Raw genomic sequence first — 72089 nt, 5'->3', positions numbered from 1 at the left:
CCCAAGTTCAAATCGTCCTTCTTGGCAGAGTCACTCAACAACGTGAATCAACCCCTGAGAGTGAACTGCCAAGCTGCCGCATCAGCCAAGTAAGTCTCCAGTTACCGCTCGCTACGAGATAGGTGTTCCTAGCTACCAGTCCATACCAGCTTTTGAATCCTGCAGACTCAGGACCTGAACGAAAGGCCATTTGTTCCCCTGACCTGGTGGGCCAGTCCGAAGTTAAGTATAGGCCTTTTAGTGATAGAAATAGTCTAGAAAGTAGAGTTATATGCATAAGTAGTGACTTACTGTATATAATAAATGAGTTTTGATTTGAATCTTACTAATTGGTGTGTTGAGTTATTGATCAGTACCTGAGCTTGAACCTCGTGGCGGTATCATAAAGATACCTGGCGACTCTAGAGCAAAGGTTATAAAACAGAGCCAATTACGAATTAAGAGCCAACCAAAAGTTAGCAACAGGTGGTATAGAGGTGAGGTTGGGGGTGAGCGTGAGGGTGGGGGTGAGGGGGTTGTGTGGGTGGTGTAGGGGTTAGGGTGGGGTGAGGGGGTGGTGAGGGTGAGGGTGGGGGCGGTGTGGGGGTGAGGGTGGTGAGGGTGTGGTTTTGAGGGGGGGTATTGACACACATGTCAAGGGGAACTGCAACTCAGCAGGGTCTCACTTCCTCGCCCGTGGCTGATCTCCACCCCGGCAACGTCCCTTTCCTCTGAATCGCCGACCACGTCCAGGGCCCTCTGCTGCACCACGGTGAGGGGCCGCAGGTCCGGCGCACCCCCCTTCTCTTGGGGGGGGGAGGAGCAAATGGAAAACAACAGTATTAGACAGTCCTCGCAAGCAGCCCAGGGGTGGGTAGCTGGTGGCAGCGATGGCCAGGGCACACAACTGTGGCGGCTGGTATGGGTGCCGGCATGTGGGCAGGGTGGGAATATCAGCCACCCTCCGGGTTGGGGGGGAGTCGGATTATGGGTATGTGGGGCGTGTTCGTGCCAGGGGCACAGTGCTGCCTACTCACCCTGGCCGCCCTGAGGATGCCGTGCAGTTATTTCTGGCACTGCTGGCCAGTCCGGACAGTGTTGCTGTCGGCGCTGATTGTCTCTGTCACCTCCGCCCAGGCACGGTGAACGGCGGCGGCTGGCAGCCTCCTCCCTGGGCTGGGGTGCAGGATCAAGCGTCTTTCCTCCACTGCATCCAGGAGGGTCTCAAGCTCGGCGTCCATGAAATGGGGTGCTGCCCTCCTCACTGCCATCTTGTTGGCTGGGATGGTGTGTGTGGGGAGTGAAGTGTGTATATGCGGCTGCAGCTTGTCCGCCTCCTGAGTGCCAATCGCAAATCCAGCTAATCCCTCACCGTTTCTCATTGGAATCGATTGTGTTCCAGGTGGTGTCAGCGCTAGCCCCACTAGCTGGATCGGTCCAGGTGTGGCACCAGTTTTGCTGCCATGGAACTCCATGAATCCTGCGCCGGCGTCAACACTTAGTCTCAGAAATGGAGAATCCCGCCCACAATGTTTTGGCCTCAACTACTTCCTGTGGTAACGCATTCCACAGACTCACAACTCTCTGGGTGAATACATTTCTCCTCATCTCTATCCTAAATGGTCTAACCCGTATGCTCAGACTGTGGCCCCTGGTTCTGGACGCGCCCACCATCAGGAACATCCTTCCTCTGGCTACCCTGTCTAGCCCTGTCAGAATTTATAGGTTTGGGACTTCCGGTGGCGGCTATGGTGGAGTAAGTCGCACATTTGGTGACTCCCGCTCTGGTCGGACCTTTGGACCTTTCCCCCGGACTTTTTAAACGGCAAATTTGCAGGCTGAGGCAATTGGGCACTGTTTCCTCGCATCGGTGGATGGAGAAAAGGACCAGAAGTGCACGAAAGGGCAGAAACAAGAAGTCAGTAACGAGCTGTGTTGAAGCTGCAATGGGAGACAGTATGGCTGAGGGCTGGACCCCTGGGGAGGCAGCGCAGCGTGCACCGGATCCAGTGATGCAGGCCATTCAGGATGGCTTCGCCAGGCAGAAGCGGGAATGCTTAGACCCGATCAAAGAATCAATTGATCGGCTAGAGAGCAGAATGGACGCCCAGGACCGGGCGACTCAGAAGTTGGAGAAGGCGCTGCTTGAACAAGAGGAGCATCAAACAGCAATGGAGCTGGGGGTGGGGATGCTTCGGGAACAGCAGAAAAGGCTCCTTGAGAACCGGTCCCGCCGGCAGAACCTAAGAATTGTCGGGCTCCCGGAGGGAGCTGAGGGAGCAGGTGCTGGGGCATACATGGCGGGTATGTTCAAAAAGCTGCTGGGGGAGGGGCGTTCCCCCGGCCGTTGGAGGTGGACAGTAATTTGTTATGTTGTAGGTGTAACATAAGCGGCTTCCTTGTGGTGCACTTGACAAAGGAAGGTTCAGACGTGGAGATAACTTCAACACGTTTATTAAACTATTTACACTTCTATTACTCGGGTTCGTCACAACTGCTAATCCTACTATAGCTACCCAGACTGACTAACCAGCTGCTGCAATCCACGTGGTGGGTCAAATATTGAATCAACCCTGTGTCTCTACTCACTGATTGTCTCCATGGAAAGAGGCAGATCATGTGTGTGGTGTCCTTTATATATGGGTTGGTGTAATGCCCCCCTGTGGTCGTGTCACCTCCTTGTGTATCGTGAATGTCCATTGGTCGTATCCTATCTAACTGATCTATTGGTTGAGTGTGTGTGTGTGATGTTTCTGGTGCTCCCTCTAGTGTCTAGCTAGCCTACACGCATTTACATTGATGTACATCACCACAACCCCCATTTTCTATATGTTCATATTTTCTGTACACTTTAAGAAAATTGAACAAAGAACAGGTAGATATGGTAAGTCATGGGAACAGTGATTAAACAAAAAGTCCAAATCATTCGTGTGAGTCCAAAAACCATCAATCATCATGGTCAAATGTCTCTCTTGGTTATGAACACCATCAACGTCCCTGTGCCACAGTAACCAAGAAGTGGTCAAATCACTTCACTGTCTGATTTGGAGTCCCTTTCTTTTTCGATGTTTGTGATGGTGCTGTCGGATGGCATCTTGTAGCTGATAAGGTGTTGACGTTGAAGGGTGTGGTAGTATGCATTAGGGGTCATGTGGGACTGTGAAGCCGTGATGCTGTTGGCTGACAGATCCCGGGTCCTGGTTGGCTGTTGATCCCTAGCTCCGCCCTGAAGGCGGAGTATAAGAATCTGGGCTTCTCCCCGCAGCTCCAGTCTGTTGCTGAACTGCTGGGAACAAGTCACGCTTAATAAAGCCTCATCGACTTCATCTCTATTCATCTCTCTCGTAAGTCATTGTGCGCTACAATTTATTAAACGTGCTTAAAGGACTATGGAGCTCAGGATCGCCCCAGAATGCCTGCGGATCAGCCCCCACGCAGTGAGCGCGGCAGCAGTTTTTAAGCACTGGCAGACTTGTTTCGAAGGCTACCTCCGAACGGCCCCTGGCCGGATCACAGAAGACCAGAAACTACAGGTCCTGCACTCAAGGGTAAGCCCGGAAATTTACCCTCTCAAAGAAGACGCAGAGGATTTCCCGACGGCGCTCGCAGCACTAAAGAGCGTCTACGTTCGTCCAGTGAACCAGGTCTACGCACGCTACCAACTCGCAACGAGACGGCAAAGTCGCGGAGAATCGCTAGAAGAGTTCTACGCCGCGCTGCTAATTTTGGGATGGGGCTGCGGCTGCCCGCTGGTAAACGCGACGGAACACACGGACATGTTAATTCGTGATGCGTTTGTGGCAGGTATGAACTCTCCCCAAATCCGCCAAAGACTTTTAGAAAAAGAGTCGCTAGGACTCTCAGAGGCACGGGCCATTGCAGCTTCCCTAGATGTGGCCTCGCAAAACGCCCGCGCCTACGGCCCCGACCGCGCGGCAGCCCCTTGGGCTCCGTGGACCCCTGTCGCGACAAACCCCTTCCCCCCCCCCCTCACAGGCTTGCGCGGTTAAGACGCCAGACCATCCCGGGGGAGCCCGCTGCTATTTCTGCGGGCAGGCGAAACACCCCCGGCAGCGCTGCCCGGCCCGCGCAGCAACTTGCAAGAGCTGCGGGAAAAAGGGCCATTTCGCGGCTGTGTGCCGTTCCCGGGGGATCGCCGCTGTCCCCGGAGAAGAAAGAGTCCAGCACATCCCAAACGCTCCCCAACCCCCCCAGCGCCGCATGTGCGACCCGCGGGCGCCGCCATTTTGGGTCCCGGCCACCACGAGGGGAGGATGGGCGCCGCCATCTTGTGACTCCCCAGCCATGTGTGATGCATGGGGGCGGCCATTTTGTCCACCCCCGACCATGTGCGATCCGTGGGGGCAGCCATTTTGTCCACCCCCGGCCGCGTGCGATTCATGGATGCCGCCATCTTGGATGACAACAATGGACCCCAGCATCAACGGCTCCACGGGGTCCGAAGAAGACGCTGAGACACTACGACCACATCTGGCCTCGGTGACGCTGGATCAAGCACGGCCCCGGACTCTCCAGACGACGACAACAACGGTGCTGATCAACGGACACGAGACACCATGCCTGATCAACTCCGGGAGCACCGAAAGCTTCATCCACCCCGACACGGTAAGACGCTGTTTTTTGACCATCCGTCCCAGTACGCAAAAGGTTTCCCTAGCTGCAGGATCCCACTCCGTAGAGATCAAAGGGTTCTGCATAGTGATCCTAACGGTGCAAGGAAGGGAGTTTAAAAAACTACAGGCTCTACGTCATTCCCCAACTCTGCGCGCCCACATTACTGGGATTAGATTTCCAGTGCAACCTGCAGAGCCTAACGTTTCAATTCGGCGGCCCAATACCCCCACTCACTATCTGCGGCCTCGCAACCCTCAAAGTTGAACCGCCATCCGTGTTTGCAAACCTCACCCCGGATTGCAAACCCGTCGCCACTAGGAGCAGACGGTACAGCGCCCAGGACCGGACATTTATCCGGTCCGAAGTCCAGCGGTTGCTGAAGGAAGGCATAATCCAGGCCAGCAATAGTCCCTGGAGAGCACAGGTGGTAGTAGTAAAGATCGGGGAGAAGCAAAGGATGGTCATAGACTATAGCCAGACCATCAACAGGTACACACAGCTAGATGTGTACCCTCTCCCCCGCATATCCGACATGGTAAATCGGATTGCCCAATATAAGGTCTTCTCCACCGTGGACCTCAGGTCCGCCTATCACCAGCTCCCCATCCGCCCAAGTGACCGCAAGTACACAGCCTTCGAGGCAGATGGGCGACTATACCACTTCCGAAGGGTCCCATTTGGCGTCACAAACGGGGCCTCGGTCTTCCAACGGGAGATGGACCGAATGGTTGATCAACACGGGTTACAGGCCACGTTCCCGTATCTCGACAACGTAACCATCTGCGGGACCACGACGCCAACCTCCAAAGATTCCTCCAGACCGCAAACGCCTTGAACCTCACATACAACGAGGACAAGTGCGTATTTAGCACAAACCGGCTGGCCATCCTGGGATACGTAGTGCACAATGGAATAATAGGCCCCGACCCCGAACACATGCGCCCCCTCATGGAATTTCCCCTTCCCCACTGCTCCAAAGCCCTGAAACGATGCCTGGGTTTTTTTTCATATTACGCCCAGTGGGTCCCCCAGTATGCAGACAAGGCCCGCCCACTAATACAGACTACTACCTTCCCCCTGTCGACAGAGGCTCGCCAGGCCTTCAGCCGCATCAAAGCGGATATCGCAAAGGCCACGATGCGCTCCATCGACGAGTCCCTCCCCTTCCAGGTCGAGAGTGACGCCTCCGATGTAGCTCTAGCGGCCACCCTTAACCAAGCGGGCAGACCCGTGGCCTTCTTCTCCCGAACCCTCCACGCCTCAGAAATCCGCCACTCCTCAGTGGAAAAGGAAGCCCAAGCCATAGTGGAAGCTGTGCGACATTGGAGACATTACCTGGCCGGCAGGAGATTCACTCTCCTCACTGACCAACGGCCGGTAGCTTTCATGTTCGATAATGCACAGCGGGGCAAAATTAAAAATGACAAGATCTTAAGGTGGAGGATCGAGCTCTCCACCTTCAACTACGAGATCTTGTACCGTCCCGGAAAGCTGAACGAGCCGTCCGATGCCCTATCCCGCGGCACATGTGCCAACGCACAAATAGACCGTCTCCAAACCCTCCACGAGGACCTCTGCCACCCGGGGGTCACTCGGTTCTACCATTTTATAAAGTCCCGCAACCTGCCCTACTCCATGGAGGAGGTCCGTACTGTCACCAGGAACTGCCACATCTGCGCTGAGTGCAAACCGCATTTTTTCAGGCCAGATAGAGCGCACCTGATCAAGGCTTCCCGCCCCTTTGAACGCCTCAGTCTGGATTTCAAAGGGCCCCTCCCCTCCACCGATCGAAACACATACTTCCTGAACGTGGTGGACGAGTACTCCCGTTTCCCTTTCGCCATCCCCTGCCCCGACATGACAGCGGCCACAGTTATTAAAGCCCTTAGCACTATATTCACACTGTTCGGTTGCCCCGCATATATCCATAGCGACAGGGGGTCCTCCTTCATGAGTGACGAGCTGCGCCAGTTCCTGCTCAGCAAGGGCATAGCCTCGAGCAGGACGACCAGCTACAACCCCCGGGGGAACGGGCAAGTAGAGAGGGAGAACGGCACGGTCTGGAAGACCGTCCTACTGGCCCTACGGTCCAGGGATCTCCCAGTTTCACGGTGGCAGGAGGTCCTCCCGGACGCTCTCCACTCCATCCGGTCGCTGCTGTGTACCACCACTAACCAAACGCCTCATGAGCGCCTCCTTGTCTTCCCCAGGAAGTCCTCCTCCGGAACGTCGCTGCCGACCTGGCTGGCGGCCCCAGGACCCACCTTGCTCCGGAAACATGTGCGGGCGCACAAGTCGGACCCGTTGGTCGAGAGGGTTCATCTCCTCCACGCGAACCCGCAGTACGCCTACCCCGACGGCTGACAGGACACGGTCTCCCTGCGGGACCTGGCACCCGCCGGCAACACGCACACCCCCCCGACACCGATCACCCCCTCCCTGCCACCGGCGCACCCCGCGACCGCCCCCTTCCCGGGAGGATCGGTCCTCCTCCCATGCCCGACCAGGAGTGAAACAGAAGCAGACACCGAAAAGCTCCCGGAGACGACAATGCTGGAACAAGCACCTGCACCAACACCGGGGCTGAGGCGATCGACAAGGAAGACCAGACCGCCCGCTCGACTTGTGGCATCGGTGTAACACAAGAATGTTGTGGACTTTAACGAGAATGTTCTTTTCCTCTTACGAATATTGTAAATAGTTCACAAACCCTGTACATAGCCCAATGTAGGGCAAAGTGTAGAGCATTGAAAGGACTTGCCAAAAATTTTCTCCTCCCAGGACCAGCCTTGTAAACCCCTACCACCATGCGAAGCATCACCCCGCCGGGTTCATTTTTAACAAGGGGTGAATGTGGTAGTATGCATTAGGGGTCATGTGGGACTGTGAAGCCGTGATGCTGTTGGCTGACAGACCCCGGGTCCTGGTTGGCTGTTGATCCCTAGCTCCGCCCTGAAGGCGGAGTATAAGAACCTGGGCTTCTCCCCGCAGCTCCAGTCTGTTGCTGAACTGCTGGGAACAAGTCACGCTTAATAAAGCCTCATCGACTTCATCTCTATTTGTCTCTCTCGTAAGTCATTGTGCGCTACAAAGGGGTACCATCAACAGTATCATTCAAGGTCATGGATGTGCCATATGTTGAAGTTGGATAAGACTGTACATACTGGTTCTGGCCACATGCTGTGCAGGAAGGGTGATCCTGCCGAGAACCGTTGAAGCTTGTCGAATTGGAAACAGAATTGCTGCTCGCATAAATACCTGCTGATGGTGTGAAACTAGAACCTTGCATCTGATAGGAATATGCCGTCTGGCCAGGCTGGGGTGCAGCAAATCCTGGGCTGTAACGAAGGCATCCAGTCTGTAGTGCAGATTGAGTTACGGGAGTCCTCCTTCGGTCTTGATTCCATTAGTGGGCAATCCGTAGTGCTGGCCTGTTTGAGAATATGCTGCATAGACTGCTGGCTGCTGCATGCCTGAATACTGGGTTTGTCCAGCATGAGCTGTCATTGGCTGCACTGCTGGTGTGGAAAAAATGTGTGGATATAGCTGTGGTGAATATTGGTGTATTCCTCTTGGACTGTAGCCACTGCTTGTTATTACTGACCCAGTGTAATTGTTAAGTGATCCATCTCCTGTTGTTGTGGCATCTGCTGTCACCCTGAGCGTGCCATCACCGAGGTTGCGGCACTCCCTGTCTGGATTAAAGTCCGGCTTACGTGAATCAGAGCCGGCGTTTGGTTGCTCCCCATCTAGAGTCTGGTCTGTTTTAACCAAGTCAGTGTTGGTTTGTTGATGCTCCCCGTCCGGAGTCTTAGCAGGTTCACTGGAGTCAGCTGAGATTTCTTGAAGCTGCACGTCTGGATTCGGAACATGCAGGAATGCATTGACTTGTGGAGAGGTTCGAGCGAATGAGGGTGGAAGTATCATGGTGTCACCGGAGTCACCAGTGGTCTCACAGTGATCGTCGAGTGCCTCTGTACACACTAGCTGAGGTCTGTCACTTTGCACATCTTGCATGGGAAGTGGGATGCTGTCGTCACTCGTCTCACATACCGTGGGTAGATCCTCAGTAGCTGCTTGTTGTTCACTTGGGTTGGGTAAATTGTCAGAGTCTTCATCTGGTGGAGCAAACAATGTGGGTGGACTGTCATTGTCTTGCTGTTGTCCTTCATTTGCGCTTGGACTGTCATCGTCGCTTTGTTCTTCACTGTAGCATGATAGACCGGCATGGTCGTCCTGCTGTGCACTGGAGCATGGTAGACTGTCATAGTCTCCTTGCTGTTTATTTGAGCATGGCAGACTTGCATCGTCTGCCGCTAGTTGGTCAGAGGAGGTTGCTAGACCCTCATGGTCTTGTTCCTGCAAGGACTGTGCGTCAGAATCTTGCGTTGCTTCTATCGCGGAGGCTGTCCATGAGCTCGCTGCGGAGGCTTGTGACACTGGAGTCACTTCTTGTTCATGCAAGGACTGCGGTGTGGAGTCTTGCGTGCCTTCTTTTGTAGAGTCGGGAACCCTGAGCGGGGCGTGGACCACGCTCTGTGTGGCAGCAGGCCGCTCTCTGTGGGCGTGTACCGCTCTCTGTCTCTTGGTTTCAGGCTGCAGCATCATGCTGCACTCATGAGTTGGGATAACGTATCTGCTGGGCTGAAGATCCTCAAATCCGAAGAACGAATCCGCGTCTGCGTTGGATTCAGTACGGGGGTCGCCAATGTGCAACACGTCTAGTTGCGGTTCGGATTTGGTACTGGGGTAGCCTCCCAAGGTGAAAGGTTTGTCCGAGTTGTAGTCTTCTAGGACCATATCATCACTGTTTGCGTCGGAACTGGCATTGGGCTCCCGAGGTCCAGAGAAAATGTAAAGGTCGGTATCGAAGTATTCAAGGTCGGAATCATTGGTTTGGGCATAGGTAACTGCTTGTTGCAGGGTTCTTCGGAGGTTAATTTCATTCCCTGGTTCAATTTGAGGCATTGTGCTGTCATTCCAGGTGAAGGAAGGTTGTTTTACTGCTTTAAAAGATTTTTTCTTTGATTTGGGACGTTTCCCCTTTAAATGACCATGGTCCGGGGCCTCTGACGTCAAGCGATTGTGCATGCGCAGATCGCTGTTCCTTTACCGATGGACGTTTTCACGATTGCGCATGCGCGTCATCTCGCACATGCGCAAACAGACCTTCCCGTTCTGCACGCTTCTTGCACAACTGCGCAATGCAGATCCTTTAGAAAGATGGCCGCCGACCAAAATTGTTCTCTGCTCCAGGATTTCGGCCTCGATGTGAGTACTGGCGCTTCTCTTACCTTTTCTTGCCAGTTGGAGTGTCTTTTCCTCACAGTCTCTTCTGCTCTGGCACTGACGATGGTGAGGAGAAGCTCTGTTTTTTCAGGTTCGGCCGCTTCTTCTAGTTCGGTTGCCACCAGGAAGATTTCAAACTTTTGCCGGAATGCCCGCCAGTTTTCGCGGAGATCGCCGTGGCACTGGAGCTGCTGCGGAACCCGGATCTCGAACATCTTGCCTGGGTATCGTTGCTGGTTGTCACTGTACGCTGAGGTATGGCTATCTGGATTAAAACAGTTCAAACCTGGTACCATGATTTGTTATGTTGTAGGAGTAACATAAGCGGCTTCCGTGTGGTGCAGTTGACAAAGGAAGGTTCAGACGTGGAGATAACTTCAACACGTTTCTTAAATTATTTACACTTCTATTACTCGGGTTTGACACTACTGCTAATCCTACTATAGCTACCCAGACTGACTAACCAGCTGCTGCAATCCACGTGGTGGGTCTAATATTGAATCAACCCTGTATCTGTACTCACTGACTGTCTCCACTGGAAAGAGGCAGATCATGTGTGTGGTGTCCTTTATATATGGGTTGTTATAATGCCCCCCTGTGGTCGTGTCACATCCTTGTGTATCGTGAATGTCCATTGGTCGTATCCTATCTAACTGATCTATTGGTTGAGTGTGTGTGTGATGTTTCTGGTGCTCCCTCTAGTGTCTAGCTAGCCTACATGCATTTACATTGATGCACAGCACCACAGACAGGGCGTACCGGACGCTTGCTGGGAAGCCGTGGGCGGGAGACCCTCCGAGGGCAATGGTGGTGAGATTCGACAGGTTTCTGGACAAGGAATACATTCTTCGGTGGGCCAAGCGCACGCGGAGTTGCAAGTGGGATAATAGCATCCTGCGGGTGTACCAGGACCTGAGCGTGGAAGTGGCGAAGAAGACGGCAGGCTTTAACCAAGTCAAGACTATTTTCTTTAAGAAGCAGGTGAAGTTCGGTCTGCTGTATCCGGCACGTCTTTGGGTCACGCATGAGGACCAACATCACTATTTTGAGTCGCCCGATGAGGCTCTGGACTTTGTGAAAAGAAAAGGACTGGTTGAAGTTTGAGAACTTTTGGACTCAGTGACAACATGTTGGCCGATATTGGGCCCTTTTTTTCCTGTTTTTCTGTGGGTTTGTTCGTTTTTCTTTTCTCCCCCTTTTTGTTTTTCTGTTGTTAAACTGACTATGCCTTCTCGCATTGTTTTCTGTCTGGGTTTTTTGAGCTCTGCGTAGGGGGGGAGGGGGGGGGAGGAAGGGGGGGGAAAAGTCGATTTTACAGGGGGTTTTTGGTTCTTTTTCTCGGTTGATGTTGGCAATGTCCCTTTTGTGTTTTATCTTGTGTGTTTTTATTGATATGCACTTTTGTGGGATGGAGATGTGCCTGTCTGAGTTTCGGTGGGTGGTGCTTTTGTTTTTGTGTTTTCTTGCTGCTGGATGTTTGTTTGGGGATTGTTGGATGAGGGAATCTGTTTACATGGGTGGGGGAGGGGAGCGAGGGAACAATATGTGGGAGACTTCTTGGCTAGGGGGTGGGGTCCACCAAGCTAGCTGGGTGAGCTAGCTCACAGAAGCACAGTGGGGGGGGGGGGGGGTGTATATGCTTAGTTCATTAGATGGGTTGGGTTTTAGAGTAGTGTTGCTGGAGGGGGGGGGGAGGAGAGATGGGTTCTGCTGACGTGGGAGGGACTTCGATGGAAGGTCACTGAGGGGGTCGGGGATGGGGGCTGCCGTAGGGCGGGCCGGAGGAGGCGCGGTGCATGGGCTGGAGGCGGGCCCAAGAAAGGGGATGGCTGACCGGTGGGTGCGGGGGGGGGCACCTTACCCCCCAACTAGGCTGGTCACCTGGAATGTACAGGGGCTAAATGGGCCAGTAAAGAAGGCATGTGTGTTTTAGCCCCTGAGGGGACTGATGGCGGATGTGGTGATGCTACAGGAGACATATCTTAAAGCAGTGGACCTGGTCAGGTTGAGGAAAGGCTGGATTAGTCAGGTCTTCCACTCGGGGCTGGATTCAAAGACAAGAGGGGTTGCGATTCTGATTAACAAGCGGGTGGCATTTGAGGTGGGGAGGATAGTCTCGGATGTGGGTGGTCGATATATCATGGTTAGTGGCAAGCTGCAGGGGATGAAGGTAGTGCTGGTCAATGCATGTGTACCAAATTGGGATGATGGGAATTTATAAAGAGGATGCTAGGGAAGATTCCGGACCTGGATTCGCACAGGATGATTATGGGAGGGGATTTTAATACGGTTATTGATCCAGGCCTGGACCGGAAATGCTCGAGAACGGGCAAGGTGCCAGCAATGGCAAAGGAGCTGAAAGGGTTCATGGAGCAGATGGGGTGGGGGGGGGGGGGGGGGGGGGGTGGAGGAGCGGGGGGGGGATCCATGGAGATTTAGGCAGCCGAGGGCCAAGGAATTTTCTTTTCTCCCACGTACACAAGGTGTATTCCCGGATAGATTTCTTTGTTGTGGGTAGGAATCTATTGGCGGGGGTGGTGGACACGGGGTAATCAGCGATTACTGTTGTCTTATTCACCCTGGGATAACAGGGACTGCAACTGGATCCGGTTGTACTGTAAAGTAGACACCAAACTTAGATGTTAGTTCAATACGTTTTATTGAACTTCTGGAGCAGTGCACACAGCTTGCTGTGGGTTGACACTCTCCTAATCTATGTGTGCTAACTATAACTAACTAGAACAGACTAGGTCTGAGCCACGTGTAGAAGTTGCTGACTGATATATACACTCTGACTGTCACTACAGTTGTCACCAGTGGAAAGAGGCAGCGTGTTGATGCCTCGTGTGTTTTATAGTGGGAAACCCCCCTCGAGTGTTCTGCCTGGTGATTGGTTGTGTTCTGTCCTGTGTGTTGATTGGCTGTACTGGGTGTCTGTCACTGCCTGTCTGTATCTCATTATGTGCATGAGTGCATATCATGACATCCTCCATTTAAAAAAAAAAAATTTGTCGGCTGCTTAGAGCATATGCGACTGTATTTACATGTATAACTATTTACATGAAATGGCAAGTGAATGAATATGTACATGAAAGGTGTCTAACGTGTAGATACAGAACAATATTTACAAGATAAATGTCTATAAGTCCAATCTTTGGGGCTTGCGTCTGATCCTTGTCGATCGCCTGAGAGGTGGAGGTGGGGACGACGGCGCCTTGACAGGCGGGATTGCCGCCATATTGGTGGCCTCGTGGTGCGAGGTGTCCGGAGGAGGCACAATAACATCTGGAAAGGTGAGATTTGGTGGTGGGCAGGCAACTTTGCGCAGTGCCCTTCTGTTACGCCTGACAATGGAGCCATCAGCCATACGAACCACAAACGACCTGGGAGCAGCCTGTCGAACAACAACAGCTGGAGCTGACCAGCCTCCATCAGGTAGCTTGATCCGAACAGCAACTTCCGGAGAGAGCACAGGCAAATCGGCAGCATGAGCATCGTACGTCAGCTTTTGCCGATTGCTGAGTTGCTGCACCTTTTGCAGCACTGGGAGGTGATCCAGGTCTGGTAAGTGAATGGCCGGAACAGTCGTTCGCAGGTCTTTATTCATGAGGAGTTGTGCCGGAGACATGCCGGTGGACAGAGGGGTTGCCCTGTACGCCAACAGTGCAAGGTTGAAGACAGGAGCAGAGTCCGCAGACTTGCAGAGCAGTTGCTTCACTATATGGACCCCTTTCTCGACCTGCCCGTTGGACTGCGGGTAGTGTGGGCTTGAGGTAATGTGTTTGAATTGGTACGACTTGGCGAAATTGGACCACTCTTGGCTGTGGAAGCAGGGACCATTGTCACTCATGACAGTGAGTGGAATACCATGCCTGGCAAATGTCTCCTTGCAGGCCTTGATGACTGTCCTTCATGTGAGGTCTGACAGCTTCACAACTTCTGGGTAATTTGAGAAGTAATCTATGATGAACACATAGTCACGCCCATTGGCGTGAAAAAGGTCGATTCCCACCTTGGACCACGGAGAGGTCACAATCTCGTGTTGCTGGAGTGTTTCTTTCGCCTGAGCAGGCTGGAAACGCTGGCAGGTCGCACAATTGAGGATCATGTTGGATATGTCCTGGTTGATTCCAGGCCAATAGACAGCCTGCTGGGCCTTGCGCCTACACTTTTCGACACCGAGGTGACCCTCGTGGATTTGTTTGAGCACTAATCTCTACAGACTGTGAGGAATAACGATACGATCTAGCTTGAGGAGGATCCCCTCGACGACTGTCAGGTCATCCTTGACATTAAAGAACTGAGGGCATTGTCCTTTTTGCCAACCATTTGCGAGGTGGTGCATTACACATTGCAGAAGAGGGTCCTTGGCAGTCTCTTCTCGAATGTTGATCACTCTTTCACCTGAGGCTGGTAAGTTGCTGGCACACAGCTGCACCTGTGCCTCAATCTGGCGGATGAAGTCAACCTGTTCACAAGGCGAGGTGATGGAGTGTGACAGGGTATCCGCAATTATCAGCTCCTTGCCTGGTGTGTGCACTAGCTCAAAATCATACCTGCGGAGTCAAAGGAGAATGCCCTGAAGCCTGGGCGTCATGTCATTCAGGTACTTATGAATGATATGGGCCAAGGGCCTGTGGTCAGTCTCCACTGTGAAGGTTGGTAGATCGTAGATGTAGTCATGGAACCTTACAATGCCGGTTAGGAGGCCCAGGCACTCTTTTTCTATCTGGGCGTACCTCTGTTCAGTAGGAGTCATGGCCCTTGACGCATAACCCACTGGAGCCCAGGACAAGGAGTTATCCCTCTGGAGGAGCACCTGGCTTGTGTCCGTGGATATTTTTGTCTCCCTGTCCGGGTCAAAAAACGCTAGTACCGGAGCAGTGGTGAGCTTTGCTTTGAGCTCGAGCCACTCTGCTTGATATGTGGGTAGCCACTGGAATGCAGCGGACTTCTTCACCAGATGCCTGAGAGCCGTGGTGTGTGATGCCAGGTTAGGAATGAACTTTCCCAAGAAGTTTACCATACCAAGGAAGCGTAGTACCGCCTTTTTGTCTTCCGCGGTCTTCATGGTGTTAATGGCCTTGACTTTGTCCGAATCTGGTTGCACACCCTGCTGGGATATCTGGTCGCCCAAGAACTTGATGGATGACATGCCAAAGGAACACTTGGCCTTGTTTAACTTGAGGCCATTTGCATGGATAAGTCGAAAGACTTGTTTGAGACGAGATATGTGTTACTCGGGGGTCGTGGACCAGATGATTACATCATCTATGTAGACACGCACACCCTCAATGCCCTCCATCATCTGCTCCATGATCCTGTGGAAGATTTCTGAGGCTGAAACAATGCCAAACGGCATACGATTATAACAGTACCTTCCGAAAGGTGTATTGAACGTGCAGAGCTTCCTGCTGGACTCGTCCAGTTGTATCTGCCAGAAACCACGCAATGCATCTAGCTTCGTGAAGAATTTGGCGTGTGCCATCTCACTGGTTAGCTCCTCCCGCTTCGGGATCGGGTAGTGTTCCCACATTATGTTCTGTTTAAGATCAACAAAGAACAAAGAACAAAGAAATGTACAGCACAGGAACAGGCCCTTCGGCCCTCCAAGCCCGTGCCTACCATGCTGCCCGACAAAACTACAATCTTCTACACTTCCTGGGTCCGTATCCCTCTATTCCCATCCTATTCATGTATTTGTCAAGGTGCCCCTTAAATGTCACTATCGTCCCTGCTTCCACCACCTCCTCCGGTAGCGAGTTCCAGGCACCAGATCTTTGGGATCTGTGCATATCCGCAACTTTCCTGAGGGCTTCTTCACACAGACCATCGAGCTGACCCAGTCAGTCGGTTCCGTTACTTTGGAGATGATGCCCTGGTCTTGGAGCTCCTGCAGCTGTGCCTTTAAACGTTCCTTCAGAGGAGCCGGCACCCTGCGTGGTGCATGGATTACAGGCGTGGCATCAGGCCTGAGTAGGATATTGTAGCAGTATGGCAGAGTGCCCATTCCACTAAACACATCCGGATATTATCATAGATTATCATAGAATTTACAGCGCAGAAGGAGGCCATTCGGCCCATCGAGTCTGCACTGGCTCTTGGAAAGAGCACCCTACCCAAGGTCATCACCTCCACCCTATCCCCATAACCCAGTAACCCCACCCAACACTCAGGGCAATTTTGGACACGAAGGGCAATTTATCATGGCCAATCCACCTAACCGTTCAGTCAACTTTCAGCTACGAGACCTTTAACAGTCAGGGGCCCACTACGCCGGTCGACAGTTAACTAGCACAAACTTGCGGTTTGCTTTGTCATAAAAATAAAAGTATGAAAACTAGGTTAAATTTCAGGTTGATTAAAACCACACTTTCTGCACTACTGCTCCCCAGGAAATTCCCGCAGTAATGGGAATTTACAGTTTGATTTGATTTCGTTTCAAAAACAGGTTAAAAGACAAGTTTCTTTTGAACGCATAATTAAAATACTGTAACAAAAGGATTATGGACGATTATTGCCCCTTTCCGACTAACATCACATTGGGTTTTCTGCTATCCATATAACTATTTCCCCGCACCCCCCACCCCTGCTTTGCTGGAAGCTGTACATATGAAACAATCTTTTGGTCTAAAAGGAAGCAGACTTTCTTCAGCTGTTGGTAGAAAGGAATTTTCCTGGTTTAAGAAGAGAGGCCTGTGTGAAGGACACAAAGGTGAAGCTCTCACTTTGCTCCAGCCTGACCTTCTTTGCTAGTTTGGGGATCACGGCTCTGAGTGAGCGAAGGCCCATTCGTTGCTCCTCAAACCACACGCTGTCCAGCTGAGAGAAATCTTTCCTGGCCATGAGATTAAAGGACGACTTGGGGTCCCGCTGGCTGGGAGGCCGGTGGGTGTACATGTATTTATACAGCAGGCAGTATGGGCACCGCTTGAGGCCCTCCGAGTGCTCAAGGTAGATCTGCCCAAAGCACAGCTTGTTGCTGCACATCTTGCTCTCCCGTTTGACCATGTCAGTCCTGGCGAAGAAGGGCCGGTTCTCGGCATCCTTCAGCAGCTCGATGTTCCCGTACATGAGGTCCACGTGCTGCTGCAAGGTTCTCATGTTGAAGTACTGGCTGTTGAACTTCACCACCACGCTCAGCAAAGCCACGGGGTTGGCGTCGCCCAGGTAGCCGGCCTGCCACATCTCCTCCTCGTCCTGGCAGGAGAAGTAGATGATGTTGCGGGACCGTGAGCCGGACATGCCCGCCTTATTCAGCTGCCTCAGCTTGTCCTTCAGCTTCTGGGTGGAGGACTTGAAGGTGGCGTCCCCGATCGAGAAGCCCACGTTGCCGTTCTTCAGCACGCGGTCCAGGCCGCGCCGGATAGCGTGGAGGGAGGTGGCCAGGAAGTCAGAGCCGTCGGTCTTCCTCACGGTCACATAGAAGTCCTCCAGCAGCTTGTTGAGCTTTGCAGGTGGAATCTTTGTGATGTCCATGTATTGCTTTAGCTCTCTGGTCACACACCAGTATCGCCACTCGTTCAGTGAATACAGCGTCGCCTTTGTGGTGTTTGCACTGACAGCACTTGTGCAGAGCTCCTTGAGTTCGCCATCAAACGTTGGAAACCTGTTGAGTTTTCCAGAAAAGGCGGTTGCTGATGATTGTGCACTGGCATCTTTAGCCAGAGATTGGGACACACTCGACTGCTGCTGACTGGAGCTGACTTCATGTTCGGCACTGAAGAATGGGGACAAGGAGACCTCGCTGGAAGCCCCGGTCTTTACCGTCTGTGCCCCCGTGTCTTCAGAAGCGTTCTGTTCCTCTTGGTCAGGAAACTGGAGGACTGACAGGGGGATAATGATCTGCTGGTTTCCTCCCGACGTGCTGACCGGCATCTGAAGGACTAATTTCTGCCCAGCCCCTTGGCCTCCGTTCGATTTCTTCTGTGAAGCTGCGCAACTGCGCCCAGATTTTGTGCCCGCTGTCCGAGAGGAAGCTGATGGAACGACAGAGACACCCGGCGAGTCAGTCTTCTCCGGCCTGTGGCTGGCAGGAAGGAGGGCTGAAGATTTGCTCGGTCCCAAATAGGAAGCAGGGCCAGGCTTTGAGCCGGACCTCAATGCACCAGATGGGCCATCGTTGTCCACAGTGATTTCTGTGTTTGTCACAATGTAATAGTCTTCAGGACCCTCTTGCTTGATCTTCTTAACGATAACCTCATTGCTGTTCTCGTTAGCAAGGTGGCTTGGCGTATCTGGCAAAAGCGATGGACCTGCTTCCCGCCGTTTCAGCGAGTTATTTTGTAGCCGAGAATCATAATCACTATCTTCATCGGTCACCGAAGACTCGCACGCCATATGAAACAAATCGCCTTCATCATCATACTGCTCCACAATCTCATCAACCTCAGAATGTTCACTGTAGGAAAAGTCACAGGAATCCCTATTCCTGGAACACTCGGCCTTTTCTTTTGAGGACCTGTTAAGATATTTCTCTGCTGGGCGTTGCTGCATCTCTGATGACATTGCGATGACGCTGGGGCTATCAGAATTAAAGCTCCTGCTGTCCTGAAAGCACACTCTGTCCTGGGAACCTGCCCTGCAAGTAACAGCCAGCGGCCAGTGGTAAGCGTGGCCGACGCCACAACCCCACATTGCGGTGAGGTTTCCATGGGCCCCTTCAGTCAACAAGTGCTTCAGATTTGGAATGAGGCTGCATATGGTTCCATGACTGTGAGCACAACTGACCAGTTTGGACAGGTTTTCTGAAGACGTGTGAAGACAGTCTTGTTGGACTCTTACTTGTCAGTGGTTAGTATCCTGCACCTCGGCCTCCATAGGAACAGCGCGGCGGCCCCGACCCCGCTCTCTGTCTGCCCGGGCTGTGTGAGCGGCGGAGCCACCGTGCGGACTTCCCCTCGCTCTCAATGCCGAACCGGAGCGCGGCCACCCGGGGAGCAAGGATGTCATCAATGTCAGCCTGAAGATCCACATTGGCAGAGGACATGGCCTGGACTCACTGTACGAGGTTGAGTAGCTTGCATGCATGGGCACCCAGCAGAGACACCTTATCAGGCTTGACGATTTCGAATCGCGGTGTGGCATTGATGGTCTTGTTGGAGACAAACAGATGACAAGATCCTAATGCAGTTATGGCATTGCCATTAAAACCAAGGAGCTGGCAGGCTGGCGGAAGAATTTTGGGTTGCTTCTTAATGCGGTCAAAATCAGCTTGAGAGATGAGATTTGCTGAAGCACCAGTGTCCAGCTTGAACTGGATGCTTCATTGGTTAATGTGTATGACAGCACGCCATTCGTCTGCAGAATCCACATTGAGGATAGATAGGCGTCTTGCTGAATTTGAGGAGGCATATTCACATGTAGTGATGATGCTCACACGATATGGGGACTCCAGGCAGTCATCCTCTGGATCCGTAGTGCTACCAGGATCAGAATCCAGTAGACCTTGCTGTACACATCGAACGCATTTGCATTGGAAATGGGATCGCTGGCCCTTGACCGGTGGTGCAGACCTGCACAAGGCTGCATAATGTCCAGGCTACCCACAATTTAAACATCGCCTGCCTTTTGCAGGGCATTGCCGCTTTAAGTGGGCGGTGCTGCAGTTCGGGCACATCATGACGTTTATGTCGTTACGCTCCGTATGTCGTCGCACATGCGCAGTGGGGTCAGCCGATGTTCGCACTTGAGCAGTTTGGTCTTCGGCCGCTTCATTCTCCCGACCGTGGTGCGCATGCGTGGGACCCTGGGAAAAGCGCGCAAAATGGCCGCCTTCATCGCTACTGAGGCGCCGCATCCAGGCGATGGCCTGTACACTCTCTGCCTCGTGGGAGGGAAGTCGTTCCTGTTCTGATGATTTGAAACGGGAGTACCGATTTCTCGCCTGTTCATGCACTTTAGACGTCTCGATTGCGACTGGCAGGGTCATGTTTTTAATTTTGAGGAGCTGCTCCCACAAAAAGTCGGAGTGGACCCCAAACATAATCTGATCCCTGATGATGGAATCAGCGGTGTCACCATAGTTGCAGGACTGCGCTAATATACAGAAATGAGTTATAAAGGATTGGAAAGGTTCATCCTTACCCTGAAGGCGTTGCTGGAAGACATAGCACTCAAAGCTCTCGTTCGTTTCGACTTCACAGTGACTGCCGAATTTAGCTAAAACGGTCTTGAATTTGATCTTGACCTCGCCATCGGCAAAAGTGAGCGAGTTGAAAATTTGGATGGCTTGGTCCCCCGCAGTTGATAGGAGCAGCACGATTTTTCTGGCATCGGACGCATCCTCGAAGCCCGGTGCCTCAATGTAGAGAGGCCTCTGCTTGAAGACCCGCTAGTTGGCGCTGAGATTGCCGGAGATCCGTAGCTGTGGAGGGGCCTGGATCTTCTCCATGCCGCTGGAAGGCACTCGTTTGTCGTCACTGAATCACTTGAGGTAAACCATTTAGATAAAGTAGACTACTGGTACCATGTCGTGTTATTCACCCTGGGGCAACAGGGACTGCAACTGGATGCAGTTGTACTGTAAAGTAGACACCAAACTTAGACGTTAGTTCAATACGTTTTATTGAATTTCTGGAGTAGTCACAAACTGTGGGTTGACACTCTACTAATCTAAATGTGCTAACTATAACTAACTAGACCAGACTAGCTCTGAGCCACACGTAGAAGGTGCTAACTGATATATACATCCTGACTGTCACTACAGTTGTCACCAGTGGAAAGAGGCAGAGTGCTGATGCCTCATGTGTTTTATGGTGGGAAACCCCCCTCTAGTGTTCTGCCTGGTGATTGGTTTTGTTCTGTCCTGTGTGTTGACTGGCTGTACTGGGTGTCTGTCACTGCCTGTCTGTATCTCATTATGTGCATGAGTGCATATCATGCCAATTACGATCTCGGACCATGCTCCGCACTGTGTGGACCTGCAGGTTAATATGGATAGTAAGCAGCGCCTGCAATGGAGGTTGGATGTAGGGTTATTGGCGGACTAAGCGGTGTGCGAGAGGCTGAGGAAGTGCATGCTGAACTACCTGCAGGTAAATGATACTGGGGCGGTCTCAGCAGCGGTGGTCTGGGAAGCGCTGAAGGCAGTGGTGAGGGGAGAGCTGATCTTGATCCGGGCTCACAGGGACAGGATGGATAGGGCAAAAACGGACCGACTGGTAAAAGAGATTCTACGAGTTGATAGGTGTGCGGAAGCTCCAGAGGCAGGGCTTTTAAGGGAATGCCGGAGGCTACAGGCGGAATTTGGTTTGTTAACCACAGGGAGGGCAGTGGAACAGCTCAGAAAGGTGAAGTGGGCGATTTATGAGCACGTGGAGAAGGCCAGCAGGATGCTTGCACAGCAGCTCAGAAAGAGGGAGGCAGCTAGAGAAATAGGGACAGTTATTGACGGGGAGGGGAAGCTAGTTGGGGACTCGGCGGGGGTGAGCAAGACCTTTCAGGACTTTTATAGCAGGTTGTACAGGTCCCAACCCCCTGCGGGGCTGGAGGGGATGAGGCACTTTTTGGACAGGCTGACTTTCCCGAAGGTGGACGGGGAGCTGGTAGAAGGGCTGGGGGCCCCGATTGGGCTGGAGGAGATAGTGGAGGGACTGAAGGTCATGCAGTCGGGCAAGGCCCAGAGACCGGATGGGTACCCAGCCGAGTTCTATAAAAAGTTCTCTGGAATATTGGGGCCGGTGCTGATGAAGGTCTTTAACGAGGCCAAGGAAAGAGGGGCTCTGCCCCAGACGATGTCCCAGGCCATGATCTTGCTCATTCTGAAAAGGGACAAGGACGCGGAGCTGTGTGGAGCTTACAAGCCGATTTCCTTGCTGAACGTAGATGCCAAACTTCTGGCCAAAGTTATGTCCTCCAGGATTGAGGACTGTGTACCGGGCGTTATTTTGGAGGATCAGACGGGGTTCGTTAAGGGCAGGTAGCTGGTGGCTAATGTAAGAAGGCTGCTAAACGCGATCATGATGCCCCCGGAAGATAGGGAAGTTGAGATGGTGGTCGCGATGGACGCGGAAAAAGCCTTTGACAGAGTTGAGTGGGATTACTTATGGGAGGTGTTGGAGCGGTTCGGGTTTGGAAGGGGCTTTGTTGACTGGGTTAGGTTGCTGTACCGGGCTCCGGTTGCTAGTGTCGGACAAAACAGGACGACTTCGGACTATTTCAGGCTGCACCAGGGGACGAGACAGGGATGCCCCCTCTCCCCACTGCTGTTTGCGCTGGCAATTGCTCTGAGGGCCTCAAGGGGCTGGAAGGGGCTGGTCCAGGGGGGGCGGGGTAGTTGAGCACAGAGTCTCACTGTATGCGGATGACTTACTGATGTATGTCTCAGACCCAATGGAGGGGATGGAAGAAATTATGGGAATTTTAGGGGAATTCAGCCGGTTTTCGGGGTATAAGCTCAATATGTGGAAGAGCGAGATGTTTGTGGTCCAAGCGAGGGGTCAGGAGAGGCGACTGGGGGAACTGCCGTTCAGAGTGGTAGGGGACAGTTTCAGGTACCTGGGTATCCAAGTGGCGAGGGATTGGGACAGGCTACATAAATTGAACTTGGCCCGGTTGGTGGGTCAGATGAAGGAGGATTTCAGGAGATGGGATGCGCTCCCGTTGTCTCTGGCGGGTAGAGTGCAGTCGGTAAAAATGACGGTCCCCCCGAGATTCCTATTCGTCTTCCAATGCCTCCCCATCTTCATCCCGCGGTCCTTTTTTAAGCGGATCAATAAGATTATCGTGGGGTTTGTATGGGGGGACAAATGCCCGCGTGTGAAGAGGGCAATGCTCGAGCGGAGATGGGGGGATGAAGGGCTGGCCCTGCCGAATTTCAGCAACTACTACTGGGCGGCTAACATAGCCATGGTGAGGAGGTGGCTGGTGGGGGGTGAGCCGGCGTGGGTGCGCATGGAGGCAGCTTCTTGTAAGGGGGCGTTGGTAACGGCGCCTCTGCCTTTCAGCTGTCATTGTACTCCACCAGTCCAGTGGTGGTGGCGGCCCTGAGAGTCTGGGGGCAGTGGAGGAGACATGTGGTTGCAGAAGGGGCGTCGGTGTGATCCCCAATCTGCGATAACCATCTGTTTGCCCCGGGGAGGATGGACAGGGGTTTCCGAATTTGGCGGAGAGCGGGGATTGCGAGGATGCGGGACTTGTTCATAGAAGGAAGCTTCCCGAGTATGAGGGCGCTGGAGGAGAAGTTTGTATTGGCGGGGGGAAATGAATTCCGATATTTACAGGTAAGGGACTTTCTGCGGCAGCAGGTACCAACCTTCCCACTCCTGCCGTTAAGGGGGATTCAAGATAGGGTGGTCTCTAGAGGATGGATAGGGGAGGGGAGCGTCTCGGACATATACAAAAGGGCTTATGGGATCAGAGGAAACGCAGACCGAGAAGCTGAAGCAAAAGTGGGAGGAGGAGCTGGGGGGAGAGATAGAGGAGGGTCTCTGGGTGGACGTTTTAGGAAGGGTCAACGCGACCGTGACATGTGCCAGGCTCAGCCTAATCCAATTTAAGGTCGTTCACCAGACTCACATGACAGTGGCCCGGATGAGCAGATTCTTTGGCGTAGAGGATAGGTGTGCGAAGTGTGCGGGGGGGCGGGGGGGGGGACCAGCGAACCATGTCCATATGTTTTGGGCATGTCCAAGACTGAGGGGTTTTGGCAGGGGTTTGCCGACGCCATGTCCACGGTATTGAACACGAAGGTGGCAATGAGTCCAGAGGTGCCGATATTTGGGGTGTCGCAGGATCCGGGAATCCAGGAGGAGAAGGAGGCGGACGTTCTGGCCTTTGCTTCCCTGGTAGCCTGGAGGCGCATATTACTAGCATGGAGAGACTCAAAGCCCCCAAAATCGGAGACCTGGCTTTCGGACATGACTGGCTTCCTCTGCCTGGAGAAAATTAAGTTCGCCATGAGAGGGTCTCTGTTGGGATTCGCCCGGAGGTGGCAACCATTCGTCGACTTCCTTGCAGAGAATTAATCGTCAGCAGAAGAGGGGAGGGGGGGTGGTGAGGGGGGTAGGTTAGCGTAGGTTAGGGGGGTAAGCAATGGTAGTACCTGTGGGAGAGGGAGGTGGAATTTGCACTATGTTTATATTTTCCTTGTTATGTACATTGCTGTTACAATGCCAAAGAAATACCTCAAAAATATGTTTATTAAAAGAAAAAGAATTCATACGTTTCTGTGAGATTCCCCCCTCATTCTTCTGAACTCCAATAAGAGACCTGGGTCTCTTTGCACATTCCCCGGTTCCCTTGGCACACAGGAGCACACGGGTGGCCATGCACACTGAGATGCTTCGTGAATTGGCAAGTCTGCCAGACAGCACAGGGCGTCGCGCAGAGCATGAAATCCATAATTTCCAGCATTGACAGCACTTGGTCACAGGGGTCATAAGATCCATGATTGGTGCCATGTAGGTTTAGTCTGCTGACATCACGACTGAGGATCTCAGTGATTAAAGGGGCTTGCAAACTCTCACAGCAGCCCAGCAATCTGTCCTCCAATACATCTTACTCGGATTGACATGAACCTGCAGCCCTCGCTTGGGGGACAGCATTCATGTTCCGACTGTTATCCTTCAGACAGGCGTACCAGATTGCTGAAGTGGTGTGGTCCAAAGTGGTGTGGTCTGAAGTGATGCCCACAAGGCCCAGAGCTGCTCGAGATCATCCTAAAAGGCCACCTGCTGTCTTCTCCAGAGAATGTCACCAGCCTTCCACCAGCCACGAGGAAAGACAGCAAAGGACATCCAGGACAGGCCTTCAAAACAGACTGAAGGACTATACTTGGATAAATATTTCAGTTTTATATGTGTCATTGGAAGTTGAATAAGCTTGATATGGGATTAAGCCAAGAGGACACTGAGATGAGATAAAGTTAATGGACTGAAATGTAAGGAGTTGTGGAGCAACTGTGATGCTTTATAACATTAGAGGAAGCAGAATTTCGGCCTCCATTCGCGGACAACCTGTCCTGAGTGAAGGGGTCCTGGGAGCCTCTTCCTTCATCATCTTTCTGCCCCTCTTGTTCATTCATTTTTTTTGTACCGCTCCCGTTGCTCATCCTGTTGTTCCTCCTCCTTATCCTGCACTGAGGTGGCCTCCGAATGCTCCGAATAGTTTCACCCGGAGCAAAGCAAGGTATTAACAGATGCAGGAGAACCATAAATGTAGAAAGCTGTCCTTGATCTGAAAGGTGACCCCGAGCAGGCCAAACTGCACTGGTGGTTTGCTCCACAATGTTTTTTGTTGCGGATTAGCTCTTATTATAGTGTGTAGTCCCAGCGTGATTGGGTGGTAGAGTGGAGTCCGTAGCCAGGTGTATAGCAGGTATCCCATGTCACCCAGCCTGATTCACGATGGTGGTGTAAAGATGGTGGCTATGCCTCATTGGCGCTGGATGAAGTTGTCCAGGCTGCTGCCAGGAAAACAGGAATTCTCTGAGACAATCTTCTGGCCATGGTCGCACAATGACTAGATATTGGTAATTTGGTAGCCCTCACAGTGATGGAACATCTGCCCGGCAAGATGTGGGGCCCACAGTCGATTGCACTGGGAAATCTACCAGTCTGTTCAGTACACGGATGGAAGGTGGGCTCCTGTTCAAGCATATTTTAACTGTTTTGTGTTCTGTGTATTTATACATTCTCTGCTTCAATGTACTGTAATCTTCTGTTGACTCTTGTTTTATTGAATGAGGAAGCACAACGTTCAAATTTTTGTTGGCTATTATTTTTCCTGTTAAACTTGTCTGTTGTGCCTTTCCAGGTGATGTTGATTCTTGCTAAGGTGTGGTTAACGACTGAGGCAGTGTTTGCAGTGCCTCACTTTCAAATATTAAACCCATCGTCATGATGCCGGTTGATTTGATTTGATTTATTATTGTCACATGTGTTAGTATACAGTGAAAAGTATTGTTTCTTGCATGCTGTACCAACAATGCATACCGTACATAGGGAAGGAAGGCGAGACTGCAGAATATAATGTTACAGTTGTAGCAAGGTGTAGAGAAAAGATCAACTTAATACGAGGTAGGTCCATTCAAAAGTCTGATGGCAGTAGGGAAGAAGCTGTTCTTGAGTCGGTTGGTACGTGACCTCAAACTTTGGTATCTTTTTCCTGACGGAAGGAGGTGGAAGAGAGTATGTCCGGGGTGGGTGGGGTCCTTAATTATGCTGGCTGCCTTTGGATTGGATTGAATTAGATTGGATTGGATTTGTTTATTGTCACGTGTACAGAGGTATAGTGAAATGTATTTTTCTGCGAGCAGCTCAACAGATCATTAAGTACATGAGAAAAAAAGGGAATAAAAGAAAATACATACTAGGGCAACACAACTTATACAATGTAACTACAAAAGCACTGGCATCAGATGAAGCATACAGGGTGTAGTGTTAATGAGGTCAGGCCATAAGAGGGTCATTTAGGAGTCTGAGGCAGCAGGAATTATAGATAGAGTCAATGGATGGGAGGCTGGTTTACGTGATGGACTGGGCTACATTCACGACCTTTTGTAGTTTCCTGCGGTCTTGGGCAGAGCAGGCTCCATACCAAGCTGTGATACAACCAGAAAGAATGCTTTCTATAGTGCATCTGTAGAAGTTGGTGAGGGTCCTAGCTGACATGCCAAATTTCCTCAGTGTTCTGAGAAAGTAGAGTCGTTGGTGGGCTTTCTTAACTATAGTGTCGGCATGGGAGGACCAGGACAAGTTGTTGGTGATCTGTGTAGATTTATTTGTTCTCAAGGGCAGCACGGTAGCATTGTGGATAGCACAATTGCTTCACAGCTCCAGGGTCCCAGGTTCGATTCCGGCTTGGGTCACTGTCTGTGCGGAGTCTGCACGTCCTCCCCGTGTCTGCGTGGGTTTCCTCCGGGTGCTCCGGTTTCCTCCCACAATCCAAAGATGTGCGGGTTAGGTGAATTGGCCAATGATAAATTGCCCTTAATGTCCAAATTGCCCTTGGTGTTGGGTGGAGGTGTTGAGTTTGGGTAGGGTGCTCTTTCCAAGAGCCGGTGCAGACTCAAAGGGCCAAATGGCCTCCTTCTGCACTGTAAATTCAATGATAATCTATGATTAATCTAGGACAAAGGTTCGGCACAACATTGTGGGCCGAAGGGCCTGTTCTGTGTTGTATTTTCTATGTTCTATGTTCTATGTACACCTAAAAACCTGAAGCTCTCGACCCTTTCTACTTCGTTCCCATTGATGTAGACAGGGGCATGTTCTCCACTACACTTCCTAAAGTCGATTGTCATGATATTCAAACACACACATCATGATGGACACACTAACAGGCAAATCAGAGTACACAACACCACAACCAATCACAGACAAGAACACCAACCACATAAAAAGCACGAGCACGACACCTGGAGGTCAGTAGGTCTGGGGAGAAGGAAGCATGAAAGAGCTGTTGAAACACCACAAGCAGGGAGCCCCCCACGTGCAGAGTGCAAAGACCAAGTTGTAAATAGTGAGTTTAAATAAACAAGCGTTGTACCATATGCAACTGTGTTGGCTCTTCTGTGTGTTAGAACACCCAACACCACATGGTACAGGAGTGGATCGATACCTGCCTACCAACCTGCCATTCTGGACATGGACCACACCGGCAAACCGCAGCCGATGCAAGTCACGGGGAACCTAGGCACCAACTGGAAGCTCTACAGGCAGCGATTTGACCTGTACATCCGTGCCACCGAAAAACAGAATGTCTCGGATGATTCGAAGATTGCAATGCTCCTCTTCTACGCAGGCCCCCACCCAAATGATGTCTTTAATTCACTGGTGTTCGAGGAAGGCGAAAACCAGGCCAAATATGACACGGTCATCCTCAAAATGGACCAGCACTTTCAAACTGAAGTAAACGAAACTTTCGAAAGATACATCTTTCAGCAACGCCTGCAAGGTAAGGAGGAGCTTTTTCAACCCTTTTTGACGCACCTCCGGATTCTGGCGCAGTCCTGCGGTTACGGCACCACCACAGAGTCCATGATCAGGGACCAGATTGTTTTTGGCGTTGCCTCCAGTGGCCTACGCCAGCAGCTTCTTAAAATAAAGAGCCTCACCTTAGCGTCTGCTGTGGAAGCCTGTGTCCTCCATGAGAATGCTGCCTGCCGTTTTGCCCGATTTCAGGCGTCCGAGTTGGCACGGAGGGGGTCCCCAGCCGTCGAATCGGCAAGCCAGGCCGCCCACGACGTTGAACGCATCCAGGCCGTCGATTTCTTCCCGCCCCACGGCCCGGACGACAGCGGCCGCTTCCCGCGCTTTTCGCGGTCTCCCGCGCAGGTGCGCGCCAAGAATAACGGCCACAACGAGGGACGCACTGCGCAGGCGCGCCCACCGCAAGATCGCACTGCGCATGCGCAGTGGCGCAACGAACGCCGTGACGTCATGACGTGCAGCAAGTGTGGAGGTCTACACTTAAAAGGGCAATGTCCTGCAAAATACCAACAGTGCAACAGATGTGCCATGATAGGCCACTACGCAGCCCGCTGTCGTGCGGCTCAACCCATGGATCCGGCGCATCCTCGACAACCTCGCACACGAGTCAGGACCGTCCAGCCCACGCATCAAGACTTCCAGTTAAGTGATGCAGATGACCAGGATGACTTCAGAGTTGCCGTCATTGATGTCAACAAGGTCAATGCCATCAATCCAGACGATGAGTGGTGTGCCACCCTGACGGTCAACCGATCGCGCGTCGCCTTCCGTCTGGACACCGGCGCATCCGCCAACCTGATTGCTTACTCTGCAGTCCAGGCCATGAAGGTCAAACCACTCATCACACCATCCCGGCTTAAGATGGTTGACTATAACGGGAACGTTATCCCGTCCGTAGGATCTTGCCAGCTACAGGTGACTCACAAGAGGTACACGGCCACACTCCCCTTCGAAGTTGTGGGCTCATCAAAGGACTCGTTACTGGGCGCACAAGCGTGTAAGGTCCTTCACCTGGTACAGCGCATCATGTCTCTCTCTCCAGATGAGATATCCGACTTCCCGGATGCTGAGTTCCACGCGAATCTCCATTCCCTCCTCGCTCACAACCAGGAGGTTTTTGAAGGCATGGGGACATTGCCACACACGTACAAGATTCGACTCAGACCGGACGCCATCCCTGTCGTTCACGCACCTCGCAGGGTTCCTGCGCCTCTCAAAGACCGCCTCAAGGCACAACTGCAGATTCTTCAGGACCAAGGGGTCCTATCCAAGGTCACGGAGCCCACGCCATGGGTCAGCTCCATGGTCTGTGTAAAGAAGCCCTCTGGCGAGCTCCGTATATGTATAGATCCAAAAGATCTGAACAACAACATCATGCGGGAACACTATCCCATCCCGAAACGAGAAGACCTCACCAGCGAGATGGCGCGAGCCAACATATTCACTAAATTGGATGCGTCCAAAGGATTCTGGCAGATCCAACTGGACCCGGCCAGCCGAAGACTATGCACATTCAACACCCCTTTTGGCAGATTCTGCTACAACCGGATGCCATTCGGCATCATTTCGGCATCTGAAGTATTCCACCGCATTATGGAGCAGATGATGGAAGGCATCGAAGGGGTACGTGTATATGTGGACGATATCATCATTTGGTCCACCACTCCGCAGGAACACATGCATCGTCTTCGACGTGTCTTCACCCGCATACGGCAAAATGGCCTGCGTCTCAACCGTGCGAAGTGTGCTTTCGGCCAGACGGAGCTGAAATTCCTCGGGGACCACATCTCAAGGTCCGGGGTCCGTCCCGATGCAGACAAGGTTAGCGCCATCACAGCCATGCCACGACCGGCTGACAAGAAGGCTGTCTTAAGATTCCTGGGCATGGTCAACTTCCTTGGGAAGTTCATTCCCAACCTGGCTTCTCATACAACAAACATGCGCCATCTCGTAAAAAAATCGACGGAATTCAACTGGCACCAGTCGCATCAGCAGGAATGGGAGGAGCTCAAGCACAAACTGGTCACGGCACCAGTGCTGGCCTTCTTTGACGCGACTCGCCCTACAAAGATCTCAACAGACGCCAGCCAATCTGGTATTGGAGCGGTACTCCTGCAAAAAGACAGCACGTCATCATGGGCCCCGGTTGCGTATGCCTCACGAGCCATGACCCCTACCGAACAGCGCTACGCGCAAATCGAAAAAGAATGCCTGGGCTTGTTAACTGGACTGGACAAGTTCCACGACTATGTGTATGGCCTGCCACGATTCACGGTCGAAACTGACCACCGCCCCCTGGTCAACATCATTAACAAAGACCTGAACGACATGACTCCTCGCCTCCAGCGCATCTTACTCAAACTCAGGAGGTACGATTTTGAACTGATCTACACTCCGGGGAAGGAACTCATAGTGGCGGACACTCTTTCCCGAGCAGTGAGCACACCACCAGATGCGGAGGGGTTCGTGCGTCAAATTGAGGCACACGTGACTCTGACAGCAGCAAATATGCCAGCTGATGATCCTTGTCTGGCCCACATACGCGCAGAGACGGCGACTGACCCTCTGCTGCAGCGAGTGATGCGCCACATGACGGAAGGGTGGCTAAAAGGGCAGTGCCCCCAGTTTTACAATGTGCGAGATGATCTCACCAATATAGACGGGGTCCTTATGAAATCGCATAGGATCGTCATTCCACACAGTGTGCGCCAGATGATTCTTCGTCAACTACACGAAGGCCACTTGGGTGTCGAAAAATGCAGACGAAGGGCCCGGGCGGCGGTATATTGGCCGGGTATTAATGAAGACATAGCCAACATGGTGCTCAACTGCACAACCTGTCAGAGGTTTCAGCCGGCGCAACCTCCGGAAACACTTCTACCACACGAGATGGTGACGTCCCCCTGGGCGAAGGTGGGTGTTGACCTATTTCACGCGCTCGGCAGAGATTACATTGTTATTATAGACTACTTCTCAAACTACCCGGAAGTCATGCCTCTCCATGATCTGACGTCGTCCGCAGTCATTGGGGCCTGCAAGGAAACGTTTGCTCGCCATGGCATTCCAAGGACTGTCATGTCAGACAATGGACCTTGTTTTGCCAGCCGTGAATGGTCGTCCTTTGCCGCAGCATATGGTTTCACTCATGTGACATCCAGCCCTCTGCATCCACAATCGAACGGGAAGGCTGAAAAGGGTGTCCACATCGCAAAGCGGCTCCTGTGCAAGGCGGCTGATGCCGGATCGGACTTTAACCTTGCCTTGCTGGCCTATCGATCGGCCCCGTTATCCACGGGCCTCTCGCCAGCGCAGCTACTAATGGGTCGCTCCCTCAGGACGACGGTACCTTCCGTCCTGGCACCGACAACAGACCATGAGGCGGTTCTTCGGGACATGCAACTGCAGCGTGATCGCCAGAAAGGTCGGTACGACACACGAGCGACGGACCTGCCCCCCCTGTCCTCCGGAGACAAAGTACGCGTCCATCAACCGTATGGTGGCTGGTCAGCACCGGCCGAAGTCCTCCGACAAGTGGCTCCCCGCTCGTTCCTGGTTCGCATGCCGGATGGTTCCGTGCGTCGCCGCAATCGGCGCGCCCTTCGCCGACTTCCACGTTCACAGCCACACAACACGCCAGATCCTCAACAGGCTTCCGAGGATGACTTTGTGGAGCTGCCGCACATCACGCCCTTTCCATCGCCACCCATGGCCATGCCTGCACAGCAGCCGGTGGTTCTTGATCCACCCTTAAGGCGGTCAACCCGAATTCGTCGCAAACCCATTAGAATGGACTTATAATACAGTTCATATGTTTAATAAGTTGGACAATTTTACATGATAACCTGTTGTTGTTTATCGTTCCAGATGTCGTCTGACTGGACAACTGTTCAAAATTTTTTTTCTTCTTCTCTCGTTCGCATTTCTGTTATGTTATGGTACAACTGGATTCATGTGACGCACTCGACATCGCCCCATGTACATAGTTCCGTCATAGACACATGCTGCACACGACACACACACACTCTTAGATGCACTCACGTCACGATCATATTTATTACCACGTAGGCACATATCTTTGTAAAAAGGGGGGATGTCATGATATTCAAACACACACATCATGATGGACACACTAACAGGCAAATCAGAGTACACAACACCACAACCAATCACAGACAAGAACACCAACCACATAAAAAGCACGAGCACGACACCTGGAGGTCAGTAGGTCTGGGGAGAAGGAAGCATGAAAGAGCTGTTGAAACACCACAAGCAGGGAGCCCCCCACGTGCAGAGTGCAAAGACCAAGTTGTAAATAGTGAGTTTAAATAAACAAGCGTTGTACCATATGCAACTGTGTTGGCTCTTCTGTGTGTTAGAACACCCAACACCACATCGATGATAATCTCCTTCGTTTTGCTGACATAGAGGGAGAGATTATTGTCGTCGCACCAGTTCACCAGATTCTCTATCTCATTCCTGTACTCTGTCTCGCCATTGTTTGAAATCCGACCCACTACGGTGGTGTCATCAGCAAATTTGAAAATCGAGTTAGAGGGGAATTTTGCCACACAGTCATAGGTGTATAAGGAGTATAGTAGGGGGCTGAGGACACAGCCTTGTGGGGCACCGGTGTTGAGGATGATCGTGGAGGAGGTGTTGTTGCCTATCTTTACTGATTGTGGCCTGTGGGTTAGAAAGTTTAGGATCCAGTCGCAGAGGGAGGAGCTGAGGCCAAGGCCACGGAGTTTGGAGATGAGTTTCATAGGAATGATGGTGTTGAAGGCTGAGCTGTAGTCGATAAATAGGAGTCTGACATAGTTGTCTTTGTTATCCAGGTGTTCCAGGATTGAGTGCAGGGCCATGGAGATGGTGTCTGCTGTGGACCTGCTGCAGCGGTAGGCAAACTGTAGTGGATCAAGGCAACCTGGGCGTCTGGAGTAGTAATGGGGTTGAGAATGCTCCCCACACCTTTCTTTAAAAATGTTTCCAATTAAAGGGCAATTTAGCGTGGCCAATCCACCTACCCTGCACATCTTTGGGGTGTGGGTGTGAAGGGGAGAATGTGCAAACTCCACACGGACAGTGACCCAGGCACGGGATCGACCCCAGGTCCTTGAGCAGCAGTGCTATCCATTGTGCCACCGTGCCACCCTACAATGCTCCCCACTCCTAATTCTATACAGATATAAGGTTGGACTTCTGAAGCACTCTGCAGCTGGGTTGAGAGTCAAGGGGGCAGAATGATCACAATGAGAGGACAATCTACCAGATTGTCAACATCTCCAGGCCATTCTCAAAAGGGCAGAACATTCAGCATCATGGTGGTCTGGCAGCTGAGGCAATTTTTAATTTGAACAATATGAAAGGGCTGCGTGGGTGCCTCCATGTTGAGGTACCCTCTCTCTTTCCCTTACCTGCACCTGCAAGTTGTAGTTCTCTAAGTGCTAGATGGCCTCTTGTTGGCCCTGCTTTGTTGGGAGCCCAACCACCATCTTTAATTAAATATTGAGCCAACTCTGCAAAAATTGTGTCCGGTCATTGTTGTCAACAAGGACCTGCATTTGATCTTGGCATCAATCTCAGAAGGAAAATCAAGCCGTTAGCATGCATAACAAAGCTAATGGGCGCGATTCTCCGGAAAGATTTCTAATTGTGGAAGTGAGCAGGAACAGCCGCGAGCTTCCTGCCGCTCGGCCCAGCGATTCAACGCTATTCAACATTGATTGGTCCACTAAACGAGGACCCAGGGACTTCACAGCACAAATGAAGGCTTGGTAACTGATTCGCCGGGACCGTGCTGCAAAGTCAACTCCACTCAGCTCGCAGCCATGGCTCCAAGAAGACATGGCCCAAGATTCAGCAGGAGTGAAGGTGTTCAAGCATGGCGCAGTCGGTGATGGCCATGGCTGAGGGCCTCGGCAGACTGTCTGATTCAATGGGGGACGGGATTGAGTACGAGGCTGACCTCGATGAGGCGCTACAGACTTGTCCTGCTCTCCGATGAGAATGGCCGAGGTGCTACAGCATGTCCCAGTCACTGAGGAGCATCGCCGAGGGCATCAACACCATGGTGCAGACATTGGGGAAACCACCAAGACTGGCAGAGCCAGAATGAGCTGGGGCAGCCGGTGCTTGAATGAGCTGCTCCTCTATCCCAAGGTGAGCTCCAGGAGGAGGGGATGCTGAGTGGCAACTCGGATCCATCCTATGGCCTGGTGACGGTGGCCACCAGCTCCCCCGACTTGCACCCTTGCGTTCCACCCCACTGCAGCCAGCACCCGGTACAGGGTGCCACGGCTGTGCATGTGAAGCCGACAAGTGCATGGGGCCCAGAGGATGCCCGCCAGAGGCATCGAAGGCCAAGGGGCAAGGTAAGCAGCTGGCTGCCTCCTCCTCTGATGTGCATCCTAGGGACACACCTAGACGTAACGGTGGAACAAGGAAGGCTAAGCACATCGAGCATCACTGAGGACACTGGGGGAGAGGGGGTGAAGGTAGGTTGGGGGGGGGGTTGGAGTTTGGGGGTTCAATGTGTGTTGGGGGAGGGTGAGTCGGCTTTTTAGAGGTTTGGGGGGAGGGAGGGGAGGGATAGTGGGGCAGCACCATCGGGATATTGGTGCACTGGTGTACACTTGGACGAGGAACATTAAAATACCCTCAACACAACCAGTATGACACCTCTGGCTCTTTGTTCCGCGGTGCGGGCCGACCACCAATCCCATGCCCCATCCCCCCAGACATGACCCCCCCGACTCCCTCCACCCAACACGCTCTTCCATGCACACCCGGCTGCGGACATGAGCCCAGGGCTGAGGCTCATCCCTTGGGTGTTTGGAGGTTGGCTGTTGCGTAGTGGTGCTGCCTCCCGCAGTGTTCAAGCACAGTGTCCATGCATCAAGGTGTGATTGGGATGCTCGCTAATGAGCCCACATGGTACATGGCGCCACATGGTACATGGCGCCACATGGTACATGGCGCGCCCACCCTCTGGGATCCACTTGGGATGTGCAAACTGTTCACTTGACCACGATTGGCAATTCCCTATCTGCAATAGCCTTCAGCTGCACGGCCAGAGGCCTCCGCGGTCAGTGGGAGTTATGGGTGGTTTGTGGGGCAGACAAGCAGGGGCTAGAGTTTCCCCTGGTATGGGAACACGCAGTACAGGGGTTGGCATGACAGACCTGTACAGGTACGCCCCCCCCACCCCCTCCCCACCGCCACTCAGGGTCCCCCCTGCGCTGATACCCCCAGACCTCCACGGCAGCCCAACCCAACAGGGGCTGCACCCCCCGGATCCCCCCCCTCCCACCATAACCTGACACGGGCAGCATGTCTAGTGACCCCTGGGCTCATTCCATGTGTGCAAAGATCGTCGTTCACCTCCTCAGCTCGCCGCAGCAGCCCATCCGCCAGGTTCACGTTTTTCAAAAGGAGTACTAATCGGCACCAGCGAGACCACTTGCTTGGGAGGCCGCTGAATGACGCGAGGTCGTTGGATATGGGGTCGCTCTCGTTAATTGTATGGAAATAGGGCTTAAGTGACGATAATTGGTTTCTCGCCACACTACGGCGAGACCCCGATTTCGCCTACGGGAGTGGTCCGATTGCATTGCAAACGGATTGGCGTCCGGCACGGTTCTCATTTTCCGCCTCTCCCGCCATTCACCGGCCTCATCTCACACAAGCGAGAGCGCAACGAGGCCAGTTACTCGGGAACATTGTTGCTGGATTGAAATGTTTAAAATTATGAGGTGTCTCAATAGTGGGGACAGGAAGGCCCTTTTTCCCTGCATTGAGTGATTCACACCCGTCGGAAAATAGATTTTGGGTAAGATGTAGTCTGAGAGAATATGTGAGGGGAAAAAAAAGATATTTATTAAAGTTTTTTAACATAATTTTTCTCCCTTACAAACAATAACCCCCCCGTAACTAAAAACAAAACGAGAAATCGCGCAGAGTAAGATATATACATGGTAAAATGATATATTTACACAGCTTTGTACACTGGCCCTCACCCGTACGTGCCAGTTTCCCCAACCCTTCATGTTATCTCTTGCTCATCCACCCTCCCAGGCAGTCCCCCCTCTCCCCCCCCCCCCCCCCAAGGTTGCTGCTGCTGCTGACCGACCTTCCTCTAACGCTCCGCGAGATAGTCTAGGAACGGTTGCCACCGCCTGTAGAACCCCTGCGCAGACCCTCTCAAGGCAAACTTAATCCTCTCCAACTTTATGAACCCAGCCATATCATTTATCCAGGCCTCCAGGCTGGGGGGCTTCGCCTCCTTCCACATTAGCAAGATCCTTCGCCGGGCTACGAGGGGCGCAAAGGCCAGAATGCCGGCCTCTTTCGCCTCCTGCACTCCCGGTTCATCCACTACTCCAAATATTGCTAGCCCCCAGCTTGGCTTGACCCGGACTTTCACCACCTGAGATATTGCTCCCGCCACTCCTCTCCAGAACCCCTCCAGTGCCGGGCATGACCAAAACATATGGACATGGTTCGTCGGGCTCCCTGAGCACCTTCCACATCTGTCCTCTACCCCTAAGAACCTACTCAACCTCGCCCCCGTCAAATGCGCTCTGTGGACCACCTTAAATTGTATCAGGCTGAGCCTGGCACACGAGGAGGAGGAATTAACCCTACCTAGGGCATCAGCCCACAGACCTTCCTCGATCTCCTCCCTCAGCTCCTCCTCCCATTTACCCTTCAACTCTTCTACCAGCGCTTCCCCCTCTTCTTTCAACTCCGGGTGTATTTCCGACACCTTGCCCTCCCCGACCCATACACCCGAGATCACCCTATCTTGAAGTTCTTGTGCCGGGAGCAACGGGAATTCCCTCACCTGTCGCCTCACAAAAGCCCTCACCTACATATATCTAAAGGCATTTCCCGGGGGTAACTCGAACTTCTCCTCCAGTGCCCCCTGGCTCGCAAACGTCCCGTCGATGAACAGGTCCCCCATTCTTCCAATCCCTGCCCGATGCCAGCTCTGGAACCCCCCGTCCATCTTCCCCGGGACAAACCGGTGGTTACCCCTGATCAGGGACCACACCGATGCTCCCATTGCACCCCATGCCGTCTCCACTGGCCCCAGATCCTTAGCGTTGCGGCCACCACCGGGCTCGTGGTATACTTTGTCGGCGAGAGCGGCAGCGGTGCCGTCACCAACGCCCCCAGGCTCGTTCCTTTACAGGACGCCATCTCCATCCTCTTCCATGCCGCCCCCTCTCTCTCCATAACCCACTTGCGGATCATCGCCACATTTGCTGCCCAGTAGTAGCTCCCCAGGTTTGGCAGCGCCAACCCTCCTCGGTCCCTACTGCGTTCCAGGAACCCTCTCCTTACTCTCGGGGTCTTATTCGCCCACACAAACCCCATAATACTCCTGCCTACTCTCTTAAAAAAGGCCTTAGTGATCACGATGGGAAGGCACTGAAACACAAACAGAAACCTTGGAAGGACCACCATTTTGACCGACTGCACTCTACCCGCCAGCGAGAGCGGTAACATGTCCCATCTTTTGAAATCCTCCTCCATTTGCTCCACCAACCTCGTCAGATTCAGTTTATGTAGGGTCCCCCAACTCCTGGCTATCTGGATCCCCAGATACCGAAAGCTCCCCTCCGCCCTCCTCAGCGGTAGGTCCCCTATCCCTCTTTCTTGGTCCCCCGCCTGTAATACAAAGAGCTCACTCTTCCCTACATTGAGCTTATAGCCCGAAACGCCCAAAACTCCCTTAGAGTCTGCATGACCTCCACCATCCCCTCCATTGGATCCGCCACGTACAGCAACAGGTCATCCGCATATAGCGACACCCGATGCTCTTCTCCCCCTCGGACCACCCCCTTCCATTTATTAGACTCCCTCAATGACATGGCCAATGGTTCGATCGCCAATGCGAACAACAGGGGGGACAAGGGGCACCCCTGCCTCGTCCCTCGGTACAGTCGAAAGTACTCCGACCTCCGCCGGTTCGTCACTACACTTGCCATCGGGGCTCTGTAAAGGAGCTTAACCCAATTGATAAACCCTACCCCGAACCCAAACCTGCGCAGCACCTCCCAGAGGTACTCCCACTCTACTCGGTCAAAGGCCTTCTCCGCGTCCATAGCTGCCACTATCTCCGCCTCTCCCTCCTCCGATGGCATCATTATCACGTTTAAGAGCTGCCGCACATTGGTGTTTAGTTGCCTGCCCTCGTGGATTACCCCCGGGACACAGTCCTCGATCCTCGTGGCCAGCACTTTTGCCAGCAACTTTGCATCCACATTGAGGAGCGAGATCGGCCTGTACGATCCACATTGCAGTGGGTCCTTGTCCCGCTTTAGGATCAAAGAAATTGTCGCTTCCGACATTGTCGGGGACAGGGTCCCCTCCTCTCTTGCCTCATTAAAGGTCCTCACCAGTAGTGGGGCCAACAGGTCTGCGTACTTCCTGTAGAACTCCACCGGGAATCCGTCCGGTCCCGGGGGCTTCCCCGCCTGCATGCTCCCCAAACCCTTGCTCAGCTCCTCCAAACCAGCCACCTCTTGCTCCTCCACCCTCGGGAATCTCAGCTGATCTAGGAATCGTCTCATCCCCTCTTCCCCCGCTGGGGGCTGGGATCTGTACAGCTCTTCATAAAAGGCCTTGAATACCTCGTTTATTTTCGTCGCACTCCGAACCGTGGCTCCCCTTCCATCTTTGACTCCCACTATTTCCCTCGCTGCCATCCTCTTACGGAGCTGGCGTGCCAGCATCCGACTAGCCTTTTCCCCATACTCGTAGGTCGCCCCCCGCGCTTTCCTCCACTGTGCCTCCGCCTTCCCTGTGGTCAACAGGTCAAACTCCGTCTGGAGCCGTCGTCTTTCCCCAAGTAATCTTTCCTCCGGGGCCTCTGCGTATCTCCTGTCCACTCTCAAAATCGCCCCCACTAACCTCTCCCTTTCCATACCCTCTGTCTTCTCCCTATGAGCCCTAATGGAAATTAGCTCTCCCCTGATCACCGCCTTCAACGCCTCCCATACCACTCCCACCCGCACCTCCCCGTTGTCGTTGGCCTCCAAGTACCTTTCGATACACCCCCTCACCTTCCCACACACCACCTCGTCCACCAGCAGTCCCACATCCAGCCGCCACAACGGGCGTTGGTCCCTCTCCTCTCCCAGCTCCAGTTCCACCCAGTGTGGGGCATGGTCCGAAATGGCTATGGCCGAATACTCCGTCCCCTCCACCCTCGGGATGAGCGCCCTACCCACAACAAAGAAATCTATCCGTCCACTCCCCCATCTGATCCATAAACCCCCTAAGTACCTTGGCCGCCCCCGGCCTCTTTCCAGTCCTTGATTTGGAGCGGTCTAGAGCTGGACCCAACACTGTATTGAAGTCCCCTCCCATTATCAGGCCTCCTATCTCCAGGTCCGGAATGCGCCCCAACATGCGCTTCATGAATCCTGCATCATCCCAGTTCGGGGCGTATACGTTTACCAACACCACCCACATCCCGTGCAGCTTACCGCTCACCATTACATATCGCCCTCCATTGTCCGCTACAATAGTCTTGGCCTCAAATGACACCCGCTTTCCCACCAATATTGCCACCCCTCTATTCTTCGCGTCCAGTCCCGAGTGGAATACCTGTCCTACCCATCCCTTTCTTAGCCTGACCTGGTCCGCCACCTTCAGATGTGTCTCTTGGAGCATGGCCACGTCCGCCTTCAGTCCCTTTAAGTGCGCGAACACTCGAGCCCTCTTCACCGGCCCATTCAGGCCCCTCACATTCCACGTTATTAGCCGGATTGGAGGGGCTCTCACCCCCCCCCCCCCACGCCCCGCCGACTAGCCATCTCCTTTTCTGGGCCAGTCCCGTGTCCACGCCTCCCTCACCCTCCAGTCCCCCAGAGGGGGATCCCCGTCCCGACCACCTCTTCTGTGTCCCATTCCCTTTCGGCCAGTGCAGCAGCAACCCTTTCCCCCCCCCCCACCTTCCCCCCCCTCCCCTCCCCCCCGCTAGACCCCTGTCTAGCTTTTTTGCTCCCCCATGTCACTCCCGTAAGTCAGCTGACGCCTGCTGACCCCGGCTTCCCCCGCTGTCCCATTGACCTCCCCGCGTGGGAGTCTCCCAATCCATATGCATTCCTTTGTTCCCCTTCCCGCCTTTCTTCCCGCACGCGGGAAAACACCCCGCGCTTTCCAAAGCCCGCTCCGCCCCCTCTGGCGCAGCTCCTGTCGCGGCCTTGTCTCTCTCCCCCAGCCCATGTAACATTTCCTGCGCGTGATTGACCCCCTATATAGAACAACCATCACACAACAAACCTCAAACATCCCCCCTACCCTCACAAACCCTCAGTTAGAGTCCAACTTTTCGGCTTGTACAAAGGTCCACGCCTCTTCAGGCTTTTCGAAGTCATAGTGTTGGCCCTTGTATGTGACCCACAGTCGCGCTGGCTGCAGCATTCCGAATTTCACTTCTTTCCGGTACAACGCCGCTTTGGCCCGGTTGAAACCCGCTCTCCGCTTTGCAACCTCCGTGCTCCAGTCCGGGTATATTCGGATCTCTGCATTGTCCCACTTACTGCTCCGCTCCTTCTTGGCCCGTCTCAGGACCCACTCTCTGTCCGTGAACCGGTGGAACCTCACCACCATCGCCCTTGGCGGCTCATTTGCCTGGGGCTTCTTCGCCAGCACCCGATGTGCCCCGTCCAACTCCAGCAGCCTCGAAGGGGCCTTCGTGCCCATCATCGCCTTGAGCATCATGCTCGCGTATGCCCCGGCATCAGCCCCCTCCACTCCCTCAGGGAGACCCAGGATTCGCAGATTCTTTCTCCTCAACCTGTTCTCCAGGTCTTCGAGTCTTCCCGCCCACCTCTTGTGTAGCGCCTCGTTCTGCTCCACTCTCACCGCCAGGCCCACGAGCTCGTCCTCGTTCTGACTGACTCTTTTCTGTACCTCCTGGATCTTAGCTTCGTGGACCTTCTGGGTGATCCCGAGTCCTTCAATTGCCGAAAGCATAGGCGCCAACATCTCCTTGCGCATCTCCTCGCGCTGCTCCTCGAAGCAGCGCTTGATGAACTCCTGCAGCTCCCCTTTGTCCCTGGCCGCCGCCATTTTGTTTTCTTTCCCTCGCTTCTCCCGTTGCTCCAGTGCCGCTCCTTTGGCCGTTACACTTCTGGTCCGTTTAAAAAGTCTATGGAAACTCCTGAAAAAGGTCTGAGAGTCAGTTCCAGACGGGAGCTGCCGAATGCGCGACCTACTCCTCCATGGCCGCCACCGGAAGCCTCGTCCCTGCTTCTTCAATGGCCTTGGTAGATCTTTTCACAGTTGTTCCCTCTGCTGCTAGAAGTCACCTTTGATAGAGTCAAGTCAGATTGCAGCTTTAAGCTTGCCCTTCCCCCGCCTGCATGCTGGAAGAGGCTTTTAGTCTAAACCTGCAGCTAAAGCCAAATCTTTTACTGTCTCTGCCGGGTCTGGTAGCCAAAAGACACAACACTCCTGGGGGACACTGTCAGGGGAATGCTGCAGTCTTCTTGCCACACCGGGGAATGTCAAACAAATGCCGTGGGGGCCCTGTAAAAGAGCCCAAAAGTTCGTTCCAAGCGGGAGCTACCGAATATGCGACCTAGCTCTGCATAGCCGCACCCGGAAGTGGGGAAATCTTTTCACTGAGAGGATGGTGAGCATCTGGAACTCACTCTCTAAAAGGGTTGTAGAGGCAGGAACCCTCATAACATTTATAAGGTTATTGGATATGCACTTGATGTGATGCAACCTACAAGGCTTTGGATCTCGAGCTAGGAGTGAGATGAGGCTGGTAGACTGCTTGTTGGTCAGGGCAGATAAGATGGCGTGAAATGTGCTCCTTCTGTGCTGCAGGTTTCTACGATTCTATAATTCTGACTGAGCTGGTATGCATAATATATTGTCATCCCTCCAGCATGTGACACATAACCGGCTAAATTATCAGATGGCAGTAGCCGGTAAGACAGCAACTGTCTGGCACGGTGATGAAGGACAGCACGGGCAGTAGTGGCTGGGAAGTTAATTTTCAACATTGCTATTCCCTGTTACGTGCCCCTTCCAATTGGGTCTTTGCAAGAATAGCAGTGTCCAGATGCTCCTGTCATTTTATTGTGTTCTCTGCTAATTCAAATGGAGCTTGGCAGCTACATCAGCCAAGCGCACATCTCATGTACCCCCTCCTGGCCACACACATTGGGACGTGCAGACACTTCAAACGTATTGTGTCCTCAGGCTTTAGGCCGCTATTCATGATAATACTGTACTTTAGTCCTAGGAATGTGCATCATGCTGCTTTTTTTATTCCTAGCCCATGGCACGGGAATCAATTGTGATGACCCACACATCCTCTTGCTTTGATTAGCCTACGGCTCAGAGCAAGATTCATGCTTGGATCTTCTTTTCATTACGGTTCAATGTGCAGCTCCTGTCTCCACTAAGCCTCTGAGAGAGTATTGTATAAATAATTTCTAATGCAATCCATTTGTTTCTTACTGAGATGAAAGGAGAGGTTAGGAAACGGGTTGCCCGGCCATTGGAAACTGTTAAAAGGGAAATGAATAAATATTTGAAAATGATAAAATGTAAAGAATTTCGGAAAAGGGCAGGAAAATGACACCTGATAGCTGTTTCAGAGCTGGTGCAGGGGAGATGAACTAAATTGCTCCCTTTGGTGCTGTAAAATTCTTTGATTCTATGACTTCCCGAGCAATCCTATTTACCTATCGATTTAAAAGAATTGTTTGACGGGGGTTGGGGAGAGGGGGGTGATGGTGGTGGATGGCCAGAATAAATTAGCTCCATCTGAGATATTAATGGGAAGAAGGTTACCCATTAGGTTCCTGTTTTTCTGCATATGTTCATGCCATCTCTGGAATCCTCTGACATCAAGAGACCAAGGGCAGGAGGATGAGTATTGTGTAAATCAGACGAAGGATTACGATCAACTTAGTGCATGAGGTACTGGAACTCCTACCAGGTGAACCAGCTGGGTTAGAGACCAAAATGGAAAAGGCCATATGCTGGAAAAGACACAAAGCCCGCGATCTTATCTGGTTGAAAGCGAACATGTGATAGTGAGAAGCAACTCCTATCAATGAGAAGGAGACAATCAATTGAATGGACCAAATATCCAGATGATCAGAAGACAACCTGAATAGAAAACCAATAGTCTCTGAAGCTTCACAAGCTACTCCACAGTGTTCAAGAAAGAATATAGAAAACCAGTGATTCCTATGCAACCTCAGCGAGAAATCAAAACAAGGTCAGGGGGATTGATGAAACCATCACAACGCTTATGTAGAGATGACAGAGATTGTGGGGGGAGATGCAGGATAATGTAAAGAGTATTCATCGAATCAGAGACTTGGGGGAGATGTAGTATAAGGAGTAAAACGTAAATATATACGGCGGAATTCTCCGTTCCTGAGACTAAGTGTTGACGTTGGGACAGAATTCGTGGACTTTTTCGACAGCAAAACTGGCACCACACCTGGACGGATTCAGCGACCATTAAGGGGATAACACTGGCGCCATGAGGAACACAATCGATTCCAATGAGAAATGGTGTCTGATTCGCCAGATCCGTGATTGACACTTGGGCCAACAAGATGGCAGCGAGGAGAGCGGCACCCTGCTTTACAAACGCGGAGCTTGAGACCCTGTTGGACGGCGTGGAGGAGAAGCGGGCGACCCTGTACCCTGGTCCGGGAACTGCCAACTGCCACCATTCGCCGTGCCTGGGCGCAGGTGGCAGAGGCGGTCAGTGCCATCAGAAACACTGTCTAGATTGGCCAGCAATGCAGGTAAAAACTGCACAACCTCCTCAGGGTGGCCAGGGTGAGTAGGTAACACTGTGCGCCTGACATAAACCCCCTTCCCAAACACCAAAAACTCGAAACCCCCCTCACCAAGAGGACGGCCACACCCCCACCCTGCACCACACATCGGCACCCATATTGGCCGCCGTGGCTGGGTGCCCCGGCCACTGATGCCATCAGCTACACACCCCTGGGCTGTATACATCGGACTGTCTAACACTGTGTTTTCTGTGTCCCCCCCCCCACCCGTCCAGGAGAAGGCCGGGATCGGGAGAAGACTGGGGTGGGAACCACTGGACCTGCGGCCTCTCACCACTGAAGAGCAGAGGTGGTCGGCGGGCCTGAGGAACGAGCAGCTGCCGGGGTGGAGATCGGTGTCAGGCGAGGAAGTGAGGCCCCGCTGATTTGCGGTTCCGCGTAACACATGTGTCAACCCCTCCAACACAATACCGCACCACCCTCAACCCCACACCACCTTCACTTGACCCTCACCCCACCTCACCCCCACACCCTCTCTTCCCCCACAGGCCGACGGTCTAATCATGCATCTTGTCTTGCGTCTTGTAAGAGCTGTTGGTGATGGGGCGGGCCCGTCTGGTATCCCCTGCCCCAAGCCACAGCCACAGCCAGTGCCCCAGGTGCCCAGCAGCGATGAGGACAAAGACACAGATGAGAGCCATATATCCAAGACCCAGAACACCCCGGAGCTCGAGTCGGAGGATTATACTGACTTCCCATATGGTCGGTGTCGCACTGTAGAACCAGAGGCCACCCAATCATTTTTCCCGATTCCGGTGTCGGCTGACACACAATCCCACCCTATGCTCTCCCGCCAGAGGAGAATTGCACTGAGGGAGTGAAAATCATGAAGCAATTCAGTATCCCTGACCATGTAATCTATGCATGGCAAGGAAAACAAGGGATTCCTGAGAGAATCATGCTATCGGGACGCTATTTTGAGCGGCAGGGGAAGGGTGGGCAGGTAGTGCATTGTGGGGAGGGTAGGGTTGGCTGGGCCACAGATGGATGTTGGGGGAAACTCTCTTCAGGAGTTACCTCCTTGACCAACGACGATGTCCACCGCATCAGGTTCACATTTGGTGATACTTGTAGTGAATCCTGGCCTCGTGGTTCCCAGCCCCAAGGACCAGAGAATCGCGAGGGTCCGGAGTCTCTAGTATCGGGCCTGCATTAGCATCCTCCACTGGCGCGCGGACGAGAACCACAATCTAGCCATCAGCGGGGGGGGGCCGGAGAATAACGGTTCGAACCTGGCGCAAACCTCAATATCAGCTGGAAGCCTGATTCTCCGCCTGATTCTCCGCCTGATTCTCCGCCTGATCGCGATCCACATTGCTGACGTCGTGGGGCGGAGAATCCAGGCCACTATTTCTTCAGTGCAGGTCCTCAGGATGGCATCTGCTGGCTTCAATAATAGCTGATTCAATTTTTGTTCATAGATAGTCTCAGGAATTAAGAAAATAGCAGCCCCATACTGACTTCCATTTTCATCGGCTGTCCATTCAGTTTTGGAATTATCCAGAACTGATGTGATTTACCTTCTACAGATCGTACATTCAACTTTAGTTCCCCATCAGAACCATGTGCTGTATTTTCATTGTAGTTATTCTTATTTTCTTCCACATTGTGAATGTTAGGGGCTTGTTTAGCACAGGGCTAAATCGCTGGCTTTTAAAGCAGACCAAGGCAGGCCAGCAGCATGGTTCAATTCCCGTGCCAGCCTCCCTGAACAGGCGCCGGAATGTGGCGACTAGGGGCTTTTCACATTAACTTCATTTGAAGCCTACTTGTGACAATAAGCGATTTTCATTTCATTTATCATTTTTTTCATTTCATTTTCTCAGTTGATTTTCTATGGTACAGAAGGAAGCCATTTGGCCCATCGAGTCTACACCGACCCTCTGAAAGATCACCCTACCTAGACCCCACCCTATCCCGGTAACCCCATCTAACCAACGCATCTTTGGAGACTAAGGGACAATTTAATCGATCCACCTAACCGGCACATCTTTGGGCTGTGGGAGGGAACTGAAGCACCCGGAGGAAACCCACGCAGACACGGGGAGAACATGCGGACTCCACACAGACTGGCACCCATGACTAGAATTGAACACAGGTCCCTGGGGCTGTGAGACATCAGTGCTAACTACTGTACCATTGTGCCACCCTTTAGAAGTGTTCTGTGATTTTCCTTGAATATTCTTCTCTGGAGAAACTGATTTATCCCAGCAAGTTCTTGCTGTGTGTCCAGTTCTGTCACAATTTTTGCATTGCCCCAGCAATCTGCCTGTGAATAGCTCATTTTTGCACAGCGATGACACTGGGTAGGCTTTTTCTGCATCCTTGTACCTGTTCCGAGCTGAGAAGTCAATTTAGCAGCAAACTCCATTGAAAAAGCAATATATAAAATATTATTCTTTTTCGTTAATAATCTCCTCTGAATGGCCTCATTACTCAACCCACAAAGCAAGCAATCTCTAAAGTTGTCACCAAGTGAGTCGGCAAATTTGTAAAACTCCACAAGGCACTTGTGGGTTGCAATAAACTACGCAATGCTTCTCCCTTCTAGCTAATTCCTTCGGTGAAATTGAAACTGCTCTGCGATAATTGATGGCTTTGGTGCATAATGATCTTCGAATATTTTAACCAATTCTTGATAGGTTTTATCAGGTTGGAAAAAACTTTTGAGCAAATTAAAAGTTTTGCTCCCAATTGTACTAAGAAAATCAGGGATTGAATATCTTCTGAAATGTTATTGTCCAGGATATAATAGTGGAGTCTCTCTGCATATGATTTCCAGTTTTCTGAATCTTCCTCAAGTGGATCCATGGTGTCAAGGTTTCCCACAATTTTTCAGCGATAGCAGAATGCTCTCACAGCTTCCCTTATATCAATGCTCTATTTTAAGTGGGGTGACAAAGTCAATTGCATCGGCTAGTGGTGCCCAAAATGTTTTCTTTGCCCCATCTACCTTTTGTCTTATTCTCCTGCACATTGCAAAGTCTTCAGTCTGAACTCCTTGGGTGCTGGTCTTAATGGACTTTTCCTTTGAATTTGTGTCCGAAACCTTACCGGTTCCGATGCCAGGTGCGCGGTGCTATGTGTGAAGTGTGATCGCTGACCCACTGTTGATCTACTTCAATATTGATCATCGGCAACTTTGATTTCCTTTTCACTTCAAATTTTTTTTCTGATCCGTTCTTTGTCGCCTGTTCTTCATGCTGTGTACTGTATTTGCAGGAAAAAAGAATGTAAATGCTGAAGCACGTGGGTTGAATGCAATAATCAACAGAGGTTTACGAGATAGTGTTCAACTGTACAAAGGCTTGGTCTAGACTGACTCTAAGCCCACAAAGTATCCAATGGCATCGCGGATTATCAAATGATTCAACACTTAGAAAGACCATGCAACAACACAACAATAGCAACCCACATACATAACAATGTTGAACACAATGAAACAGCTAAGGATACATCACAGGAATGATCAGTCAAAGATTTGACACTGAGCCATGTGGGCAGTATTCGGAAACCCGGGTGACCAAAACGTTTGTCAAAGTGGTAGTTCTTAAGGAGTGTCTGAAAGGAAGAACATAGGAACAGGAGAAGGTCATTCAGTCCCCATGGGCCTATTTCACCATTCAGCAACATCATGGTTGTGGTGGTATGTATTAGGGGTAGTATGGTACTTGTGAAGCCGAGAGGCTATTGGCTGACAGGTCCCGGGTCCTGGTTGGATCTGCCGCCTGCTGGCTCCGCCCAGAAAGGAGGAGTATAAGAGCTCGAGTTCTCCCAGCAGCCGCATTCTATAACTGAGCTGCTGGGGAACAAGTCTTGCTTAATAAAGCCTCGATTGACTTCATCACTTCTCGACTTGAGTGAGTAATTGTTGCGCTACAATTTATTAAGCAAGCTTAAAAAGACTATGGAGCTCCGGATCACCCCGGAGTGTCTGCGAATCAGCCCCCATGCAGCAAACTCGTCGGCAGTAAACACTGGCTAGCATGTTTCGAAGGTTACCTTCGAATGGCCCCCGGCCGGACCACGGAAGATCAGAAAATGCAGGTCCTGCATTCCAGGGTGAGCCCGGAGATCTACACGCTCATCGAAGATGCGGAGGATTTCCCGACGGCGCTCACCATGCTGAAAGGAGTCTACATTCGGCCCATAAACCAGGTCTACGCACGCCACCAACTCGCGACGAGATGGCAAATCCCTGGAGAATCGCTCAACGACTTCTACAACGTACTGTTGATTTTGGGAAGGAACTGCAACTGCCCGTCGGTGAGCGCAAACGAGCACACGGAGCTCCTAACCAGAGTTGCTTTTGTGGCAGGTATGACTTCTTCTCAAATTCGCCAAAGACTGTTAGAGAGAGACTCGTTAGGACTCGCAGAGGCACGGGCCCTTGCGGCCTCCCTCGACGTGGCCTCCCAAAATGCCCGCGCCTACGGCCCAGACCATGCGGCAGCCCCTTGGGCTCCGTGGACCCCCGTTGCGACCGACTCCCCGGCACCCCCCACCCCCCCGCAGGCCTGCGCGGCTAGAGCACCAGACCATTCCGGTGGGCCCAGCTGCTATTTTTGCGGGCAGGCGAAACACCCCCGGCAGAGCTGCCCGGCCCGCTCAGCTATCTGTAAGAGCTGCGGCAAAAAGGGGCATTACGCAGCGGTGTGCCAGTCCCGGGGGGGTCGCCGCTATCTCCGGGGGAGAACGGGGACAGCAGACTCAACCTCCCCAACGATCCATGTGCGGCCCGCAGGCGCCGCCATTTTGGGTCCCGGACACCATGCGAAGAGGATGGGCGCCGCCATCTTGCGACCCCCTGGCCACGTGCGATCCATGGGGGCGGCCATTTTGTCCACCCCCGACCGCGTGCGATCCATGGACGCCGCCATCTTGGCTGATAGCCAAGGACCCCAGCATAGACGGCTCCACAGGGTCTGAAGAAAACGCTACGGTGCAGCAACCTAGACTGGCTTCGGTGACCCTGGACCAATCGCGGCCCCGGACGCTCCCAACGACAACGGTGCTGGTCAATGGGTACGAGACGCCATGCCTCATCGACTCTGGGAGCACGGAAAGTTTTATCCACCCGGATACGGTAAGACGCTGTTTTCTTTCCATTCGTCCGAGCACCCAAAAGATTTTCCTGGCAGCGGGATCCCATTCCATAGAAATCAAAGGGTTCTGCATCGCGAACCTAACGGTGCAAGGGAGGGAGTTTAAGAATTATAGGCTTTACGTCCTTCCACAACTCTGCGCTCCCACTCTCTTAGGGTTAGATTTCCAGTGTAACCTCCAGACCCTAACGTTTCAATTCGGCGGCCCAATACCCCCACTCACTAACTGCAGCCTCGCGACCCTCAAGGTTGAACCGCCTTCCTTGTTTGCAAACCTCACCCCGGATTGCAAACCCGTCGCCGCTAGGAGCAGACGATACAGCGCCCAGAATCGGACGTTTATCCGGTCTGAAGTCCAGCGGCTGCTGAAGGAAGGCATAATCCAGGCCAGCAATAGTCCCTTGAGAGCCCAGGTGGTAGTTGTGAAGACCGGGGAGAAGCAGAGGATGGTCGTAGACTATAGTCAGACCATCAATAGGTACACGCAGCTCGATGCGTACCCTCTCCCCCGCATATCCGACATGGTCAATTGGATTGCACAGTACAAGGTCTTTTCCACCGTGGACCTCAAGTCCGCATACCACCAGCTCCCCATCCACCCGAGTGACCGCAAGTACACGGCCTTCGAGGCAAACGGGCGGCTCTACCATTTTTTAAGGGTCCCATTTGGCGTCACGAACGGAGTCTCGGTCTTTCAACGGGAGATGGACCGAAAGGTTGACCAGCACGGGTGGCGGGCCACGTTCCCATACCTCGACAATGTAACCATCTGCGGCCATGACCAGCAGGACCATGACTCCAACCTCCGCAAATTCCTCCAGATGGCTAACGCCCTGAGCCTCACCTATAACGAGGAAAAATGCGTTTTTAGCATCAACCGTCTGGCCATCCTTGGATACGTAGTGCGCAATGGAGTGATAGGCCCCGACCCCGAACACATGCGCCCCTTATGGAATTTCCCCTCCCCCACTGCTCCAAAGCCCTGAAATGCTGTCTGGACTTCTTTTCATACTACGCTCAGTGGGTTCCCCAATACGCAGACAAGGCCCGCCCGTTAATCCAGTCCACTACCTTCCCCCTGTCGACTGAGGCCCGCCAGGCCTTCAGCCGCATCAAAGCGGATATCGCAAAGGCCACGATCCACGCAATCGACGAGTCCCTCCCCTTCCAAGTCAAGAGCGACGCATCCGATGTAGCTCTGGCGGCCACCCTCAACCAAGCGGGCAGACCCGTGATCTTTTTTCTCCCGGACCCTCCACGCCTCAGAAATCCGCCACTCCTCAGTGGAAAAGGAAGTCCAAGCCATAGTGGAAGCTGTGCGACATTGGAGGCATTACCTGGCCGGCAGGAGATTCACTCTCCTCACTGACCAACGGTCGGTAGCTTTCATGTTCGATAATGCACAGCAGGGCAAAATCAAGAATGACAAGATCTTGAGGTGGAGGATTGAGCCTCACCTATAACTATGAGATCTTGTATCGTCCCGGAAAGCTGAACGAGCCATCCGATGCCCTATCCCACGGTACATGTGCCAACGCACAAGTAGACCGCCTCCAAGTCCTCCACGAGGACCTCTGCCACCCGGGGGTCACTCGATTCTACCATTTTGTGAAGTCCCGCAACCTCCCCTACTCTGTTGTGGAGGTCCGTACAGCCAGCAGGAACTGCCAAATCTGCGCAGAGTGCAAACCGCTCTTTTTCAGGCCAAATAGAGCGCACCTGATAAAGGCTTCCCGTCCCTTTGAACGCCTCAGTTTGGATTTCAAAGGCCCCCTCCCTCCACCGACCGCAACGCATACTTCCTGAACGTGGTGGACGAGTACTCCCGTTTCCCCTTCACCATCCCCTGCCCCGACATGACAGCGGCCACAGTCATTAAAGCCCTTGGCACCAGCTTTACACTGTTCGATTTCCCCGCGTACATCCATAGCGACAGGGGGTCCTCCCTCATGAGCGACGAACTGCATCAGTTCCTGCTCAGCAAGGGCATTGCCTCGAGCAGGACGACCAGTTACAACCCCCGGGGGAACGGTCAGGTAGAGAGGGAGAACGGTACGGTTTGGAAGACCGTCCTACTGGCCCTACGGTCCAGAAATCTCCCAGTTTCCCGGTGGCAGAAAGTCCTCCCGGATGCCCTCCACTCCATCCGGTCGCTGCTGTGTACCATCACTAACCAAACGCCTCACGAGCGCCTCCTTGTCTTCCCTAGGAAGTCCTCCTCTGGAACGTCGCTGCCGACCTGGCTGGCAGCCCCAGGACCCATCTTGCTCCGAAAGCATGTGCGGGTGCACAAATCGGACCCGTTGGTCGAGAGGGTTCACCTTCTCCACGCAAACCCTCAGTACGCCTACGTGGCATACCCCGACGGCCGACAGGACACGGTCTCCCTGCAGGACCTGGTGCCCGCCGGCAACACACACACACCCCCGACACCGGTCATCCCCTCCCTGCCACCGGCACACCCCACAACCGCTCCCTTCCCGGGTGGATGGGTCCTCCTCCCGTGTCCGCCCAGGAGTAAAGAAACAGGGACGAACAGCGCACCGCTCCCAGAGACGACAGTGCCCGAGCCAGCACCTGCACCACCACCGGGGCTGAGGCGATCGATAAGGACGACCAGGGCACCCGCTCGACTCGTGGAATCCGCGTGACAAAAATCTGTAAATAATTCTGACAAAACCTGTAAATAGTTAACTGTTGGGCTAAATGCATAGCCACTGTACAAAATTAGTTCCAGGACCAGCCTTGTAAACCTCTACCACCATGCGAACCACCACCCCGCCGGGTTCTTTTTTAACAAGGGGTGAATGTGGTGGTATGTATTAGGGGTAGTACGGTACCTGTGAAGCCGATCGGCTATTGGCTGACAGGTCCTGGGTCCTGGTTGGATCTGCCGCCTGCTGGCTCCGCCCAGAAAGGCGGAGTATAAGAGCCCGGGTTCTCCCAGCAGCCGCATTCTGTAACTGAGCTGCTGGGGAACAAGTCTTGCTTAATAAAGCCTCGATTGACTTAATCACTTCTCGACTTGAGTGAGTAATTGTTGCACTACAATGGTCAATCTATAGCTTAAATCTATCCAACTACATACCGGGATCACTATTTCAAAATAAGGGGACATCCATTTAGGGCAGTGGTTAAAAAATTATTTTTCTCTCAGAGGATTAGGATACTTTGAAATTCTCTTCCTCAAAGGTGGTTGAGGCAGAGACCTTGACCAAAATTTTACACTCCACCCAGGTGGGTACTGAGGGGGATGGGCGGGAGTAGCATAAAATTACATGGACACCTGCCCTAATCCTGACGCAATTTCAAGGTGGGGTGGGCAGGGCTTCAGGCGGGAAACCTGCTGTAGAATCTGATAATGCAGGACACTTGGATCAGCTGGGTAGAAAACTCCCCGAAGGGCATCCTGCCTGAACTGCTCTCAGGGCAGGGTTTTTATATTAGAGAGCTGAGCTCTCAGCTAAGGCGGAAAACCCTGTGGTCTCATTATCGGAGAACTCATATTCAGAGGAGTTCACCAGGAATATAATTGTCTTTGTCTTGTGACCTCCCTGACAGTTATAACCCTCCCACCTCTCTCCTCCACCCCCCCTCCCCCTAGTCCGGAGGTACGTCCATTTCAGCGACCGGGACTACTGGCTCTTTAGGTGTCCTAGCCCTGGAATGGTCATCGAGGACCAAATATGTAGCAGCTGGTGGCGTGTACCGGACTGGGGAGCATCACCTTTGCGTGGTGCGTCTCAGCGGGGTTGTAGGCACAGTGGCGGTCTGGGTTGTGGGCACTGCTGGCTCAGGTAGTGGCAATATGTCCATGTTTACCTCAGAACCAGCGCCCAGTGGATCCTCGCCCGGCACTTTGGCGTCTTCTATGTTCAAGACTGGTTCTCTATGGTAGGTGCGTCCGGGACCAATGGCGGCGACTGGGGCGGAGGTGTCAGTTCGAGCTGGGGGACGGTTTTGGTGCGTAACCTCCAGAATCGGATCTGGTTTCTCTTGGATGCATCCTCAGAGGTGGTATACATGCTGGTTTGATTCGCGTCCTTGTGTCCGTACCCGAAATGAAACTGGTCCCATCTGATGATTGGTGACCACATGGCTCCGTCTCCAAAATTCCAGACGATCTGAGCCTCCCACCGCGAAGGTGCGTAAGGGCTAATGTCATCCAGTGCCAGTCTCAGCTCGATCCTGGCCCCGGGAATTTCTTGCCAATGTCTGGGAGTACTAAACTTAAACGTGTTCGCAGGCGAAAGCCCATCAACAATTCAGCCGGAGTGGCGTCGTCCTGTAACAAAAAAGAAACCGTGCAATCCGCGTCTCCCAAGACCCCGATGCCTGCTTCTTCATCCTGTTATTGAAGTTAGCACGGCACATTCCCGATTCGCGATACGGGGCAGTGTGTACATGTCGTATCCCGTTGGCGGCCATGAACGCCCCAAACTCCGCACTTGTAAATGCTGTCCCATTATCCGAGGCCAGCACCTCCGGTATCCTGTGCTGAACGATTGCCGCAGTCTGTCAATGGTGGTTTGAGCCGTGGTGCTCTGCATTTCAAAGGCCTCCATCCACTACGATGATGAGGGACATCGCTCCCTGGAGTGGTCTCGCAAAATTGATGCGGCGACAGGCCCAATGACCGCACGGCGGGTTTAGAATCTGCTAAAGCAGCACACATGGATCAGCCAGGTAGAAGATTCTATTTATTCAGAATATTACATTCTAGACTCTCCAAAAGGCCTCCTCCCCAATTGTTCCCAGGCCGGAGTTTTTATACTAGAGAGCTGAGCTCTCAGTTATGGGGGAAAACACACCCCCTCGTCACTGGGGGAACTCATATTCAGAAGAGGTCACCTGGAATCTAATTGTCCTTATCCTGTGAGCTCCCTGAGGGATATAACACCTGCCTTTTCCCCAATTAACGCCCTGAGCTAGTCACTTTACAGTTTCAGTTGTTAGGCTGGCCGGGACGGGATAGACGAGGTGGGAAACCGAAGAATGAATGAATCTTCAGCTCAGGCAAGAAGATGGGACAGAGGCCGTGACGGCACCACAATCAAAGGCCCCTTCAGATTTGGCATTTCCTCCCTTCCGGGCCCTCCTCGTGCCTCCGGCCTACCTGCCATTGCCAAGATCACCCTCTCCTTCCAACCCACCCAGGGCACCCTATCCTCCCACCCTAGGGATCCCAGGGGCGTACCTCAGGACTCATTTGAGGCAGAGCATTGCAGTAGTACCTCTTTGGGCCAGTGCAGCATTGTGCCTGGATAGGCTGGAGATCTGATTGTCCGACATTTCTCCAAGGTGGGAATTCCTTCCAAGGGCGGATGGAATTCCAGCCTACTGCCAATCAATGCTCAGTTGAGTTCTCATTTGTGGCTCCAAATTGCTGCTTGTGCACAGCACCAGTCACAACCCACTAGCTAACATCCAAAGATGTGCAGGTTTGGTGGATTGCCCATGCTAAATTTCCCCTTTGTGTCCAAACATTAGGTAGGGTTTCCGGGATAGGGTGGTGGCATGGGCCTGGGTAGGGTGCTCTTTCAGAGGATCGTGCAGGCTCGATGGGCTGAATAACATCCTTCTGCACTGTTGGGGTTCTATGGTTCTATGAACTGTATCAATGGCAGAATAAATCAGGTGATGGTAGCATGCGATCTGGTGCTCACATATAGATATACATAGAATTTATAGTGCAGAAGGAGGCCATTTGGCCCACCGGCTCTTGAAAAGAGCACCCTACTTAATCCCACGCCTCCACCCTATCCCCATAACCCAGTAACCCCAGCTAACCTTTATTTTGGACACTAAGGGCAATTTATCATGGCCAATCCACCTAACCTGCATATCTTTGGACTGTGGGAGGACACTGGAGCACCCGAAGGAAACCCACGCAGACTCTGCACAGACAGTGACCCAAGCTGGGAATCGAACCTGGAATATGAGGGAGAACACCCATCTCCAGCTATCCTTTTCAGAGGAAAAAAAACTGTCTTGGTGGATGTGGCAGAGGAAATGATATTCTTCTATTGGTACTGACAGCATTGCAGCCCAGCTGTGTCTCATTGAGAAGGGCCAACTAACAGAACTAACAATAGCTACACATTCTTCCAGGTAGCAAGACAAACAGTGGGAGTAGAGAGGCATGTGTCAATTTTACTGTCGGGCATGGGGGCATGGGATGCGGTCGATCATCCACTGCCTCATCTCCAGCCATCTTGACTTGTCAACTCACCGGGAACAGATGTTCAAAACTGAGAAAGTGAGGCTGACCAAGCATATTCCACCTCCACTGTAATTACCTCAAACACAGCTCTTTTTTAATTGCATGCAAACCTCTTACGCCCTGTTATATCTCAAAATTATTCACCCACACACCACAGCACATTGAAGGCAAGAAAGAAAGAAGGAAAAAAATAAGACGGGATTATTCGTTGACCGACGCCAGAATTGTGAAACTTGATTGGGCGGAGAATAGTTTCCAATGCCAAAATCGCAGCGGGTGCCGATTTGACGCCAAATCGCAATTCTCCGTCAGCTCGACAGAGGCGGTCCGGATCGCACCGTACAGTAAACATTGTTTGCATATCATTAGCGTTCCCAACCCATTATTCTCCGGAGCCACCAGGATTCTTCTCCTCCGACGGGCCAAGTTCTCGATGGCATGCATCACTTCTGCTTTCAAAAATCATGAAATGAGCGCCGTGGCTGATGAGGGAAAGAGGAGGTAGGACACAGCGGCCCGATTGTGGGCTGCCGGGCCGGGCACTGGCCCGGCTGGTTGGGGTGGGGTGCGCGCCAGGGCCAGGGGAGTGATGGGTGAACAGACCGAGTGGCCGAGGTGAGCCCCGCATGGGACTGGGGTTGTGCCCAAGCACGGACAACCATTATTGGGGCCAGCAAGTTGCATACCCACTGACCACCCACATTGGTCTATAGTTAGTTCTGCAGAGTATCACCGGCCCTGGGTGCCCCTGCACCCCGCCACCCGCCGGCGGCCTACCTGGTGCAATGCCACAGTAACCCCTATGGTGGCGCGGGGTAGGGCAACGGAGCATACCACTGGCATGGGTAGTGCCAGCCGATGGTACATCTGGCATCAGAGACAGCTACCTAGGACAGATGCCCCCCACGGTGCAAGCCGGCGATGGGGCCAGAAGTACAGTGATGGGGTGGGGTGCATGTGAGAGGCAGAGTCCGCAGTGCCACCTGGGGCCACCATGTAGCCTGGTGGCCCTGGTTGGGCACGGGGGGGGAGGGGGAGTGGGGGGGGGGGGGGAGAGTGAGGGGGGGGGGGGTACGCACCATGCTTACATGTCGGTCTTTCACCCCCTGCAGACAATGGATATTCAAATTCAGCTCGCAATAATGGCCTTCCTGCTAGTCGCCACAGTGCTGAGGGATGCCCTGTGGCTGTCCGAGCTGGTGCTGTTCAAGGAGGGGGAGGAAGCTGCTGCAGCGGAGCGTGCCGCAGAGGAACAGGAGGCAGCCGCCCAAGATGGAGAGCCAGCCGCCCAACAGGGCAAGGAGAAGGAGGCGCCAAGGTGGCGCTGTGTGAGTCCTCATATATACTGGCACCGCCTGTCATTTGAGGACCTTCCGGACCAGCCATGCCTTCGAAGACTTTGGCTGAGCAGGGAGACAGTGCGACATATCTGACAGATGATGGCACATCTGGCACCGTGGGGGTATGGGGGTGGACACCCGCTCCTGGTGGCCGCTAAGGTGACGGTCGCCCTGACTTTTTATGCTACGGTGTCCTTCCATTCGCAGTAGGGACCAGTCCGGGATCTCACAGATCTCGGTTCACAGGTCCATCCGTGCCGTCATGAAGGCCCTATATGCTCAGGCAGCTCAGTACACTCATTTCAATGTGGTGAGCCCACCAGGTGCCCGGGCAGTGGAGTTTCCCACCATTGCCGGGATGCCCCGGGTCCAGGGGAATGATTGTTGGGATGCAAGTTTCCCCTACGAGCACCTGCAGATGACGCAGGCCGCTCGAGACAAACCGATAGGGGTTCCACTTGATCGTGCAGCTGCGCATCATGGAAGTCTGTGCCCGATACCCAGGCAGTGTGCCTGAAGCCTTCATCCTGGCACACCTGACATATTCAAGGTGGCTCCCCTGGGTGGGGAGTTGGCTCCTGGGCAACAGGGGTTATCCACTGCGATCGTGGCTGATTGCACCTATCCATAAGCCACAGACGGACGCCGAGACCCACTACAACGATGCCCACACAGCAACCAGTGATTGAGCGGTGCCTTGGCCTCCTGAAGGTGCGGTTCAGGTGCCTGGATTGCTCAGGAGGGGCCCTCCAGTATGATGCTGAGCAGGCCGCCCGCATCATGGTGTCAATATCAATATCGCACAGCAGAGGAGCAATGTGCTGGAGGAGGAGGAAGGCCAGGCCTCGTCCGATAAGGAGGATGCGAGGGAGAGTGAGGATGGGCAGGCCATGGGTCCCACACAGGCAGGGGGACTGGTCAGGAGCACGGACACCGCATCCCAACCCCATACCCCTTCACCACCACCCCCTCGCCCCGCCTGCAACCCCATCTGTGATACATACCTGCCGGGGTGGGGGCCCTGGGTTGGCAGAGACAGCGGGTCTGGTCCATGGGATGGCGGATGATGATGACCCACTCTGCGATGAGCTCTGGTGCTGCACATCGTATGACAACGTCTGACTCCTGCTCATGGTAACACTTTCCACCATTTAACTGGGATATCCCTCCATGGGAGCTGGCCCATTGATTCCCTGGGGTGACAGTGGTAGGGACGGGCAGGAGGGGAGAGAAGGAGGTGGGGAGCCCGGGCCACCCACAACATCTACCCATCCCCCCCTCCCCTGGCCAGCCCAGACCAGTCCACCCCTCACACCCATCTGACAGAGCACTGAGACAGGTTGTAACAGTGTGAACAGGTGTTTAATGTGAACAAATATTTACAGGTTTATGCCCTAGCCCCTATAACTAAACTGTGCCTTGAACCCACGCCAACTTAACTGGTATCTAACTTCCTGGCCTGATGGCCCCTAAAGCTAAGTCTAGATGGTTCCTCAGATGGTACAGCAAGTGTGGAGGCGGCATGCTGTGATTCCCGTCCTGCGACCTGGGTCCTCGTTGGCAGCCGTCGTTTGGGCAACCGGGCCTGGATGGGCCCAGCTGCTACTCGGGTGTCACTGGAAGCGTAATGCCGCCCTGTTCTCCCGCTGCCCACCAGATATAGCAGGGACAGGAGGGTGGACTACGAGGTCCTGCAGTGTTCCAGCACCTCCCCTGCGGGAACCACCAGCACAGGCGCAGAAAAACTGTTTGACAGTCCGGCACATACAGCCTAGGGGGTGAGTAGCTGATGGCCTCAGTGGCCAGGTTACCCGGCCATGGCGGCCGGTATGGATACCGGCGTGTGGTGCAGGGTGGTGTTCAGACACCCTACAGGTTGGGGGGTGGGTAGCGTAATGGGTGTGTGGGATGGGGGTTGGTGCCAGGGGCATGGTGCTGCCTACTTATCCTGGGTGCCCTGAGGAGGTTGTGCAGTTCTTTGCGGCACTCCTGGCCGGTCCGGACAACGTTGACCACGGGGTTGACCACCTCTGCCACCTGCGCCCAGGCACGGCGAACGGCGGCGGCTAGCAGCCTCTTTCCCGGGCTGGGGTACAGGGTCATCCTCTTCTCTTCCATAGTGAGACCAGGCAGGTCTCAGGCTCTGCATCTGCGAACTTTGGGGCTGCTCTCCTCGCTGCCATCTTGTTGGCTGGGATGGTGTGTGTGGGGAGTGCAGTGTGTATATGCGGCTGCAGCTTGTCAGCCACCTGAGTGTGAATCTCAAAACCAGCGAATCCGGCACCATTTATCATTGCAATCGATTGTGTTCCACGTGGCACCGGTGCTAGCCCCTTAACAGTGGTGGAATCAGTCCAAGTGTGGCACCAGTTTTGCTGGTGTGGAAGTTGACGAGTTCGGCGTCGGCGTCAACACAGAAACAGAGAAACCTGCCCATGAACTCTCGTTAGCTTCTTGCAGCATATTAATTCTACTTGATAAAGACAACAGCTCCTGACTCCAGCCCGGATCTGCCCTGGTGATCAGGAATACAATATTGGAACTATTGCTTTACGCAAAACGTGTCTCGTTGAGGAGAGCCAACTAACAGAACTAGCAGTAGGCTTAAACATTCTTCCAGGTGGGCAAGATAATCAGGAGAGTAGAGAGGCAGGTGTCAATTTTGGTGACGGGTCTGACATCACAAATAAGATTGGATACTCATCCTGGGGACAAAATTGTTTCATGGCTCTAATCCTGAAAACAAGTTGTGCAACAATCATCAATACAAACACACAAACAATGACTAATCCTGTGGATGTGTAGGACACATTCTATGAGGACCTGGATAGAGTTAATACAAACATACCAATTATGAGCAGGAGTAGGCCACTCAGCCCCTCGAGCCTGCTCTCTCATTTAATAAGATTATGGCTGATCTGATTGTAACCTCGACCCCAGGTTCCTACCTACCCCTGATAACCTTCCACCTCCTTGCTTATCAGGAATATATCTCCCTCTGCCTTAAAAATATCCAAAGACTCTGCTTCCATTGCCTTTTGAGGAAACGAGTTTCGAACACTCGCTGTTACATTATTGGGTCTAGTAATATGTATCGTTACTAGTTGCTATTGATGCAGATGGTTTAATGGTGTGATCCTGAAGAAACCGCGAGTCTTCAACTTAAACTAATTTATTTAAAGTAACAATTGATCATATCTGAGTTGGACACTAAAGAACGATCTCTAGAAATTGAGTATTAAATATGATGGAATTAACTGATTCACAACTATAAATACTAACTATACTGAGAGCTATCTAAATACACAACTGCTTACTCAACTCTCCTGGGTAGAAAGAGACCAAGATCCTTTAGGAGCTGATATTTATACTGGATCTTGTAATGCCCTCTAATGGTAATGTTTCAGCTAGATGTTATAATTAACCCTTTAGTTATATACACATATACATAACATTACACTTGCGACGCTCAGAGAAAATAAATTCTCCCCATCTCCTTGTCTTAAATGAGTGAACATTTATTTTTAAACAGTGACCTCCTAGATTCTCCCTCAAATCGAAACACCTCTCCACATCCACCCTGTCAAGACCCCTCAGGATCTTAAAGGTTTGAATCAAATTACCTCTTACTCTTCTAAACTCCAGTGGATATAAGCCTGGCCTATCCAACCTTTCTTCAAATGACAGCCCGCCCATTTCAGGTATTAGTCTAACAAACCTCCTCTGAACTGCTTCTAAAACATTTTCATCTTCCTTAAATAAGAAGCCCAACGCTGTACACAGTACTCCAGATGAGGTCTCACCAATGCAATGTATGAAGGTGAAGCATAACCTCACCTACTTTTGTATCCAATTCCGCTCGCAATAAACAATACCATTCTGTGATATTTCCTAATTACTTGCTGTACCTTTTGCGATTCATGGACTAAGACACCCAGATCCCTCTGAATCTCAGAGCTCTGCAATCTTTCACCATTTAGATATCATGCTTATTTTTTATTCTTCCTGCTTAAATAGACAATTTCACATTTTGCTGCATTGTATTCCATTTGCCAGATCTTTGCCTATTATCAATACTCCTGAGGAGGCCCAGCTCATTGTTTTGGGGACTTCAATGCAAGGATAGGAGCTGGCCATCAGGCCTCAGATGGGATCCTGGAAAACTATGGGGACGGAATTTCCATGCCCTCTCACCATGAGTTCAAATCCCGTTCTGGCCACAAACTCTCGCGAGAGGTCCATAATGGGATTTGTGCTAGAGAAGTCTCAGAATGAGATCTTCCCTAACTCCCCTCGAGGGCATGAACTTGATTACCATCCATTGGAGTACATTTAAATATGTCTAAATGGCATAACGCCATATCTTCCGGGGAATGTCACTGCCAGCAGGAATCGTTGCTCTTCAGCAGCCGGGATGACCATGCCAGGGGTGTGAAGAGGCTAGTGTAGCCCCTGGGAGTTAGGGACATGGCAGGGTGCTTTCCACTCAGCCCCGATGCCGGTAAGGGTTGGGGGGGGGGGGGGGGGGGGGTGGTCACTGCAGCCCTGGTGCCAGCAATGGTGGTGGAGGGGGCCTTCACCTTCTCTTTGAGATCGGGGCGCCGTTTAAAAAGGGCTTGCCGACTTTATGAGGCCCCGCCAGAGCGATGAGGCAAATCACGGCACCTTGATTTTTTTGGATTAAGTGTCAGAAGATCTGGAGAGTGAGGGAAAACACGTTGGTTTTTTGTCGGAACCTGAGACTTTGCCATTTGGTGGGAAAATTCCACCCATGCTATAGAGAAATGCAACAGTATTGTCATGCTTCTCCTGAGCCTTTGCACCCACTGAAATATTTAGACAGAATACAAAGTAAAATATTGATTTAATGATTTAAACACTGGCATCAGATTGACTTTATCATCACCCAGTCGCAAGGCATGAAAAATGTTATGATCATTAGGGTTATGAGAGGGTCAAAGTGCCCTGCAGACCGCAGGATGATGAAATGAAATGAAAATCGCTTATTGTCACAAGTAGGCTTCAATGAAGTTACTGTGAAAAGCCCCTAGTCGCCACATTCCGGCGCCTGTTCGGGGAGGCTGGTATGGGAATTGAACCGTGCTGCTGGCCTGCCTTGGTCTGCTTTCAAAGCCAGCGATTTAGCCCAGTGAGCTGTGCTCCAATATAGAATTTGCTATCTCATTGATAAGAAGACCCATGTATTAGACCCCCATGAAAGGTAGATGCGCAGAAAGTGACATTGGCAGAGTACTGCGAACAATTTAGGCTCAGGCCGGCTGCTGTTTTCCAAAGAAAATCCAAATGATGGTGTTTGAAGTGATACGGCCAATCTTCATTCTGGAAGCTGCCAGTGGTGTCCTGGGAAGTTGCCAGTGGTGTCCTGGGAACACAGGAAAGAAACCACTGACATTGGTCCAATGAAAATGGTGGTCAAGTTAAGGAACTAGACAGAGAAAAATGCAATGTACAGCAAGACTGGGAAACAAAGATGCTTCCGCTGCTAAGAAATCGCTCCAGTAGATTGAAAGGAACCTTTAAGAAGCCCCATAGGATGCAAGAGATATGGTGGACCAAACAAACCAGAGAGCATTAAGCCTATACTGATAAGCATGACATGAGGAATGCCTACAAAGCCCTGAAGACTTGTATGGTCCTCCTTCACTCAACTGTCCTTGCACTGATATGAAACCTGTCCTGACGGGCAGGACACATCACTCTATGATTACATAAATTGTATCTGACACATGGACAAAAATATAATCACCATTAGAGTGCTGTGACTTGGCAACACGCTTAGCACTTATTCTTGACAAATTTGTACCAAGTATAAGACCATAAGATGTCGGAGCACAAGTAGGCCATTCGGCCAATCGAGCCTGCTGTGCAATTCAATGAGATCATGGCTGATTTAATATAATATAATGCAATATTTAATATAATCCTCAACTCCACTTTCCTGCCTTAGCCCCATTAGCCTTGATTCCCTTACTGATTAAAAATCTGTCCATCTCTGCGGTGAACATACCTAACGACCCAGTCTCTACATCCCTCCATGGTAAAAAATTCCACAAATTCACTACCCTCTGGGAGAAGAAATTCCTCCTCATCTCTGTCGTCTTAAATATGCGACCCCTTACTCTGAAATTATGACTGTTGGTCCTAGATTCTCCCACAAGGGGAAACAACCTCTCAGCATCCACCCTGTCAAGCCCCCTGAGAATGTCTCAATAAGGTCACCTCTTATTCTTCTAAACTCCAATGAGTACAGGCCCCATCTATTCAATTTCTCCTTAAGGGAAAATCTCTCCATTCCCAAGGTCAACTGGTGAACCTTCTCTGGACTGCCTCCAATGTCAGTATATCTTTCCTTAGAGAAGAGTGCTAAAACTATTCATGGTATTCCAGGTGTGGCCTAACTAGTCTAGTATTAGCAGGACTTTCCTATTTTTGTAATCCATTCCTGTTGAAATGAATGCCAACATTCCATTTGTCTTCCCAATTGTCTGCTCAACGTGCATGCTAGCCTTTTGTGATTTATGCCCGAGAACCCCCAAATCCCGCTGTGCTGCAACTTTTTGCAGTCTTTCTCAATTTAAACCCCTTTACATCAACTCCTTTATTCCCTAAAGTGCATCATTTAACATTTTCCTACACTTTATTCCATTTGCCAGGTTTTTACCCACTCACCTAACCTGTCAATATCCCTTCTTAGACTCTTTGTGTTGCACAGTTGCACAGTGGTTAGGACTGCTGCCTCACAGCTCCAGAGTTAAATTCTGGCCTCGGGTGACTGTGTGGAAATTGCCCTTTCTCCCTGTGTCTGCGTGGATTTCCTCCGGGTGCACCGGTCTACTCCCACAGTCCAAAGATGTGCTGGTTAGGTGGATTGGCCATGCTAAATAGCCCTTAGTGTCTAAAAAGTTAGGTGGGGTTACTGGGTTACGGGGATAGGATAGAGGTGTGAGCATTTTAGGGTGCTCTTTCCAAGGGCCGGTGCAGACTAGAAGGGCCTAATGGCCTCCTTCTGCACTGTAGGGATATGGGGCGTCATTCTCCGACCCCCCAGAGGGTCGGAGAATGGCCGTTGGCCGCCGTGAATCCCGCCCCCGCCGGTTGCCGAAGTCTCCAAAGGGAGAAAAGTCGGCGGGGCGTTAATGTCGCCGCTGCCGTCGGAGAATGTCACGGGTCTGCGCAAGGCAGCCGATTTTCGGCCTGCCGATATTCTCCTTTCCGGATGGGCCGAAGTCCCGTCGACGTGATGACCGTTCACGTCGACGTAAATTAAACCTCCTTTTCATCGGCGTGACCCTGTGCTCCAGGTTCACGCCGACCAGCGTGGAGGTGAGTGAGGGCCTGGGGGGTTGGCTCTGGGCAGGCGATGGCGTGGCCGCAGTCTGAATGCGTGAGGAGAGGTGTGTCTCGGGTTGTGTGTGTGTGTGTGCGGCGGGTGGGGTGATTAGAGTGGGCTGGGCTCCGGGGGAGTGCCGGGAGGGGGTCCGTGCCGGAGAGGGGGATGGGGGGGGTCCGTGCCAGGGAGGGGGAATGGGGGGTCCGTGCCGGGGTGGAGGTTGTGGGGGGTCCGTGCCCGGGTGGAGGTTGGGGGGGGTCCGTGCCGGGGTGGAGGTTGGGGGGGGGGTCCGTGCCGGGGTGGAGGTTGGGGGGGGGTGGTCCGTGCCGGGGAGGGGGATGGGGGGTCCGTGCCGAGGTGGAGGTTGGGGGGGGGGGTCCGTGCCGGGGTGGAGGTTGGGGGGGTCCGTGCCGGGGTGGAGGTTGGGGGGTGTCCATGCCGGGGAGGGGGATGGGGGGTCCGTGCCGGGGTGGAGGTTGAGGGGGGTCCGTACCGGGGTGGAGGTTGGGGGGGGGGTCCGTGCCGGAGTGGAGGTTGGGGGGAGGTCCGTGCCGGGGAGGGGGATGGGGGGTCCGTGCCGGGGTGGAGGTTGGGGGGGGGGGTCCGTGCCGGAGTGGAGGTTGGGGGGAGGTCCGTGCCGGGGAGGGGGATGGGGGGTCCGTGCCGGGGTGGAGGTTGGGGGGGGGTCCGTGCCGGGGTGGAGGTTGGGGGGGGTCCGTGCCGTGTTGGAGGTTGGTGGGGGGTCCGTGCCGGGGAGGGGGATGGGGGGTCCGTGCCGGGGTGGAGGTTGGGGGGGGGGTCCGTGCCGGGGTGGAGGTTGGGGGGGGGGGTCCGTGCCGGGGTGGGGGATGGGGGGGTCCGTGCCGGGGAGGGGGATGGGGGGTCCGTGCTGGGGTGGAGGTTGGGGGGGGTTCGTGCCGGGGAGGGGGATGAGGGGTCCGTGCCGGGGTGGAGGTTGGGGGGGGGTCCGTGCCGGGGTGGAGGTTGGGGGGGGGGTCCATGCCGGGGTGGAGGTTGGGGGGGGGTCCGTGCCGGGGAGCGGGCTGGGGGGTCCGTGCCGGGGTGGAGGTTGGGGGGGGGGGTCCGTGCCGGGGAGGGGGATGGGGGGTCCGTGCCGGGGTGGAGGTTGGGGGGGGGTCCGTGCCGGGGTGGAGGTTGGGGTGCGGTCCGTGCCGGGGTGGAGTTTGGGGGCGGAGTCCGTGCCGGGGAGGGGGATGGGGGGTCTGTGCCGCGGTGGAGGTTGGGGGGGGGCCGTACCGGGGTGGAGGTTGGGGGAGGGTCCGTGCCGGGGAGGGGGATGGGGGGGGGTCCGTGCCGGGGAGGGGGATGGGGGGTCCGTGCCGGGGTGGAGGTTGGGGGGGTCTGTGCCGGGGAGGCGGATGGTGGGTCCGTGCCGGGGTGGAGGTTGGGGGGGGGGTCTGTGCCAGGGTGGAGGTTGGGGGGAGGGGGTCCGTGCCGGGGTGGAGGTTGGGGGGGGGGGTCCGTGCCGGGGAGGGGGATGGGGGGCCCGTGCCGGGGTGGAGGTTGGGGGGGGATCCGTGCCGGGGTGGAGGTTGTGGGGGGGTGTCCGTGCCGGTGTGGAGGTTGGGGGGGGGGTCCGTGCCGGGGAGGGGGATGGGGGGTCCGTGCCGGGGTGGAGGTTGGGGGGGGGCTCCGTGCCGGGGAGGGGGATGGGGGGTCCGTGCCGGGGTGGAGGTTGGGGGGGGGTCCGTGCCGGGGTGGAGGTTGGGGTGGGGTCCGTGCCGGGGTGGAGGTTGGGGGCGGGGTCCGTGCCGGGGAGGGGGATGGGGGGTCTGTGCCGGGGTGGAGGTTGGGGGGGGGGTCCGTACCGGGGTGGAGGTTGGGGGAGGGTCCGTGCCGGGGAGGGGGATGGGGGGTCCGTGCCGGGGTGGAGGTTGGGGGGGTCTGTGCCGGGGAGGGGGATGGGGGGTCCGTGCCGGGGTGGAGGTTGGGGGGAGTCCGTGCCGGGGTGGAGGTTGGGGGGGAGGGGGTCCGTGCCGGGGTGGAGGTTGGGGGGGGGGTGTCCGTGCCGGGGAGGGGGATGGGGGGCCCGTGCCGGGGTGGAGGTTGGGGGGGGATCCGTGCCGGGGTGGAGGTTGGGGGGGGGGGGTGTCCGTGCCGGTGTGGAGGTTGGGGGGGGGTCCGTGCCGGGGAGGGGGATGGGGGGTCCGTGCCGGGGTGGTGGTTGGGGGGGGGGGTCCGTGCCGGGGTGGAGTTTGGGGGTGGTCCGTGCCCGGGTGGAGGTTGGGGGGGGGTCCGTGCCGGGGAGGGGGATGGGGGGTCCGTGCCAGGGTGGAGGTTGGGGGGGTCCGTGCCGGGGAGGGGGATGGGGGGTCCGTGCCGGGGAGGGGGATGCGAGGGCAAGTGAGTTGGTCCACCTGGCCAGGTGCCAGCCTCCAACAGTTGGACACATGCGGTCCATGCCACCTGGCTGGGGGGAGGAGGGGATATGGGAAATGATGACATGTCGTCGTTCCCCTCCCCCCCACCAGGCCGTCATGTTTTCCGATCATCCAGCGATGTTGGCCGCTGTGGCGGCAGCCGCTCATGTCTATCTTGCCCTGGATGAGGAGGAGGAGGAGGAGGAGCGTGCCAGAGAGGCGGCGCAGGCTGCCGCAGAGGGACAGGCGGCAGCCGCCCAGGCTGGAGGGACACCTGACCGACAGGACGAGGAGGGGGAGGAGGACGTCGCGGCCCACCGCGAAATGGCGCACCGCTACATCCGCTTCCCCGTGGACAGGGCCAGCCAAGATGCCCGGGCCGTGGGCTTCTCTGCCGTGTCCGGGTTCCCCATGGTCCAGGGCGCGATCGATGGGATGCACGTCGCCGTGCGGCCACCTGCAGATAACAGGGCCGTGTTCACCAATAGGAAGGGGACCTATTCGATGAACATACAGGTGGTCTGCGACCACCGCATGATGATCCTGCACGTCTGCGCCCGTTACCCAGGCAGTGTACACGACTCATACGTGTTGTCGCGGTCATCCATCCCCGGCATGTACGAGGGACGCCATCCCCGGCTGAGGGGCTGGTTGCTGGGCGACAGGGGCTACCCATTGCGATCGTGGCTGATGACGCCTATACGGAGGCCACGCAATGAGGCGGAGAACCGCTACAATGATGCCCATGTAGCGACAAGGGGAGTGATAGAGAGGTGCTTTGGCGTGCTGAAGATGCGTTTCAGGTTTCTGGACCTCTCTGGGGGCGCCCTCCAGTATCGGTCAGATAGGGTCGGCCGCATCATTGTGGTGTGCTGCGTTCTGCACAACATAGCCCAGCAGAGGGGCGATGTGCCGCAGGCAGAGGAGGGCGGAGTGGAGGAGCAGCAGGAAGAGGCGCAGTCCTCCCCAGATGAGGGGGATGGGGGTAATGGTCAGGGCAGACGGGGTAGACACAGGCGGGTGGCTGTCCATCGTTACCGGCTGGCCCAGCGGGCATGGGACACACTGATAGCCGCCCGCTTCACTGACTAGATGGGCGTGGGAATCGGGTAGTATGGCCACAGACCGCACACCATGGCAACAGCCGACCACCCACAACCCCCACCCATCCACCCACCCAGCACCCTTCCCCCCCTCCCCAACCCCACCCACCCCACCCGCATGCACACCACCCGCCCCCCCCCATTGCCGATCCACCTGCGGCACAACGGGCCAGGCTCACACAGTTGCGGGTGGACGCATGTCTATTGCAGGCCATGGAGGATGATGACAACCCGCCCTGCGGTGAGCTCCTGGCTCTACATCGTTGGACTATGTCTGACCCATGGCCACAGTACCACCATCCACCCGGACCATCCCTGCATGCGGCTGTGACACTGCAGCGCACGGTCCCGTCCTCTGCCCGGGGGATGTTGATGGCGGCCCAGGGGGAAGGGGGCAGACTCACCTGGGGCTGAGGTAAGACCACCCCTCACACACACACTTGCGCTCAACGTACATGACACCCCCGCACGCTTTGGACAGAGCACAAAGGCAGCTTCTGTAGGTGTAACATTGACTTTAATAACCAAAGGAGTTCATGCACGTGCCCTAGCCCCTAAAACTCATCTGTGCCCTGCACCCGTGCCAACTTACTCAGTGTCTAATTGTTTGGCCTTACGGGCCCTTTGACTACGTCTACGTGGTTCCCCAGACGGTACAGCAGAACTGGAGGTGGACTCCTGTGATTCCTGCCCTCTGACACTGGATCCCTTTGGCGGCCGTTTCCTGGGGCATCCTGGCCTAGATGGGCCAGGCTGTGGCCCGGGCGACTGGGATGGCGAGCTGCCAGCCTGTCCTGCCCGTTGCCCACTCGATGCACCTGGGACGGAAGGGGGGAGTCCGAGGTGTCGCGGTGTACCGGGACCTCCCCTACAGGGGGAGCCGGGACGGACCACACCACCTCCTCCTCCCTCGGGGTGCCCGATGGCCCCCAGGCCTCTACATGGGTGGGGGATGCGAACGGACTGGCCATCCGACGCCCCCCGACATCTGGCGCTGCCAGTCCTGGAGGCCCGTGCTGGTATCGACAGGGGTCTGCAGGTTTGCAGCCATGGAGCCCAGGGGTTGGCAAACCCTGTCTGTGACAGTGCGACGCCGGCTCGCACATGGCCACTGGCGCCGATGCCCTCAGCGATGGCCTGCAGAGACTGGGCCATGGCCTGCTGAGACTGGGCCATGGCCTGCAGAGACTGGGCTATGGCGTTGAGCGCCTCTGCCATCTGGCGCTGGCACTGGCTCATGGCCTCCTGTGAGAGGGCAGCCATGTCCTGGGCCACAGACGCCACCTGCACGGAAAGCCCCAGGCCTCGCAAACCGTTCCCCATGTCTGACACCGTCGCACCCATTGCCTCCACCGCGGACGTCACCCGTGCGGTGTCAGCCTGGGTGGCACGCATGACCGGCACCACTCCCAGCTCCTGGACGCGGGTGGACTCCTCCACCTGCGACTGCAGCCGCCGCAAGCCGCCCGTCACCCTCTTCGCTCGTCTCCGGGTCGGTGGTTGCATCGGATCAGTGTGTGGGTATGGTAACTCCAGGAACCCGGGATCCATCTGGGCGGCAGATGTTCGCTTGGGCTGGGCTGCGCTCCGACCGCCTGGCCCCTCTGCTGCTCCTACCTCCACCTGCTGTACTGGGACGGCTGTGTTGTGCGCACCAGTGAGTGTACCAGACGCCTCATCACTAAAGTGCCCAACCGAGGTGAGTGTTTCTGCGATGGTGGAGGGTGTTGGTGACAGCAGTGGCGTTGTGTCGTGCTCTTCGTCCCACTCTGAGTCCATGGCACTTTGGGGTGGGGGTTCGTCTCCACCCATCCACTCTGAGTCACTGTCCGGTATTTCGTCTTCCTGGGTAGTGCTGTCCCGGGTAGGGGTGTCCTGGGCAGTGCTGTCCCGGGTAGTGGTGTCCCGGGAAGTGGTGTCCTGGGTAGTGGTGTCCTGGGTAGTGGTGTCCTGGGTAGTGGTGTCGTGGGTCGTGGTGTCCTGGCTCGGATGTGACGGGGGCCTGTGGCTGCCCCCCTCGTCGCTGGGTGGTCGCTCCCGCACGTGACGGGGGTGTCGTCTCCCTGTTGCTCCAGGTCTCTCCGTCTCCCGTGGTATGCGAGGGGCATCCTGCGGGCGTCGCATGCTGGAGGGTCCGTGTCTCTCCGTCACCCGTGGTGTGCGAGGGGCATCCTGCGGGCGTCGCATGCTGGAGGGTGCGGGTCTCTCCGTCTCCCATGGTGTGCGAGGGGCATCCTGCGGGCGTCGCATGCTGGAGGGTCCGGGTCTCTCCGTCTCCCGTGGCCTCCGAGGGGCATCCTGCGGGCGTCGCATGCAGGAGGGTTTGTGTCTCTCCGTCTCCCGTGGCCTCCGAGGGGCATCCTGCGGGCGGTCTGCATCTGCGGGGATGGGTGCCTGGACGTTTGCTCCTGCGATACACAATGAAGCATGCATGGTTAGACATCAGGCAGTGATCAGGTGATATGGGGGAGGGGGATATAGGGGAGGGGGGGATATGGGGACGGGCTGTCGGTGGCTCACTTGCTACTATGCCCCCGACCTCTGCATCAGCAACCTCCCGGTCGTCAGGTCCGCCAGCCAGTTCCAGGGCCCTTTCCTCGTGTTCGGTCAGTGGCCTCTCATCAGCGGGGCCTCCTCCAGTCCTCACATGCTCCCTATTGTTGTGTGCGCGCTTATCCTGTGGGGGGGGGGGGGTGGCAGGGGTAAAAGGCAACACTGTTAGGCAGGTATATGAATGCACGCCATCGGATGCGCGTGTATTGCAGAGGTTAAGGTTAGGGCTGGATTCACTTGGGGATATGGGGGAGGGGGGGATATGGGGGAAGGGGGGATATGGGGAGGGGGGGATATGGGGAGGGGGGATATGGGGGAGGGGGGATATGGGGGAGGGGGGATATGGGGGAGGGGGGGATATGAGGGGGGGATATGGGGGAGGGGGGATATGGGGGAGGGGAGATATGGGGAGGGGGATATGGGGGAGGGGGGATATGGGGGGAGGGGGGATATGGGGAAGGGGGATATGGGGAGGGGGGATATGGGGGGAGGGGGGATATGGGGGAGGGGGGATATGGGGGAAGGGGGATATGGGGGAGGGGGGATATGGGGGAAGGGGGGATATGGGGAGGGGGGATATGGGGGGGGATATGGGGAGGGGGGATATGGGGGAGGGGGATATGGGGGAGGGGGGATATGGGGGAGGGGGGATATGGGGGAAGGGGGGATATGGAGAGAGGGGGGATATGGGGGAGGGGGATATGGGGAGGCTCACCCTGCCTGCTCTGACGAGGTTGTTCACCTTCTTGTGGCACTGGGTGCCTGTCCGTGGTGTCAGGGCCGCAGCGGTGACGGCCTCTGCCACTTCGCTCCACAGACGCCGGCTGTGGCGTGGGGCAACTCTGCGGCCGTGCCCAGGATACAGAGCGTCCCTCCTCTGCTCAACCGCGTCCAGGAGCGCCTCCACATCCCGTGACTCGAACCTCGGGGCTGAGCGGCGGCCAGCCATCCAGTCGGGTGTTCCGGTCGGGTGTTCCAGTCGGGTGGGGGGGAAGCAGCGCGGCCTTATGAGCCGTCATGCCGTGCGGCGCGTATGATGCTGCACGGCGTGAACCACTGCGCAAGCGCGGATCCCGTTACGTTACTGCTAGCCCATTTCGGGCCGGAGACTTTCGACCCATTTTTCCGACTTGACGCAAGTCGGATTTGCGCCGTTTTGTGCGCCGATCGGCGGACTTTCCGCCGATAACGGAGAATTTCGCCCATGGATCCTCATCATTTACTATACACCTTGCCCCTTAGTTTTGTGTTATCCGCAAACATGGCAATAGTGCATTCGCTTCCCTTGTCCAAGTCATCAATATATATTGTAAATAACTGTGGCCTGACATGATACCCTGGGATACTGCATGGTCAATTCCAACCACACTTGACCCGAAGTTGTAACACAGTTGAAATTATCGCTTCATTTTTCATCACAAATGCCTGAAGTCTTTGGTCTTTGGCTGCCCAATAACTAGTCACCAGGTTTGCAAATTAAACACAATTGAGTTTTATTAATAACAATAACTATGGGTGCAATCTACCCGAATGGGAACAGTGTCCCATAGCAAACGTGTTTAGCCAAGTGTTACCGGCACTTGGAGCACCGAGAAACACAATGCTATTGTACTCCCATTCAGGTAGATACAGGGCCTCAGCGGGGAATGCCAACTTAGTCCTGTTTTCTGCACTGAGGATCTCCACTCGCCGGATTACTCCTCAGTGCAGAAGGAGATTGGGACGCCATAAAAAATGTAAATGGTGTTCCGATCTCTCAACTACACTTTGCAGCCCCTGAACCCCCCAAAGCACTAACTCATCTATAAAGTGGTCCTCAGGCCCCCCTTATCCGTACCCCCGGGCCTAATTCACAAGGCTGGAAAAATGTCAGCTTGGCACCTTGTCAGTGCCCCTTCCAGTTTGTCAATACCACCTGAGCACCTTGGCAGTGTCAGGCTAGTGCCCAGATGGCACTGCCATAGTGCCAGGCTAGCAGTGCCAGTGTCAATGTGCCCAGGTGGCACCAACAGTACCAGGATAAGCATCTCATAGCATTTACAGAGCAGAAGGAGGCCATTCGGCCCATAGAGCCTGCACCGACTCTTGGAAAGAGCACCCTACCCAAGGTCAACACCTCCATCCTATCCCCATAACCCAGTAACCCCACCCAACCCTAAGGCCAATTTTGGACACTAAGGGCAATTTATCATGGCCAATCCACCTAACCTGCACATCTTTGGACTGTGGGAGGAAACCGGAGCACCCGGAGGAAACCCACGCAGACACGGGGAGGTTGTGCAGACTCCGCACAGACAGTGGCCCAAGCCGGAATCGAACCTGGTACCCTGGAGCTGTGAAGCA

General features: G+C 54.0%; 1 pseudogene; it reads right to left on the bottom strand.

Moving 5' to 3' along the window:
• Positions 1-16512: 16512 nt before the first annotated feature.
• On the bottom strand, positions 16513-54087 carry LOC140411481 (uncharacterized protein KIAA1958 pseudogene; annotated as a pseudogene).
• Between the last annotated feature and the right edge of the window lie 18002 nt (positions 54088-72089).

This window comes from Scyliorhinus torazame, chromosome 4, assembly GCF_047496885.1.
Source record: "Scyliorhinus torazame isolate Kashiwa2021f chromosome 4, sScyTor2.1, whole genome shotgun sequence".
Lineage (NCBI taxonomy): Eukaryota > Metazoa > Chordata > Chondrichthyes > Carcharhiniformes > Scyliorhinidae > Scyliorhinus > Scyliorhinus torazame.
The sequence above is the reverse complement of the archived record's forward strand: the minus strand, read 5'-3'. Positions and strand labels throughout refer to the sequence as shown.